The sequence below is a fragment of the Trachemys scripta genome, chromosome 1 (genome assembly GCF_013100865.1).
Source record: "Trachemys scripta elegans isolate TJP31775 chromosome 1, CAS_Tse_1.0, whole genome shotgun sequence".
Classification (NCBI taxonomy): Eukaryota; Metazoa; Chordata; order Testudines; family Emydidae; genus Trachemys; species Trachemys scripta.
In genome coordinates this window covers 48,636,944-48,708,477 of record NC_048298.1, presented here as the reverse complement: position 1 = coordinate 48,708,477, position 71,534 = coordinate 48,636,944, and the positions used below count along the sequence as shown (strand labels likewise).

Below are 71,534 nucleotides of genomic sequence, written 5' to 3'. Positions count from 1 at the left end.
GATTTGTTTGCTATTCTTAGTGGAAGACAGTACTTGCGTAAATTGGATTTGCCCAATGCATACCTACTATTGAAGACTGGTCTGGCATCTCACAAATATCTCACAATCAACATGCAAAAAGGCTTATTTTGCTATTTCTGGTTGCCTTTCGATATCACATCAGCACCAACCCTGGTCCAGAAGGCCATGGATGAGATTCTGAAGGAACTGACTGGAGTTCAATGCTATTTGGATGACATCCTTGTTACAGGAAAGGATCAAAAAGATCAACTTCAAAATTTGGATGCTGTCTTGCAGCGTTGACTGAGAGCACATCATGACAAATGTGGGTTTTTCAAGCCATCATCTGAATACCTTGGACATATAATTGATGCATGGGCTTAAGGAATAAGACAGAGAAGGAAAAGGCAATTCTTCAAATGCTACTGCCAGCAAACATGTCATAGTTACTTTCATTCTTAGAACTACTTAACTGGTACGGTAAATTTCTGGTAACAGTATTGGTGCTTTTACATGAACTGTTACAAGAAAAAAAAGGAAATGGACTAAAGAACGTGAGTGTGCATTTAAGGAAGCAAAGAAAATGTTGACATCAGCTGAAGTTCTTATGCACTTCAGTGCCTTGCTACCATTGCAATTGGCTTATGATGTTTCACCATTTGGAGTGAATGCAGCTCTTTCCCATATTTTTTCCTGATGGCAGGGAGAAACCAATTGCCTCGGGGGTGGTGGGCCCGGGACAATCCCCCCCTCCACTCCACACCCCGCCCCCACTCCACCCCTTCCGCCCAGCTCCCACCCCCAGCCCACCTCTTTCCGCTCCTGCCCCACCTCTTTCCGGCTTCCGGCCCCTCCCCTGAGCGATGCCAGGAGCCGGCAGGATGGACCGGAGCGGACTGGGGTCGCTGCTGCCGCTTCCCGCTGGCGAGTATGGGCCGGATCCCTGCTGCCGGCACCAGGCCCCCCACTAAGCCCTGAGCCAGCCTGGCCCCCTGCACTCTAACCCCACACCCCATGGCCGGCCTAACACACACACAGAGCCGTCCCCAGGGTACAGTGATTCGGGGCGGCTGCTGCAGGGCCCACCAAAGCGCGGGACCTGGGGTGGCTGCCCCGATTCGCCAGACCCTAGAGATGGCTCTGCTGATGGATCGTTGCCCATTAATTTACATTTTTGGACCAAAACATTGAATTCTTTATCTGCTGCTCATATGCAATGATGGCTATTGCTCCTTTCAGCTTTCCTATGCTATTTAATTCCGTAAAGGACTCAGTATGGCAATGTTGATGAGCTGTCACATCTGCCAGGCCCAAGCTCCCATCAACTCAAAGAAGCGATAACGTGTTACCCACCACTAGAACAGACATCAACAAAGAAACTGCTTTATGGATTGGACATGCTACATGCTGATTTTGCCTCATGAGTAGCCAAATCCCAAGCTATGCAAACTGATCTATGATGTAAGACTCATTATCGTTCTCTTCAAGTAGGAGATTTCGTGTGGATTTGCAACTATGGTTATGAAGTGAAATAGGTACCCGGAGAACATGTAAAATGCACAGGACCTGTCATTCTTGGTAAAACTATCCAATGGTACTTTACGGAAACGACTTATGGACGAGTTGTAGCCTCAGCAAGTACCAGCATCTGGGAATGTTCCAGTAGGATTTTCTGTTCCTCCAATGGAATCTCTTCCTGTTACAACTCCTAATTTGAATGACTTGTTGGAATAAATTTTGGTACTAGATCCAGTTAATTCCTTACCACTGACTGTTCCTGGTTCACCTGACAATGCTGTACCACCATCACCACATGATCCCAAGAGGGTATGAAAACAAGTAGTGTGCCCATATTTATACATTATTAGCTAGTGAGTTAGCTAGTGGGACAGAATAATCCCTTGCAACTTGAAAGTCTGCAGTAGTCTACCTACAGTTTTTAGTTAAGTTATGTAGTGTTTTATGTTAGCCATGCAAACAACAACACATACATATGTGGAAAGTATTTTAAAGTAAGGTGGAGGAATGTGATGTCTTGCCCCTCTAAATGGTTGGGAACTCTGTATTCAGTGCAAAGCATTACTTCTGTATGTTGCCAGAACAATAAAGATACCATAGCAGATAGCCATGTTTAAATCAGTTCCTCTTGTGTCTATTTCCTTCACTGCTGGGTCCAAATATTACTACTATGTTTTGCATAGTAACTATTTTTTTCTAAAATGTTAAAGGTGTTGTATATATTGACTATTGGCAGCTAAAAACACCCAGCTGCAATTTATAAATAATATGAAAGGCTAGCCCCTTCCCCCCACCGCCACCCTCTGTTGAATAAAATATTTTCAGCTGGCTTCCAAGAGAAGTTCAAAGCCAGATCTACTGAAAGAACTACTCATATAAATAACAATAGGGCTCTTCAAATGTCACAATTGGTCAAATCATAAAACAAGCACATCATAGCGTGTCAGGAACATGGCTCACATGTTTAGTTTAGGAGCAATTAAACCAGCTGTATTCTTCTCAGAACTCAGAGGTCCTGATTCTGATCTCAGTTACACTGGTGTTATTTAGAAGTAACACCTCTGAAGTCAATGGAGTTACTCCCAATGTAGAATATGATTGTCTTTTGGGGCTTGTATATAATAATTACCTACACTACTTTTTTGGGACCTGGTATTAAAATGTCTAATCTACTTTAACACCACCATTAACAATCTGGTTTAAATCTGCTCCACGTGGTCTGATTTCCTTACAGAGTTTCTATGAATTAGAAATGTTAGTCCCATTGCCATATGCCAACTAAGCATAATTGTCACAACTATGTCATTGTTGTTATTGTGGCTAGTACCAATACAACAGAATACATTGAAAGATTAGATTCTCTGACATCCCTACAGTAGGAATTGGAATATTACACTGAACAAGGCACACTACTTGACATCTTAAATACAAATTTAAAAAAAAAATAAATCATTCATGTGAAGTTTTACCAATTGAGTGATTCTTCCACAGCAAAATTCAGACCTGGCTTAAATGAACAAAAACTCATACCTCTCAACCTGCCAAGGCTCAAAATGAGGTATAATGTCGTGGGGTAAGTATATCCTGTCTCCATTTTGGGGCAGGGTAGGGGCATTGCAACCCTGCGGGTAAGCATGGTGGGCTATCCTCTGCTTCTGTGTAGCAGTGGCCTAGTGGCCAAAGTCTCTATAGAACCGCCCTTGCTTTCAGGGTGGTGTGGCCCAATGGCCAGAGTCAAAATGGCTGTCCTTGCCACTAAGGCTGTGTGGCCTAGCAGCTAGAGTCAATATGGTTGCTCTTGCCTTCAGGGCTATGTGGCCGAATGGCCAGAGTCAATATGGCGACCCTTGCCTGCAGGCCTATGTGGCCTAGTGCAGGGGCGGGCAAACTACGGCCCATGGGCCGCATCCGGCCCGCCAGCTGTTTTAATGTGGCCCTTGAGCTCCTGCGGGGGTCTGGGGCTTGCCCTGCTCCGGCGCTCCAGCCGGGGAGCAGGGTCACGGGCTGCTCCATGCGGCTCCCAGAAGCAGCGGCATGGCCCCCCTCCGGCTCCTACGCCTAGGGGCAGCCAGGGGCTCTGCTCCACACACTGCTCCTCAAGCACTGTCCCCACAGCTCCCATTGGCCGGGAACCGTGGCCAATGGGAGCTGCAGGGGCGGCGCCTGCAGACGGGGCAGTGCGCAGCAGAGCCGCCTGGCCACGCTTCCAGGTAGGAGCCGGAGAGAGGACATGCCGCTGCTTCCGGGAGCCACTTGAGGGAAGCGCAGCCCAGAGCCTGCATCCCTGAGCCAGCCCCCTCCCCAACCTCCTGCTCCAGCCCTGATCCCCCTCCCACCCTCTGAACCCTTCGGTCCCAGCCCAGAGCAACCTTTTGCACTCCAAACCTCTCATCTCCAACCCCATCCCAGAGCACGCATCCCCAGCCAGAGCCCTCACCCGTGCCATGCCCCAACCCTCTGCCCCAGCCCTCATTCCCCTCCCGCCCTCCAAACTCCTCTGTCTCAGCCCAGAGCACCCTCCTACACCCCAAGCCCCTCATCCCCAGCCCCACCCCAGAGCCCGCATCCCCAGCCAGAGCCCTCACGCCCCCTGCATCTCACCCTTCCTACCCCAGCTCGGAGCCCCCCCCCGCACCCTGAACTCCTAATTTCTGGCCCCACCCCAGAGCCTGAACCCACAGCCAGAGCCCTCATCCCCTCCTGCACCCCACCCTCAATTTTGTGAGCATTCATGGCCCACGATACAATTTCCATAACCAGATGTGGCCCTGGGGCCAAAAAGTTTGCCCACCCCTGGCCTAGTGGCTAGAGTCAATATTGTTACCCTTGCCTTCAGGACTGTGTACTCAAGCGGCCAGAGTCAATATGGTTGCCCTTGCCTTTAGGGCAAATATAAAGAACCCAAAATGTATTTTTTTAAAAATCTCATAATTCTAACTCCAATATTATGACCTTTTGGGACCTGATTCATGATTTTTGAATGGTTGGAGTTCACAATACTGACGATGCAAGTCCACAAGACATTTTAGGAACAGTGCAAAGTCTTTTAAATGTACTTCAATCCAACTTTTCTGTGTTTTGACCATATGTGGACTTTTCGCAAAGGGTTCTCTGTTCTTTGCAAACAATTCTCGTCTCAGACCTGACAAACTCGCTGTACCAAACACATATCTTGCAGAGCATTTATTCCTAAGGGGTAACATGTAAGGTATCTAACAGAAATCATTGTGAGAGGTATGTACATGTAATATTTAAGGAATACTGTAGCTATATTGAAAATATGTTTTATGTTCTTGGAGTTAAAGTTAGTCACCAAGGGGGATAATATGTCACGGTGATGGCCCGTTCAAGCCAGAAGGAGTTGTAATCCCGCACTGGCTAACCAGTGAAATAATGCAAGGCTCAACTGTCTAACTTCGCTGCATCTCAAGACTATCCACGGAAAATCATCAGAGACAACTGAAAACTGTCAAAATCAGTTGGAGGTAAAAAAAGGAACATCACGACGCCCTGTCTCTGAAAAGAGACAAAAAATTGTTTCAGTATAATTCAAAGGGAGGACGGGCGTTCTGTATCTTTTTACTGGGGAAACATCTTGTGGAGCGTGGTGTATGTGTGTGTGTTTTCCTTAAAGTTTGGATCCTGGTTCCTGTGAAGCCAGCCAGCTTTGCAACAGACTGAATGTTGGGGGGGAAGCCTACTTTATTAGATAGGCAGTGTAGACCCTAGTTAGCTTTTTGTGATTTTATTTTATATTGTAACCATTTGTTTGCATTTCTCCCTCACCCGTTTCTAGTTTAATCTTTATTCTTTCTTAAATAAACCTACTTTTGTTTTATTATAAGTACTCACAAGTGCTGTGTGTTATATAGGAGCAGTGATTTAAGGTAAAACCTGTAAACTCAGGAACACTGCTCCTTTTGGGGGTGAAAGTTCAGGAATTTCTGTGAGTAGCCAGTGTCAGGGGCTGGATATCACAGGGGAACTCTTCAAAGGGACTTGGGATCTGGGATGTACCTGTTGTTAACCTGCAAGGTGAAGACAGGGCTGGCATAGCACAGAGGAGAGTGTGTGAGTGCTGAGAGACTAATGGTATTAGGGAGCAAACACCCAGTTACCACAAGCAAGACTCCCTCATGCTGGAGGTGGGGTAACAAACTGACTCACAGTCCTGGGTACCCCAAGACCATCACACCATTTCCCTCAATTAACTCCTTCATCAGAAACAAATGAAGATGTCCCTAGAAATGACACATACCTTTTGTTGCATTTGCCTTCCTTGGAAATATATTAGACATGCCTAACTGCCAAGTTCTGTGTAGCTCATCAAGTGATGTTACGTGCGGGGGTGAGTGGGTTTTCTCAGTAAGGGCAATGGGATGAGGAGCAAGCAGCAGCTTTCTGTTGAGCTATACGGACACATTATGGGTAATTGTTTTGTGTGGGTTTGGGTCCTGGCGCTCCCTTCCTATGTTATGTTTTTGGTTCCATCTTTCTATGCCATTCCCCAGTGCGCTCATTTGAATACCTATGTGCACAATGTGATAGGCAAAGCTTCAGTTTGAGGCACCCACTGGCGTGTTTGATACTCTTACTGTGAAATATTTCTGCCCCACTTCCTTAGTCCTAGTTTCCTAACTTTTAAGATTTGCTGGTTATTGGCTTCATTACACTGAGTGGAGGGGAATGAAGGAGAGGACAAAGGGTAGGAAAGGCCTCTGAACCTGTGAAATAGAGCCAACATGTAGTTTTTCTCCATAGCTTCTTTCTACCTCAAAAAAAGTGTGTGATGCACAGCTCTTGGGGAGATGGCAAATGGATCTGGGATGTCAGAGAGGATGGGGAAGCCAGGCAGCAACAGTTAGGAGCAGGCTCTCCTTGTGGATGACCCAGAATACGAAGAATTGGAGCCTAATCTCCCTGGCCACCTCCTTGGACTCCTTTTTGCTGCTACAAATACCTTCAGATGGAAGGAAGGATTATCAAGTTCCCCACAACTGTAAAGACCCTGAAATTTCAACTTACGCTTCCATTGCCAGTGGATTTTACCAAGGGAGAGGAACATGTATTTATTGAACAGAAAAGAGCAAAACTATTAGGAAAAATAATTTTATTTTCAAGTCTCTCAGAATATTTCAGACTTAAAAGATCCCCACAAAACCAAAAACATTTACTACTAAATATGTTTTTGAAAGTTTCTTATTAGTAGAATAATGTAAACCTAACAACCAGGGAGGTCCCTGAAACAGGCTTTGTTGCACTGGGATGATTTGTAATAGCCATTATTATTTTTAAGTAACAGCCATTGTTGTTTTTCTAAAAACATGGAATTACCTAAAATTGACCTTTGTGTTAGTAATTTAAAACAAAGGGTGTATTTCAAATAGTATCAAAACCAGCTTTTAAGCAACAGACTGATGTAGAAATTCTTATACTGCTTAAAGATACAGTCCTGCAATTCTCTTTGACTTCAGTAGTTGTTGCATGTGTCTGGCTCCTGTGACTTCACTGTACATATGAGGAGAGACAGGAAATGTGCTATGCAGGGGTGGCCCAATCCTGGAATTAGTGCCCAATCCCAAGTAAACCATGCTGGTATCTGCAGGGCTGCGGAGGAAGAAACTGTCCCCCTCTAGCCATGGAGTTGCAATTGAGGCTCTCTATGGCTGCTACTGAAGCCTCAGGTCTGTAGTAACCCTCTGCGCCTGGTGTGATCCACAGCCACAGGGGAGGATAGCCACTGGATCTGCAGTCATGGAATTTCCCTCTCTACAAACTCCCTCTGAATGCTGGAGGTGTGACAACACCTCCTGACTTGAAGTGGTTTCCATCATATACAGGGTTTACAGTTTGGTTCAATGGCTTTCAGCACCTCCCCTATAAAGATTGTTCCAGCACCATTGTGGGCAGGGAGATCTCCAAGCTCATCAGCGTTGTATCTACATCAGGACCACAGTGAATCTGCTAGGCAAGGCCCTCCACAGCTCTGGTCAGAGCATGATTTGGCCCATATGCAGTTGTGTATTCAAACTGTAGTAACCTGTCAGGCGGTCTGCCACACTGAATTCTATTTCTCACAGACAGGGCTGGCACACGGGCAGTGAAAAAAGCCAAATTTCTCAATGCAAAAAATATGCAGTGCAAGGCATTCCCACTGCTTCAGCATATGCCAGCTAGACATTTATGGACATGTGTAACCAAGGGAGTTTGGCAGATGAAATCAAGTATAAATTCTAAGAACATTTAGAGGTAATAAGGTGGCTTTGGGAGGAGAAACTACAATAAGTTGCACACAGAGACAAACACAGTTGGCTTGTATTTGCTTGCATCATGAGAAGGAAAATCTAGAATAACACCGCTCTGATTTACAACCATTCAGTACACTATACCAGGCAGGGCCACTAGAATTGTGAAATATAGAGCAGTAGGTTAGATCCGCAGCTGGAGTAAATGGGACAGCTCCATTTACTTCAACAGAGCTGTGCCGGTTAACACCAGCTCAGCATCCTGGCCTGCAGCATACTGAAATGCAAATGACTTCAGCTTTTGTCTGTTCGTTCCAGTCACTGGCATTAGCAGAGGTGGAGAAGATTGAAGTGGCAAGCCATGAGTGAAATTAGAGTAGTGTGTATGCGGAAGAGAGTTCAGGCTGACTGAAAGTTTCTTTCATAAATAAGAGACCTTTCTAACTCCTGCTTAGCAAGTCTATTTCTTTATATGCTATTTATGTTGTACTAGCTATTTATAAGAGATCTCTTTAAATACACTTTGCAGTCAGAACACATATATGTTATTTGAAGACTGATGGCTGTTTGTTAAGGCTCTGAAGCTGCAAGGACACACTGTGAGTAACAGTTGCTGTGAGGGTTTCATTGGAACATGTAAAATGGCTGCCTCTTAAAAAATTTGTTTGAAATGGGATTACATAGTATATTTAATGGATAAAAAATTCTCTGGCTGCCCTGTTTTATTTGTGTTCAATTCAGAGTTGTTTAGCTAAGAAAGCCCATAGATGCCTGAGATATATATGTGGAACTCGTGACAGCGAATTGAATTTCATATTTTTGGAATGGAAAATTACTTTTTGCCCATGGACAGTGTCTGTGTATGTACTGGCCATGTCTGGGAGAAGCAGAGTGCAGTGTGTTACTGCACCCTATTGGTCTGCCTCATTATAGAATCCCAAAGTGCATTACAATACAATTTCGTTTTTATATTGATTCTGTCATTTGAACACACTATCAGAAGATACTGTGCGAAGAAAGGCAGAAAAGAGAGCAGACACTTTGTAGACATTCATGTTCTTACTAAATGAATGTGACAAATACAGATGGATGGATAAAATAGAAAAAGCTGAAGCTTAAAGGCAGAAAAGATGCAAATACCTGTACTTACTAGCTTGTTACAATGTGTGTGGGGGGGAGGTGAGAAGTCAATGGAACAATACAGTAATGAGTAAGGCAAAATGAATGGGAGTTTTGTGCCAGTCACAGACTGATGCAAAAAGAAGAATTTAATTCAAGGGAGAGAAGTTATTCATTAGCTTGGTTGGGGAGCAGTTGAGGATGAGAGACAGGAGAGGGGCTTCCTCCAAATGAACAGGGCAAGCTGAGCAGGCAAGGCGGTATTTGGAGATGGGGTCAGAGAAATGTGATAGGGTAAGTTCAGAAAAATCAAGAGGGCAGTTTTGGAACTCATGTCAGAGATGTCTGGGAAACCAGTGAAGGATGAGGCTGACATGGTCCACTTCCCTCAGATGAGGGTAGCCTGACCACAGCCTTCTGGACTCACTTTAATTCAGAGACTAGGGATTAAGAAGGCCACAAGACAAGACTAAAGTAAGGATAAATTCTGGAAATAGCCTGAGGCTGGTGACATACACATTTACTGAGCAAGCAGATGGGGGAGGAGTCAGAGCATGCAGCAACAGGCAGGGCCGGCTCTGGCTTTTTTGCAGCCCCAGGCAAAAATCTCCCCCCGGCGGCAGGGGGGAGGGCGCCGGGGGGGGAGGGCGGCCGGAGCCCTGGGAGGAGGGCGGTGAGCCCTGGCCGGGGCTCCGCTCTCCCCCCGGCGGCCAGAGCGCAGGGGGCAGGGCGGCGAGAGGGCGGCGAGCCCCAGCCAGGGCTCGCCGCTCTCCCCCCGGCGGCCGGGGGGGAGGTCGCCGGGGGGGAGGGCGGCCAGAGAGCCGGGGTGAGGGCGGTGAGCCCGGCCATGGCCCCACTCTCCCCGGGGGCCAGAGCGCCGCGCCGCCCCCCTCCAGGTGCCGCCCCAAGCACAAGCTTGGTGGGCTGGTGCCTGGAGCCAGCCCTGGCAACAGGGTCACACCAAGATGTTGGTCTTGAGAACAAAGTAAAAATCTGAGCTAAGGAGATGGATAGCAGAGTCAGACATCATGTAATTTTTTTTTTAAAAACCAGGAGGGAGACTTAGGCCAGTTCCTCAGCTAGTGTATTTCAGCATGGCTCTGTTCACTTCAGTGGAGCTCTACCAATTATCCTAGCAGAGGCTATGCCCTTACATCTTAAACCATTAGTAGACATTTATGGTATAGCCAAGCATTGTGTAGAGAATATTTCCTACCTTTGCCAATAAATTCAATAAAGCTATATTATAAGCTGTTGATATTGGAAGAAATGACTCACTAACTGTGAGTTACATTAGGCTTTAACTGTACCTGCATATATCAGGTTATATTTAAGGCTTCTTCCTAAATCTTGTTCTGATTGGTATCTCTGCTCTGCTGCCACCTGCCCTTTAGGGATTCCACCATCATTCCTGAGATTAACAGATGACTGAGGCTTCCCTGTTTTTGGCACTAAGGTGTGGAATTCATTCCCCTGTTCCTCTCACTCAGCTCGCCCCTTCCCATATTTAAAAATCTACTGAAGACACTCTTGTTTTAGGTTAGCCTCTGTTTTAATCAATGTTGGTCTGAGTGTACGACCCTTACCCTCAATAACCACTAGTTTTCGGTTCTGATTCAGCAAAGATCTGGTGCCTTAATGATGATGCTTTGTTATTTGCAATTTAAAAAAATATTTGGTTCCTAGCATGTCTCTTTGACACCATTTTAAAAGGTGCTGATTGTTATATTTTAACTATGCTGTACCTTAACTTTGTCGGCGGGGCGGGGGGAGGATGAGACTTTCACTATAGAAATATGGTTATTTTATTGTACTTTAAACATATGTTTCAGCTGAGTGGCTATCAAACAATCCTGTCTCCACTGAAATCTTGATTGAAATAAAAACTGGTGAACAGTATAAAATAGCTTATATAGGTCTGAACTCACTGAGTTTAACAGTGGGGTGGAGAACACTCTACTGACTGCTGCACATAATTTGGTGTGATATGGCAAAGTTGTTAATCCATGTCGGAGAGCAATGCAGAACTGAATTACTTCTAAGAGAGAGGAGTGGGGTTGGGAAGGAGACTGTCTGACGGTCAGAGTTTCTGTGATTACCCTGGTGATGCAGCGGATGTGTCAGCTGTCCTGGAGCAGCTTTCACACTAGCTAACACATTCTATATTAATGATTATTATTTACAGTTTGGTAAATGCCGGCAGAGGGCTCAGCATTGCACATAAAGGAAGGAGCAATCCCTGCTCCAAGAAATTTACAGTCCAGTGACTATCTTCTGGAGTACAATGGCCTTTCCCACCTCTTATTTTCTCTTGCACATGTATATCCATAGTTCCCCACAGGAGGCTGTCTCATCCCATCAACTGTGTGCCACACAGAGAAGCAGAAGGTTGATGTTGCACCGAATAGAACACAAGCTGCACATGGACCCCCAGCTAGGGTGACTTGCTAGCAAGCGTGAAAAATCAGGACACTTTTTTTGGATGGGCGGTGGTGTGTGTGTGTGTGTGTGTGTGTGTGTGTGTAATAGGTGTCTATATAAGACAAAGCCCCTAATATCAGGACGGTCCTGATAATATTGGGACGTCTGATCACCCTAACCTTAGCACTGGCATGATGCCCCTCCAAGTGTAGGTCCTTTTGTGGCATTGCGCCACCTGTGAGCACGGGGGGCATTAAGAATATAATATGTGAAGAAAATGGTCATGTCAGTATGCAGCCCCTACTGCATGTGCACAGGGAGAGGACAAAATCAGTACAAGTTACAACAGCCTCTGGTAGCTTTAACCTATGCTGCTGGAAAGTGTATGTATCAGAGCACCCAAGGAAAATGCATATACAAAGTTCAGGCTGCAGTGCCAGAAACCAAGAGAACAGCAGCTGCGAAAATGAGCACTAACAGAAAGCACCTAGATACCATGGTGATGGACATTATAGAAACACCCTAGATCAATAGATAGAGACATGGAGGAATGATGGGATAATGCTTGTGAACATTTCAGTGCAATTTTCTGCACATTTCTCTCTGCCTTACACAGTTCTGCACACTCGCAGGGCAGAGAGGGGACAGGCTTCGCACGTGTGCTGTCACAGTTAAGTTTATCTGAGGGGGATTCCTTGACAAATCACTTGTGCTCATGATCAGAACTGACTATGACAGCTCCCTCCACCTTTCATTATTAAGAGCCAAAAACGATTTTACTTATTCAAGCACTACAAGGCAGCTCAAGGCAGTGCATCACTCAGTCCTGCATGGGACTCATAGATAGAAGATGACATGGGACTTTTCCTCTAGGGGCTTAAGGTTGTCACAATGCAGTATTTGAATTCTAAGCCTATACATTTTGAAACCTACAACAAGAAATGCAACAGATGCCAGACAGTTAGATGGCTGGATAGCTAACCCTTAGTTCAACCTTCTTCTGTTATCTCTTTCTGTCACTGCATGTCACTCAACAGTGGCATTTACTGAGTTCAGATGAAATATATTCATAGCACAATGCAAGGTAGATATACAGGGAAGGGGTTTGTTATGCTTATAAGGTGAAAAAATAGAGCTTTCATGAAAATGCATGTGATCCAAACTCCCCAGCTCCAGTGTCCTGTCCTCAGCCATATTCTCCATTGTCTGCAGAATGTATCACGGGGCAGATCTGGACAATGACTGTGCAGACTGAAGGAGACCTTTATGCAAAGGCAGCAGCCATTATACATTAAGTAACATGTTACAACAGCCTTCAGCACAGGAACCTATACCACTGAGGGTGGGAATGTTGGTCCAGGAGCAAGGTTATCTTCTACTCTTTTTGAAAAGGACCACAGGGACTTCCACTTGAACAGCCATCATAGGCAGGTATCTGTTGTCTTTCCTGCAGGATGGTATTCACAATATTAGCTCAACATAGTATATTCTGAGCCTCTGAAAATAGTGTTACTATAGTCTATTTTCAGTGTTTCACATTTACTAGTCCTGCTTAGATATTCAATATTTGTGTTCTGTCCAGTGTGAGCTAACCTAGAGCTTCTTGCCCCTCCTGTGACATATGGGTTGTATCAATCATCTAGCCTGGCATTCAGACTCAGAGGACAGAAATGTAACTACATTAAACTGACACATTATTTTAAAATTTCTCTCTTTTCCCCCAGGCACAGAATAAAAGGCTATATTTCAATCACTCCATCTTGCTCCATTCCACTCTGGAGATGTGATTATCGCCTGATGAACACAACCTATCTTGCTTTATTATTTCATGATTAGTATTAACACCATCTCAGTGCAGTCAAACAGCATGTGACCTTCTGGCATTAGCGTGCATATTTGCAGGGAATTCTGGACAGATCCAAATAGCTTTATGAATTCAGGTTTTGTCTCACTGCATCACATTTATATTTTAAAACTCCAGCAGAGTCATCAGAATGACTAAACATGTCACATGCAGAATCTGTCATTGCTCAGAGACTATACCATTTGCTTGACAGTACAGTTTTGTTTATGTCCTGTCACTTTGATAGCTAGTGAGGGGCATGCTCTTTCTTCAACATAAGCGTCAACCTGTCCAGAGAAAAATTGCAGGACAGCTCTAATTTTGAATGTCAGTCCAGCAATTCTTTATGTCAAAATGCTGCAGCAATAAATGTTTTATTAGGGGAGTAAACACAGCCAGGGAAGTGTTCTGACTGCATCTTCAAGCACCTAAAACCATAAAGGGAGTCTAAATTCATTGGCCCCCATCCCACAACAGCCTCTAAAACTGTAACAGGTATTTATCCTGTAGAATGAATCTAATCAAATCTTTCATATGTCTAATTATTAGTACTATTTATCATCTGTATTTCCATAACACCTAGGAAACAGTCAACAGTTGGTAGCAATTTTCAGTCACTAATAATGCGGGCTGGATTTAAACTAGTGATGTAGAATGGAAGGCTACAGAATCCATGCTCATGCTTCTGGGTCATTTAGGTCCCCATCGTCAAACAAGATTTCAAAAAGATGGCAACTCTTCTTACCCTGCTATATGGATGGATAGGCTTCTTTAAAACATGGACAGCTGAGAGAGGGTAAATCCTCAAAGATTGTGTTATCTTATTAATGATGAACAACACAGTGAGACCTTACTCTGAAACCTGTATAAATCCTAAGGATCTCCAAAGAGAATAACATGAAGGATTAAATGAGAAGAGGAGCATGCAAAACAAATGTTAAAAAGTTAAAAGGACCAAAATGATTGGATATTAGTGTTCTAAGAGCTTTCTTCCATATGTCACATTGTTAAATGCCTAAGATCTCAAATGTCACAATAATCATGGCAGTAAGATTGCAGTCAAATAAATCACTAAACCGTAGAACCCTACCCTTATCTTTCTCTTTAACATGCTTTAAACTGTAGCCTAAATTGCATTGTCCCTTAAAACTTTAAGATGATTATTCTAAATCCAAAATGTGCGAGGTTTTATTTACAAGTCAGCTAAATAACACATAACAGCAGCCACTTGAATCACTGACTTCTGCAACTTTAGCTGTCATGCACCCGGCTCTATGGTACCTGAAAGGCTGCCCTATTACAGCTTCATTAAACGAAACTCTAGTGTGAAGGAAAAATGGGTAGGGCAGATTATGTGTCCTTTCAGGAGACTCATCTTAATGGTACTAGTCAGGGTAAACAAGTTAGATGGAGGGTAGATGAGATTTTATTCCTTGGATAACCCCAGCAAACTGAGATTTAGCTATCTGAACTAGGGGAAATGTTCCTCAGTTCCCTGTTACATCTACAATGACACACACAAAGCAGAGAGATGGCCACACAACTAAATATCACAAATCTTTATGGCCCGAGGAACAGCAGTTTGTGAGTCAATGCAAGATGCCCTTTTTTGCTGCTCTGAAGTTATGTGGAAGTCATATAGTGCTCTGGCTTTTTAGTCATTTAGGAGAGATTCCCTAGAGAAAATCCTTGCTGAGCAACAACACATGTTCTTCATTTTCTCCTCTTTCCCAAGATGTACAAAGGCACATCTAACTGCAGCATTTCACTCTCTCTGTTCACATCTGTAAATATTATCTGGCAAAGAAATAGTTAACCATCCTTTTTGTGTCTGTGCAAGATAAAGTGAGCTTTCTTACCAAGAGGAAATGTCAGCAGCAAAGACTTAGTGACATGAAAAGACATAAAGATTCCATAAATATTTTATATCATCTGTGTACTCTTCATTCTCATCCACTCTAAAAGAAAACTATGATTCCATCACTATGTCTTGCCTTGAACTGCACTAGACAAGCTACCTACCACCATTACCACCAGAGTAGCATCATGCATGTATATTTATTTCCACTCTATTGTTTACAATGTAGTGCTATGTGTACCACTGAGTAGATTTCATTTATCTCTAGATAATATCTGTTTTTTAATTAATTAACATTATTACACATATTTTAAAGCAACTCAATCATGTCCCAGATGAATTAAGAAAGTAATTCATACAATAAAGATGATATAACTTTGCCTAGCATATTCCATACAACTGTAATATTTACCACTTCTAAAAAGAGGTCTAAATTTGGCTCTCAGTTATCCTTATGCAATTCTAATGGAGACAGTTAAGCTCTACCAGAGTAACTGAGAATGTATTTGGCCTGTTGAGCATTTTCCATCTTGAGAAGAGAGCTGGGTGGGAATTGGTTTTCCCATCCCACAAAACTTTTCAAGATTTCAAACATTTTCCCATTCCACATTGGGATAAAACTGAGACTTTAAAAAAAAATTGCAAAAAATCAGAGAGAGAAAGAGAGGGGGGAAAAGAGCTCCTAGAACAATGAATAGCCTGTTGGTGAGGGCATTCACTTAAGATGGGGGATATCCATGTTCTAGCGCTAGGCTATGGGCTATTCCATTTAGACCAGAAATTCCATCCTGGACTTGAGAATTCTTCAAAGTGAAAGTTTTTCCTAATTGGTACATTCCCACAAAAAAATGTGGATTTGACAAATTGACATTTTTGGATGAAAAACCATTTTGTTGAAAAATTCCTGACCAGCTCTACTTGAAAGTGATAGAAATACTTAATCTAATTAATTATGTGTGGTCAGCAAGATGCTTTACCTGACCTGATTATTATACTCTAATAGGAAAAGTAGCTTTTGCTCATACTATACTTTACTTCTCAGGGGCTCTGGTTTATTTTGATTTACCTGTTTGTATAACATACAGAAGTATAGTTCAGAGAGTGCTGTGAACTGCGAAAGCACACTGCCAGGATAACTTCACCTGATCATATGGAAAACACACTGAACTCAAGAAACTGGGATATCAGATTGGTATGCTGGCAAGCAACATGAATCAAAGATATTCTGTCCTTGAGGATGGGGAATGTACATTGCTGGCATAAATTCTAAAAAACCTATCAGAATCATGAAGTGCTGTTTCTTGGCCAAAGGAAACTTGGCACCACATGATTTTTTGTTCTGCTAAGGGATTGTCTAGTATAAGCACTGAAATGGTAACATCTGCAGGGGAACAGTAGAATCCATAGATGAGATGCAGACTTATGGCAGGGCTGCTTAGATAAGAAAAGAGAATTCAGACTGAATAGTTACAGCTACCTAGCACTGTGATGAACACAATAACAGTTGTGGCAGAGATCACAAACCTAAATAGTACTCCATAATCCTGGATAATAATCATGATATGAAATGCTAGGAATTGTTGTGACTTGCAGTTAGAGTTAAGTGTCACTTCAACAAATATCGAGGAGCACCCTTTTGGATTCTCAAAGATTAGTGATTCATCACAGCAAAGAATGACAGAACTGCTTCTCCAAACACTGAACAAAAATGAGCTTGACATATACAAAGCTCTTGTGAACAAATCTATAGTGGGATTTAACTTGAATGTAAGATTCTTAATATTAGTTAATTTAATTCATTAAAGAAAAGAACACTTCTTGAATGGCTTCTTTTAAATACTTTCTTTGGTTCCATAGGACTTAGTTAAAATCACTCACCTTTGCCCATTTTAAAAACTGTTTGTTACCCCTGATAAACCAAGCAGGACTCACCGGCCTTTAGTGAAATTCCTTTGCCAATCTATAAACTGTTCCGTTATCTATTATACTGGTTGGGGGGATAATATAGTTTGGTTTAGTTTTACTTAGAGACGCATGTCCACACCAGCATCTTAAGGTGCAATAGCTGTTGAAAGCTAGTCTGTTAAAAGCAGTGAGGTGGTGCCTCTCCTTCCCACCATGTGGCCTTGGGGGGTCAATGGCAGAGAGCAGCCAGCCAGAGACTCCAGCGAGGAGAAGCAGAAGCAGCCAACGCATGGGCCTCTGAACATTTCAGTCAAAACTGTAGTAAGTTCTCTGATTTTCTCTGCCCTGTGCTGATTGGCTGTTTGCTTCAACCTTTCCCCTCCCTCAGAATCTCTTCACCTCAGATTAACTCCACACCTGCCTCTCCTTCCCTGCCCTGTCATCTTCACATCCTTCCCTTTTCTTTCCATTTAGCTTATCCCTTCCTATCAAAATCCCCCCAAATCATGGAACTAATACGACTTTTGCCATCAATGCATTGTTAACTTTGGTTTGTGTTATACCCCTTCCCTGATGTCTCTGTCTTGTCTATTAGACAATATTGTCTCATTGTTTCTTTGTACTCTCCCATCGGTCTGTATCCATTTACTTCTCTTGTCTTATATGTAGATTGTAAGCTCTCTGGGGAAGGGACTGTCTTTTTGTTCTGTGTTTGAACACTGCCTAGCACAATGGGGTCTTGGTCCATACCTGCGGCTCCTAAGCACCACATTAATACAAATAATAACTAATAATAAGAATAAAATAATAATCCACTGAGAGACAGAGAATAAATTGTAACTGAATTGTTTACTGGTTGTGGTTTGGTTTTGTATTTTTTTCTTTCCTTTCCTTTCTTTAATAATAAAATAGTCCTAGTTAATAATTATGATTATCTTTCTTGTCTTTAATTCTGGTACCCGCTATGGAAGGCAAGAACCCAATGTGTCTAAAACAGTGGGCGTGACATCCCTGAACAGGCATTAAGAGATGTGATTATTAAAGATTTGGCCTATCATTTCTTGTTTCTGTAGACTATAAATTTTGAGTAATTTTGGGGATAAAATTGGTGCTCAACGCCTTAATACACCCTCTCCGAACCCACACCTTACAGTCTAAGTAACATGACTTATGTAAACACAAAAATTGACTGCTTTAACTATATGGAGTTCAAGTGGTACAATCCCCTTTAGTGTGGAGGCAGTTACAGCAATATAAAAGTGCCTTGTACCAGCATAGCTAGGCCTGTCGGAAAGAGGACTAAATGTACAGGTAGGATGGTGTAGTAGTTAAGACACTAGTCTAGGCCTTCAGAGGTTAGTGTTTAATTCCCTCCTCTACCACAAACTTGCCATGGGTAAGTCATTTAACCTCTGTGTGCCTCAATGCTGCATCTGTAAAGTGATTATAATAATAACACGAAACAGGGGTGTTAGAGGTGCATTAAAGGTTGAGATGTGCTTTGAAATCAAATGCTCTCTATAAGGGCTAGGTATTAGTGTGAATAAGCTATGTTAGTATAAGGCACCTTTATACCACTATAGCTGCATTTGCACTAGATGCTATGTCATTTTAACTATTTTGGTAGTAAAATCACAATCCTAATGGAAATAGTTAAACTGGTATAAAAACGATTTGTGGATAAGACCTAAAGAAACAGATGACAGGTAGATGCAACAAGCAGGTGGGGGAGCACAAGGAAACAATGAGACAATAATTGCTAGTGACGCGGCATCCTCACTACAGCTGCAGCTATTTAGTCTGATTCTACACTGCCGTGCACACTATGTAGTCATTTACACCCATAGAAAACGTATGTAAAATGCTAGCAACTCAGACCAGTAATGTTTCACACCCACTCTGCACAGTCATAAATGACTTCACAAAGTGTCAGGCAGTGGAGAAGCAGATTCATTATGGGCCCAATTCTGCCATCATCATGCTAAGTAATACCTTACACAAGAAATAGGCCCAATGTTTTCAGTTGAACTGCTTAGGGATTGAGGCCTGGTCTACATACAGATTTTGTCCTGGTATAACTAATTCGGTAGGGGTGTGATTTTTTTTACTAATATAGTTATACTATTACAGCCTCTAATGTGGAAGTAGCTACATCAGTATAAAGGTGTTTATACCATTATAACTCATTCCCCTTCCCTACAGAAATAGATATCCCAGTATAAGGCATCTTTATACCAATATAATTTCATCCATACAAGAGAGGGTTGTAACATTTTACTACACTAGTACAGTTAAAGTGATAAAATTTGTGTGTGTACACAAGCCTTAAGATACTACCTAGCAGGAGTATGGGTGATAGAATCAGACCCATTGTTTATTTTGTTCTCTGTCCTAATGGTGGCTTTAGTAAAATATGATGCATCAACAGCTGCCAACTCTCAAGTGCTGATTGGGTCGATCAGATATTATCTATCAATAACAAGCAGCCTGTTTTAATGATGCACAGATGCCAGTTGGGGTATTGTTTTTTGTGATGTGAACACCTGAGGCATTGCAACTAAACTGAGATGACCAATTCACCTCACAATAGCAACTTGAAGTAGAAGTTTCATTTACAACCAACCTGCAAGGGACCTGAACCAGAAACTGTGAGGTGAAAGGCTCTGTAAAACATTTAATTCACTGAAGTCACCCAGTCATTATGCATCTGTAAAACCCCAGAGCTGACATTTCTATTGCTGTCACATACGTCATTAAACGTCAATCAGAGCTTAGCATAGGTACTAAAGGACTAGAGCTGGCCCACAATTACTGGAATCACAATGAGCCTTTTTTTGAACAAGCCCATGCTATTTTGATCTTGAAAGGGAACTTCTTGTGTTTTGTGATGGTACCTTCAAACTAGGACGACGCAAGTGAGAAGAATGATGGATGAAATCCTTCTGAACCGTCAACCAAAATAGATGAAACTCAGGAAATCTGAGGGCATTTCATTTTTCTGCTGTTTGATGTACACAGCAATAACATTCTTTAGCAGACAAGGTTCAACGGCTCCTTTAACACAGGAGCATGGGTATTGCCATACTAAACCAGTGGTGTATCTAGAACAATACCAGGCACTGATTCTCCTCTCATTTACACAGGAGTCAGGGAGGAGTAACTCCACAGAAGTCAGTGGACTCACACTGCTGTAGGGAGAGAGGAGATGCAGGTCCTGTGTCTCTGAAAATGGTCAGTACTGGATGCTTTAGAGGAAAGTGGAAACCCCCCTATAATGAACTGTTATTCAAGAAATGCCTATGAAGGAAGTTTCTTCCTAATGCCAGGCAGTCAGTGGTTTTTTGAAGTCTTGATGCATGAAGATTCATATCTCTTATGACTCCATTTTTAATTCAATCCATCTTTTCACATGGGTTGGTTTGAATGTGAGGTACCTTAGTACAATGTGACTGGAATGCAGAACTCTCTGAAAAGTATTACTGATTAGACAGGACCTATGATGTGTTCCACATCAACAATAGTGACCTAGAACATGAATGAAGGCACAAAGCAACACTCGGATCATTGCATTTCTTTGTTGGACAGGTCTTATAAGAACATAAGAATGGCCATACTGGGTCAGACCTATGGTCCATCTAGCCCAGTATCCTGTCTTCCGACAGTGGCCAATGCCAGATGCTTCAGAGGGAATGAACAGAACAGGTAATCATCAAGTGATCCATTCCCTGTTGCCCATTCCCAGCTTCTGGCAAACACAGGCTAGGGGTTAGCCTTGTTTGGGGTTAATTCAATGTCAATACAATAAAATCTCCAATATAGCCCAGTAACTGAGGTTGCTGCAGAGTGCAGTGCAGCTTCAAAACTAAAACTCACTGGGACAGCACCTCTGATTTCCCCGTGTAGAAGAACTCTCACCTAGCAGGATGTGGAAGAGAGGAGATTTGGTGGCGTGAAGCTCTCCTGTGTCTGAGGTTACAAGTTTAAAAAAAGGATCATTAGAGATGGCTATTTGAAGGATGGTAAGGAAGTTCGAGGATACAGATCCAGGGCAAGGCAGCAGGAACAGGGAGCAGGGTGTGGTAACAGGAACAGGGATGAGGCATGGCAGCAAGAACAAGGTGGTGTAGCAAGAACAAGGAGCAGCAGCCAGGCAAGGAAGCAGGGACTTGATCTCAAAGGTCTAGGCAGCAGCAAACCTAATAACTAGTTGCTCAGACAAGCGATGGGATAGGAACAGGAAGCTTTATACCCAGTGGTGTCCAATCAGCAGTCTGTGTTAGTCATTTTACCCTGCTGAGTTAGCGAGTGTAGCTTCCAGTGTGAGGTATTAGCAGCAGAAACTTCCCAGCTATTGTATCTTGGTGGTGCAGAGGCTAAGGTCCTGCTTAGCAGGTGTGGGTTTGAGATCTGGGGACGTCTGACATCTGCACTAGTACCAGCCAGCTTTGAAACAGGGAGCAGCAACCAGTTCCTCCACACATTCCACTGCATCCGAGCACCGCTGAGAATGGGGAATCAAATCCATTGTGTCATATAAGATTTTATCAAATATGCATTTGAAGGCACCTGCCAAAGAACCCATGCAAGTAGGTAGCCAGAGAGATCAGATAAGGGACCTAAGCACGTAGCAGACAGTTAGAAAAACCTCTTTTTCAATGCAAATGTTTCTTTAGTTCCAGTAAGCATTAGGCCAGAATGATGACATTATACAGGATGTCTATGAGGCAGGATGTAGTTGGGCAAGGGGGCGTATACAGCTATGGCGTAAACAGCTGCTCCTCCAACTGAAATGAATTAGTAGGTCACATATAATACAGTTTATTGAGGTCTCACTAATATAATACATGTATTGTATTGAAGCCTAATCTAGGTCTATTTATGGCATCTCAGATTACCAGAAGAGCTAGGCTGTCAGGAAGAGCTGTAGGAGGCCCTGCATTAGAGGGTTCTGGTCTTTTTTGGAGCCCAGGAAGATCCTGGGGAATCCAGGGGTAAAATCTGATTAAATAATTGAGGGAAAACTCAGTGAGGGTTTCCATGTGGGGTTTTCCATCCCCCACCAATAGCTATTTCCACAGAAGGAGTAATCCAGGCTTTGACAGTCCTTACTAATAGGTCTTTTCCCTAACTACTAGACAACATTCTCTCTCATTACCAAAATTACTGGGACAAAGTTACCCTTGTACAAAGTTAAGCATGCATGTAAGAGTTTGCAGGACTGGGGCTCCAGCCGGAATCCAACCAATATCCTCTCAATTGACACTAACCCAAAGGATGACGCAGATTCCTTTCCCCCACCCTTCCTACTTCATACAGAAATATGAAACAAAGAGAAATAACTACAATTAAAAGAAATTAACAAGCTATAAATGAGAAAATAAATCTTCCTGAAAGCAGCAGTTAGATGCCAAAGAAAAGCGTTGCAGGGGACATATACTAAAGACATTGAAGAGACACGGTCAGTGAAAAATCACATTTGTCCGTGGAAGTGTTTTTGCCTACTATTGTAATAAGTAATACATAAGAAGCCTATAATTGAAAGAGATTAGAAAAAAATGTACCTGTATTTTTGGAGAACATTTGACAGCACTGCTTGTCTAGTCAGTTTTACTATTTCACTATAGTCACTGTCCCTCTTTCATTTGTATGGACCTTCCAAAAGGCAAAAGAAAGAGAAAAACAATTTTTTAAACTAGGTAAATATAAAACCACAAACATTGGCTGAGGGCTACAGAGTCAGGTATAATGTCTGAAATTATTTTTAACTCACTTTTGAAACTCACTGTCTTTTTAAAGATTAGAGACTAACAAATTTATTTGAGCATAAGCTTTCGTGGGCTACATCCCACTTCTTCGGATGCATAGAATGGAACATATATTGAGGATATGTGTTCCATTCTTTGCATCCGAAGAAGTGGGATGTAGCCCACGAAAGCTTATGCTCAAATAAATTTGTTAGTCTCTAACGTGCCACACGCCTGTTCTTTTTGTGGATACAGACTAACACAGCTGTTACTCTGAAACCTTTTTAAAGATTGTAATTGTACATGAAGTTCACCATTTACAACAGTAGATGGCAGCAATGCAAACTACTATGTATCCACCATTCCTATGATTCATTTAGCACCGAGCAAGTCAATCACTGAAATGATGGCGGGGTGACGGTGGTGCAAAAGGAATTATTTTAATAACTTTGTAAAAATAGCAGCCCAACTAATACCACATTTACAGTGACATGGGAAGAAAAAATTTAAAATGTTGCTGAAATTATTTGTTTGATTTTTAGAACTGGAGGCTCAGGATTTTTTTTACATGTTTATATTCCAATGGTCAGGAACACTGGGGCCAATAACTACTGGTTTTGGATGTCATGAGCTTCCCAAGCCATCTTGGTTGGAAAAGTCCAAAACTCCTACTTTAGCAATCGTCAGGGCATGCAGCAAGGGACATTTGATTTCCTGAGTTGATCAAGACTGGGAGGACTCTGATGGGAGGTCATAAAGATCAGAACTATGCTTCTAGCTGCAGGATGATTGTGATGGGTGCCCACCCCACACAGGACTAGAAAGGGCTAAGGTGACCAGGTAAGCCTATTAACTCCACAGGCTGCATCTGGAGGAGAAGCCAGGGAGCAGGGAGTTGTTTGTAAGCAAATTCAGCTGTGTGGGAACAGGCGGTATCTATAAAGCCAGGAAGCTGACAACAGACAGGTGCAGCTTCTGGGAAAGAGCATTAACTCCCTGGGAAGATGGAGGCAGGTTTGGAGTTGGTACACCAAGAGAAAGGAGGGGAACCAGGAGTTGTAGGAAGCAGTCCAAGGAAGGAGCAGTGAGGGCTGGGAGAGGAAAGCCCAGAACTGCTGGATTGAGGGTCCCTGGACTGGAACTCGGAGTAGAGGGCAGGACAGGGTTCCCCTACCTGCCACTGGGAAAGTGGCACCAGCAGGGCAGTGACTGGAAGACTGCCTAGGTCACTGTGGGAGCCACAGAGAATTTGGAGGACTGTATCACGGAAGGGGGGGAAACGCTGAATGACCTAGCCAGAAGGCAGTCTCAGAGAGGATGCTGCAGTCCTTGGGATGAGAGAGGAGCGGCAGACCTATGAGGGAGACAGTGTGACAGTGTGTGAAGGGGCGTCAGCATCGGCCTAGAGATAATCCTCAGAGTGACCAGGAGGAGGCACCAGACAAGCGGTGAGTGGTGTGTCCTGTCACGGTGATTTGATTTAAGTTAGTGATCAGGTAAGAGGTGGATCCTAGAGTAAACTATTTATATAACTCTATTTTAAGTGTGTCTGTGAGCATCTAGAGCAGTAGCTAGTGTTCTTTTACATGGAAGGGCCGTTTACATTGAAAAATATTGAATACATATTTCCCACAGGACAAACAGTCATTAGATCTATATTATCTGCATTATTTAGCAGCCACTGATGAAGAAGGATTCTCATTGCTCTACAAAATATGTATCAACCTTTGGAGCTACAGTTAATCAGGTCAATGGAAGTAAATCTGAGTTGGACAGCTTTGTGAGAAATGGTTAATAATGTCTGAAAACAACTTCTGCTGTTAATAATTCACCTTGATTTATAAATGTCAATATTTTCAGAATGGCATCAAAGTCAATAGGACCTACCAAACCCTCATTATGAGCACCATAGATGTCTTTAAGCAATTTTATCTTCTAAAAGTGAAAGAAATACAACCCAGCATCTAGATGTAATGGGCTCCTCCGCTTGAAAAACTCACTACTACTGCCTGGAGATGTTCCCCCCATGTAAATTGGATTGCTGATTATCTTGATGTAAAGTAATTTGATCTAAAAGAATAACAATTCAGAAAAAGTCTAAATGAGGCACATAAAAAATTGTATCCATGAGGCTGGCTATCTAGTAAAACAAAGACCACTATCTCTGGGACTGTACAGAAACTTAATACTGTACAGTATATTCTGCTTCTGAGGGCACATACTGCCACCAGGGAAATGGAGTTTTGGATCTCTAATTGGTCTGGATCAGAAGGCCCTCTCTCAGAGGACCAGAGTATTATTACCTGTATCAAATCTTTCTTATGATAAACTACAATGAAGATCCTATCTGGGTCTGTGGTAGTTTGAAATGTAAATCTGGCTCCCCACCACTGCTTATTTTCAGCTGCTAAACTGCATTAAAAAGCAGCATTCAATATGTTCCTGGAACTGTCTGAGGAATGTTGTGTAATCAGAAATCGAAAGGGAGGTAGTCCAGGAGACAATCTTTCTGTTCAGATGAAAATCTAAAATGAAGTTAATCTACTGGAGAGATTCTTACTCCAGCTCTGGCCCCTTTATACCAGATAAATGGTCTGAAGAGGATTAAAGGAGCTCTAATAGCATTGGATCCAGAGGGGGGAGAATTCCCCATATGCAGAAATTGAGGAAGACACCACCTCACAAGCCCTAATGTAGGGGGCATGCCAGAGGTGTGGTTAGGGGCGGGAGGGGGTATGACAGGGGCAGGGCTACATCATGCAGTGCTATGTGGATAGCATGACCATATTTCTCTATGCTGAATATGGGACACCTGGTAAAATTACTTGTATTAATGTGAATTCAATGGCAATCAATCAGAACTATGCAGTACAAATGTTCAAATTAACATTGAATTGCCTGAGCCCCTGTTAAAAAGAAATACTGAGTAGTTGTGTTCTTTTTATTTACCTTCTTATCCTTAAGGCTTTAGGGTTCACACAGGGAAGAGTGACACACACACACACTCCCATACACCTCTCTCACACAGGGAGGGGTGACTGACCTGGCCGGCTAAGTTCCCTGTAAGCTCTGCAGCCGCACGGCCGTGCAGCAGGCTATCAAGGGTTGTGCAGGTAGGGAGAAGAGCCCTTCCTCTGGCCCAGCCAGGGCCGGCGCTTCCACTAGGCAACCCTAGGCGGTCGCCTAGGGTGCCAGGATTTGGAGGGCAGCATTTTGCCGCCCTCAGCGGAAATTTGGCAGCGGGGGGGTGGGGTGTCCTTCCGCTCCAGGTCTTCGGCGGAAATTTGGTGGCGGGTCCTTCGCTCACTCTGGGACCCACTGCTGAAGTGCCCCGAAGACGTGGAGCAGAAGGACCCCCGCCGCCGAATGCTCAGAGGAGGAGCGCTGCCACCTATGGCGGCAAAAACCCTGGCGCCGCTCCTAGGCCCAGCCCAGGCCTGCCAGAGCTACCAGGGAGAGCAACCCCTCTGCTCGCCCAGCCCAGTCCTGTCAGAGCTGCTGGGGAGAGTAGCCCCTCTCCCGGCATGGCCCAGCCCCACCAGAACTGCTGTGGCCTGGGAAAGGTGCCTCTCACCTGGCCCTGAGCTGTTGCGGCGAAAGAGGGCTGGGGGGAGTCCTCTCTCCCCGGGGCAGCCTGCACCCCAAATCCTTCACCCCTGGCCCCACCCCAAAGCCTTCACCCCTAGCCAGAGCCCTCACCCTCTGCACTGAACCCCCTGTCCCAGCCCTGAGCCCCTTCCCATACCCCAAATCCTTCATCCCCAGCCCCACCTCAGAGCCCACACCCCCAGCCAGAGTCTTCCCTCCTCCCCCGCTCCCCAACCCTCTGCCCCAGCTCTGAGCCGCCTCCCACACTCCGAACCCCTCGGCCCCATCCCCACCACACATCACCTGCATATTGGTGCACATAACAAAATTCATTCCACACATGAATGTAAAAAATTAGAGGGAACACTGCTGGCCGGTGTCTTTGCAGAGCTCATCTCTTCTCCCCGACCCTGCAGCTGGAAGCAGCTTGTCCCTTCCTGCCTGCACACTGTCGAAAGGCAGCTAACACCTCATGGGTGCTGCTGGCCACAGACATAACCCAGCTGCCTCGTGTGTCCCCCCCCCCCAGCCCCCTGGCTACAGTCTGGGCAGGAAGAGGTTAAGCCCTAAGGATGCGTTATGCACCAGGACCCAGGAAACCTGACTCCAGGGGCTTCAGCAAACCCGGCTCAGCATGGAAGGGTACCTAGGGGACAGAGCAGCCCCAGGACCCAGGGTCGGGGGCTGGATAAAGAGGGTGCTAAAACCCTGCCCGGGTGGCTGCTGTGGAGCCTGCAGGTTCGGGGTGCAGACAGGCTGCAAGTCGCTTCCCCCTGCCCCCCGCCACCACTCCAGAGCTTAGCTGAGGGGTGGAGAGGCTTCCCTGTGCCAGTACTGCATGGGGCTTTAGCACATGCAGGGCTCAGCTCCTCCTGGGCAACACCCTGGGCTGGAGGGTCTTGGGCTTTCCCGGGGTGCCTGCCCAGCCAAAGGCAGTGGGAGAAGGAAGGAACCTGCTGGCCAGGCTGTTGGTAACCTGAGCACTCCAACCAGGGGCTGGTTCTCTGCACAGCGTTGGGAGTGCGACGCACCCCGACTGGGGGGATATGGAGGAGCAGCGGGCTGGAGGGGGGCAAAGGGACCAAACAGGGAGAAGACAGTGAGAGGGGGAGCACATAATGGGCTGATGGGTGAGTAACAGAGGCGACACATAACCGGCCTCTCCTGGCGCCTGCCAGTATTCACCAGCTACTGCAGCTCACAGTGCACAGCCAGTGCTGGGCAGAAATGGGACGGGGGGCAGGGACCAGCTGGCCAAGAGCCAGCACGCAGCAGGAGCTGCGCTGACAGACCAGCAGGTGGAGCAGCTGGCCCTATTCACTGCAGCTTTGCCCCACCATCAATCTTGCACACCCATTCCCATGGTTGGACACTGGACCCCCTCACCACTTACAGCTGGTGGGAGGGCGGCTTGCAAGCAGGAATCCGACCAGCAGCAGGACCTGCCAGTACTGTTGTGTGGGAGACAGAAAATATGGGACAACTTGCCCATTTTTAAGACAAAGTTGGGACACTGCAAGAGGACTTAAATATGGGACTGTTCCTTCAAAAATGAGACGTCTGATCACCCTAGTAGATTCTGGGCATCTGAAGATGCTGCTATAATTTAAATAGCTCTTCAGACATCTCCAGACCCTAGAGCAGCCCAGAATCAGGAAGGTGAATGGGTTGCTTAAAGCATTTTAGTTCCCCCTCTCTCTGAGCTGCAAGTTCTGTGCTGTGTCTTTTAGAGGTGGAGCACAGAAGATCTATTAAGATGAAACACACTATGAAAAGGACTGAGAACACTTGGTCTAAATATAATTGTATTGCCCAGGCTGGGAGATTGGTTAGTTCTCCTGAGCACTAGCAGATAAAGGGGGTCTGCCTTTACAGTATATGTAATAGTGAAATCTCCAGAAATCACTTCAAAATTAAAATAAAATCAAACAAAAAGAAAGACTCTCTCCTTCCTCTTCATTGGACAAATCCAATAATCTTACATTAATAGCAGGTATGTTTTACAGCATCTCTATTTTTTTCATAATCATTTTATTCTCTTTGTTCCTAATACTGATTTCAATGAGGTTAGTAGGGTTTTGCCATTGACTTCTAAGGCATCAGGATATGACCGTTTAACAACATGGTCAGTAGGTATGGTTAGATGCCAATATCAGTCTGACTGGTTTGATATGTTGATCTCAGAGGTGAAAGAATTTTGGCTGAATTACACGTTGCTATTATTGTGTTTAGTGACTCAGTTCATATGACACCAAATTTGTTGCTATTTCCGTTTGTGTTTTCTGCTACCATACATATGATTATATCCATTAGAAGTGCATTTGCATGGGATTTCAATTCCCCTCAGGAATTTGTAGGTGATTCATCCTTCCCATGTTCAAGAATCTTTCTTCTGACTGTAGTTAAAAACTATACAAAAATAATTATGTGTAGATTACAAAGGAGTTTTCTGGATCTGACGACACACATTCTGTTTGAAGGAAGCAGGTATGATTTCATTTAGAAGCTGTTCCACATATTGAGTCTTGTGGCTTATGCAGGAAAGTGAGCCTATGTCCAATACTGAGACTAACATACCTGACCAGTCAGACTGATATTGACATATGGCAGCTCTGTTCTCTCCCTGTTTCTCTTCCTTCCTTTTCTACAGCCTGCTCTTCCTTTTTATCCCTTAGGATTCCCTTGTTAGACATACTCAAATATCAATAGGGAATTGTATATTTGTTACCTAGACAATTTTTCCAAATTGTAATGATTTACTTTCAATATTATACATACAATATGCAATGCAATATACTTTGCAACAACTTATTTTGAGGCAGGGAAGTTAAAAGCTTTCAAGTTTAAACTTTAACTTGGATGATCTACAAAAAACAAGTTTCTTAAGTACTACAATAGAAGAGTAGCACAGTATGAGGAGTCCAGTTGCCAGCCAAGACTGGGAAATCTGTACTTCAGTGTCTGTAGTCTAGCTTCATCCTGTAGGGGTGCAGATAGGTACATGTCTCCACAGTATGCAGAAGTCTCTCTGCACAGTTACTGGGGAAAGCTGAGAACTGAGCATGAGCCATTGGTAAATGCCATTAAATAGCTGCAAGGGTCTAATAAATTTACAAAACAAAAACATTCTGAGCTGTCCCTTGTTCGACTCAGAGAATCTTTAAGCATCCGGAGGAACAAATAACAACATCACAGCGGTTTACATTAGGAAACCAACAGTTGCAAAACAGGCTTAAAAGCAAAGTGAAGACACACAGTGACAACATATCTACAAACTTTGCAACAGCAGCAGAGTTCTTTGTCCACTAAGAAGACACCATAAGTAATATCAAATCAGAGCCAAGTCCTGAGGTCCTTACTTAGATTTCATACAAATTTATTCAGCCCTTACACAGGCAAAATCCTATTAACTGCTATGAGATTTTGTTTAGTACTGAGTAAAAACTGAGTAAGGACCTCCGGATTCAGTGCAGTCTTTTTGATATGAGGGATATTTGCACGGTAAATCTGTAACTGTTAGGTGGAAAGTTTGGGGTTGATCGGTATTGACTGTGCCAATTTAATTCTTAAAGCTAAATTCTGACATGAAATTTACAACGGCATATACACAAAGAGCTAAATCCTGCAGTGGTTACTCATCACTTACCCAGGAAATATTTCCACTGAAGTCTAAGTAAGTTTTGCCTGTATAAGTTGTGAATAAGGACTGAAAGATTGGGGAAAATAAGTGTGCCAGGGTAAAATCCTCTACACATATAAAATGATTGTGCCATGATCCTAGCTGAACCTTCCTACTTTGGAAAGTAGGTCTGCAGGTGTTGAGCAAGTGCAAATGTGGAGCAGGGGAAAACTGTGTATCTTATATATAAAATGCAGAAAAAAACACATGGGCAGCGCATCTGAGTAAAATATTCAACCTTTGATAAAGCACATGCATAAAGTACTGCGGAAATATTTGTAAACTAAGGTTGTAAATTCAGCAGGGCAGAAACCATGTATTTCTCTGGTGCTGTATATATAGTAAACAGCAATAAGCCTTTTTCCTAAAATACTTAATTAACTTTAGAAAAGGCAAATAAATACACATATATACATTTCCAAATCATTATAATTGATTTATGTATGGTTTTGCAGGCTCAGTAATAAAAATAATATACAGTTGTCTCTATTCTTTACCAGACCTAAACAGAATAGAAACATAAATAAGGTGCTTTGCATGTTCTTGTCTTTTTTGTTATTTCATTGGCTTTTGTGGCTCCTTTTTTTTTTTTAGACTAGCTAGCTAGTAAGTCTGCTGCTGTGAAAAGTGATACTTGTATGTTAATATCACTTTTCACAGCCTCCCAGATAGCTACTAAGTCTGCTGTGAAAAGTGATATTAACAGACATACGAATATCACTTTTCACAGCAGACTTACTCAGCCCCAGCAAGCCCAGGGACAAATTAAGCCCTGAATGGAGAGGTGGATAGGGAGGCAGTGAGGGCCAGGGCAATGGGGGGGAGTGTGAGAAGCCAGGAGCGGCAAGGATACGTCCAGGGGCCAGAGCCCGAGAGCCCAAAGTACCGTAGCCAGATCCTGGGCCCGAGCCAAAAGCCCTGCAGCCAGGGGATGGAGCATGCAGCTGGGGGCTGAGATGGCAGCAGGGGCCACAGGCAATGGGGAAGGGGTGATGAGCCCGGGGCCTGCGGCTGTGGGACAGAACCTGCCACCATGAGGCCAAAGCCTGGGGCTGGAGGAGACAACATGGGCTATGGCAACGGCAGAGGGGTGAACCTGGGGCCAGAGCCCACCCGCCGTGGCTGGATTCCGGGGCCCACGGCCAGATTGGGGGCTCCCAAATTGGCTGGGGCCCCTGGGCACAGGCCCTGTGGGCCCGTGCGTTAATCTGCCACTGATCTAAAGTTATTTTAACTAGAATATTAATTTAAATTGTTAAATTCTACACAACCAACTACAGCCCAAAACGGCAGAGAAATGATAGGTACTACAGTGATGTGTGGTATAAGACCCTATGTAGAATAGAATAGAATAGAATAGAATAGAATAGAATAGCCTGTAGATACCTTAATGGCAGAATAAACACAATAATGATGTTTTCCTTGTCTGGACTAGCAGATCTGTGCCTTTTGATTCTTTCTATGAACATTTTTGCCTTTTGTCATCTTTATCCATAATTAACATTCTATTTACATTTCACTTCCATTGAATAACTATTGTACATTGTATTAAGAACATCAATATTGTACATGTATTAAGAACATTTATAATTGCTCTATTCGATTCTTGTACGTGTGCAGTGCTGGTCGCAGGATATGAGACAAGATGATATAATGTGAGGTAAAATCTTTTATTGGACTAACTTCTGTTGGTGACAGAGACAAGCTTTTGAGTCACACACAGAGCTCTTCTTCAGATCTGGGAAAGGTACTCCCAGCATCACGGCAAAATGCAAGGTGGAATGGTTCTATGGCATATGCGTACATCTTTTCAGATGCCTCCACCCTCTCTCATTCACAATTGCGTGGATTGCCTTTCCTTCCATTCATGATCACATAATATCTCTGTGGCAATCCCATAGCAGATTAGTAGTTAAATATTCAATGTATTTTTAGCTGTCTTTAATGCGACATCGCAGCTGGATATGAGGAGAGCCAGACTAGCATCGTGTGACCAGCCGATTCGTCTCCACCAGCCTCCGGTACATGTACTATAGTTGGGAACTGCTGCGTTATGGGGCTAAATTAAGACACATATAACACCATGCTACAAGCCATGGAAAGGGGGGAAAGGAAGAGCGCTCTGTTCACCTCATTCTCAGTGCTATTCTCCTCCCCTTGATGGGGAGGGGACTGTACTGTGTGTGTTTCAGGAAGAGCCATTTTTACCATCTCTCCCCAGATCCATGAGCCCTAGCAGCACCAGAAGGCTCTGATCTGACTCAAGCGCCTGTGTGAGTCTCAGCTGTTTTACTCCAACCGCTCCACCCGGACCTGTGTGCGCTCCGCTCAGCAACATCCACTCAGCAGGTCAGACAGGGACACGCCTGTAGAGGGAAAGCCGACGTGCGCTCCACGGCGTCCTACCATAGCCCAGAGAGGCTGAGCCTACATTTCCCAGCGTGCAATGATGTCCTGGGATGTTCTTATACACTACCAGCGCTGCCGCGGGAGGCTGTCCTTGTGAGCCTGAGGGGACTACACATCCCAACATGCAACGCGCCACCATGATCGGCACCAGGTGCGTATGAGTCACGAGTCCTGTAAACCAGAGCTGATCATTGGTTATATCCGATTGACGTCACCAATGAGTCACTCTGCCCGCCCCCTTAGCCCGTTTGGGTATAAAAGCGGCGTCGGCGCCGTCTCTTCGCCTTTAGCTCCTGGTGTCTGAGAGGAGAAAGATGCATCGATTCTGCTCACGGGCCTTCACGGGGATTTCTACCGCCACCACCGACTCGTCCTTCGCCTGCCTCCGCCAATCCCCTCCACTGCCTCGGTCCGGGAAGTCAGCCCCGCAGAGACGCTGTAGTAAAAAGCGCTCCTGCTCCTCCATCGGCTGATTGTCGCTGAGACCCGGGCGGGGGGGAACCGAGAGACCGAGACCCACAGAGGGGAGCTGCGCACCGCCGGTAGCCATGCCCAAGTCAAAGAAGCGAGGGAGCAACCACCAGCGCGGAGCAGGTAGGAGCCGCGAGGCATCCTGGGAGCGGTAGTTTTCTCCTGCGGCCTGTCCCAGGCTCTTCTGTTGGGCGCCGAGAACGAGAAACTACATTTCCCATGATGCGCTGGTGCTCGAGGGACGAGGGGTCTCGGCGGATGGGGGGCAGCCGGGCCTCGGCCAGCGGAGCCGCCCTGTCTGGCGGGCTTTGGGCGCGCTCCTCCTCGCAGGGTTCTCCGGGCAGGCGGCACCTGCTCGCCCCCCTTCCTGGGGCCGCCTGAGCGAGCCGCCCTATCTCCGCGGGGCTGACAGGCGCCTGGATTGGAAACCGCCACCTCACACTCCCGCCGGCGCATGCGCTGAACTCGCGCGTCACCTCTTCTGCCGCGGGCGACGAGCTGCGTGTCCAGCGCGGCGCCGGAGGCAGGGCCCGTGGCAGCTGGGCCGCTCCCTGGCAGTGCGCTGGTGGCCCCTGAGCCGAGCTTGCCGTGCCCGGGGTCACCTCTGCGGATCCAGCGAGCAGCTCCAGGGCTGGCGTCACCGCTAATGGCCTGGCCCAGCCACGGGACTGGCCAGCCGCCTCCGCCTGCAACCTCGGGCCCGCCGCCCTGTGGTTGGAGTGTAGCACGTGCCCTATCGTCCGGGCTGGGGACGCTCGAGAAAATGCTCAGTGGGTTCCCCGGGCCCTTTATGTGCAGATCTGTCACCCTGGATGAAGTGAGGGCGCCTGAGAGTTCTTGTTGCTAGGCTTCAGTTTCACTCTGGGAATGAAAGCTCGGTGTTCTGCCCCTCAGAAGTCCTAGGAGACTGATAAGGGACTTGTTATGCCCGCTAGGAAATGAGAGCTCCAAAATTGTCTATTCGCTTGTGGCGAGGGACTTGATCATTGGGGATTGTGAACTCACCGCGATTGTGGAGCTGTGAATTATTTAAAAACTTCCAGAAGGTGGACAGTGCACTTTATTTTTCTGAAGTTGGCTTCTCATCTTAATTTTCACTAAATTAATGGTTTTCAGTCTTTTCCATGCTGAGACTCTGTAGGGATATGGGAGTGACAAGATGGTCATGCTCCCAATACTTGTTTGGGATTCATGATCTTCTGTGTTGAAAAACCATGCACTAGATCAGGGGTAGGCATGTGAATTGATTTTTAGTGGCACTCACATTGCCTGAGTCCTGACCACTAGTCTGGGGGGCTCTGCATTTTAATTTAATTTTAAATGAAGCTTCTTAAACATTTTAAAAACATTTACTTTACATACAATAATAGTTTAGTTTTCTATTCTAGACTTATAGAAAGAGACATTTTAAAATGTTAAAGAATTACTGCACGCGAAACCTTAAATTAGAGTGAATAAATGAAGACTCAGCACACCACTTCTGAAAGATTGCCGACCCCTGCACTAGATGGTAGTTTCTCACTCTGAGAGCACTTAACTGCTATAGTAGCACAGCTGCAGTTATGCCATTCTAGTGCTTCAGTTTAGACACCTATGCGAAGGGAAGGGGTTCTCCTGTTGGTGTAGGTAATTCACCTTTCCAAGAAGTGTTACCTGGGTCAACAGAAGAAGTCTTCTGTTAACCTAACAGTGTCTACATTGGGGATTAGGCCAGCATCACTAAGTGTCTATGGGGCATGACATAACTATGGCAATATAAATTCCCAATGTAGATCACTGGGACAACTTGGAAGCAGCTGATTTATGTGTCATGACTACCCAAGTGTTAGTATGTGAATTTCATTCAATGTGCCTAATGTTCAAGGATATGGTAAGAACAGTGGAAATGAAGTGCTGCCTAAAGTAAATTGTAAATATTGTCTCAGGCTTTGGTAGTCAGATTAAAAAAAGGTTGATCTCAAATTGCAGTCAAAATCAACTGTATCACTAAGGTAAACTTTCTCTGTGAAATTGAAAGCACAAACATTGAGTTTAGAGCATTCTGCAAATGAAACACTTAAGCTGTCAGTAATTTAAGTATGTATCTGTTCCACTGCTTCCAGCAGCACTTCAGCATGAGATTAATTAAGGAATAATTGCTGTTACCTTTTGCACCTAAAAATGGCAGATCATCAGTTTGATGATACCATAAAAAGGGACCGGGTAAAGATGGACATTTGAGGAAAGTTGTAATTCGTATGCTAACATGGACTTCACTATATCCATTTCCTCAAATTACTCAGTGTGTGCTAATCATTATTTAATAACTGCTTAATGTCTGTAGGAAAGAAGCAAGTTCAAAACCCATTGGCAATTCAAAAATTCTGCAGCCATCTCCAGTGTCTTTGTTGCTTAAAGGACTTTTTCAGGCATCTTCCTAGTTATGACAGATTCATGGAACTCAGTGAAAGATTGTCTGCATTTTCAACATTTAGGTGACTTGGAAACAATGTGTTGTATAAGCAAGGACTTTGATCAAACATCATTTATATTATACAGGCACTAAACTTCCAAAAACAATTGAAGGAGGTTTTGGAGGGACTTGACAGGTTACAGGCTTTCATTGCTATGTTGGAGGAAATCTGGCTTGAGCTGCTAATAAAGCTAGAATTGAACAAGAACAAAATTGGGGGGGAGGGAGGTGCTATAGAAATTTTGTTCTTGACATCAAATATGAAGGTCTGGGTTGAACCAAGACTAAAGGAGGCTTAAATGGGGCTGGAACATAATCCTGAATTCTGTCGTCCTCCTTGTAACATTAAGAGAATCATGTAAGGAAAGTCATGGATTGTACAGCCTGCTCAGGATCAGTCAGATTTGTATTTAGTGCACTTAGCTGGGTTTGGCTGAAATCTTGTATTATGCTGGGTGCTGAAGAAACAAGCTGCAATGAACTAAATAACGAGTTGCATTTTGTGTCATAAGATCGCTTGGATATTTTCACTGCCTTTTTTCAAGGAAAAAGTAGGGGGTTGATTTTGGGAAAATCACAACAGCAACCTCCCTTTGTTTGCATTGGCATGGACAGCCCTCTGTGCCTGTACCAAAAGCATATTTCTAGTAGGCTCATGGCTCAGTGTTGCCATTTACATGTTCCATGAGCAGCAGATATTGGGTTCTTAGTGTATTGTATTTCCAGAGGTATCTAGGCCACTCAGTGGCAAACTCATCTCCAACCTTTTCACAATTCTTTCTGTTGGATGAGTAAATTTTGCTATCGCATTAGTGTATTTGGTGGTGCTCTGCCTTGATATGTAAAGGACTATTGTGTATGTTTTAACATGTATAAAATATTCCCAGGGAAAACTTTAAAAGGCTGTAAGGTTGCATCAGGGCTTCACCCATCCAAAATGTTCATAATTTCATAGCGTAAGGGCAGAAGGGACCCTTAGATCATCTAGTTTGGCATCCTGTATATCATAGGCCACTAAATTTCATCGAGTTACCCATGTATTGAGCCCAATAACTTCTTTAGTTAAGGTATATTTTCCAAAATGGCATTCTTTATTGATGTGAAGATATCCAGAGATGCAGAATCCACCAGTTTCCTTAGTTTGTTCAGTGGTTAATCCACTCTTTAAAAAAAAAACTAATTGTACCTTATTTAATTTTTATTAAAATAGAATTAAAAAAACAAGGAAATTCCACTATCTTTGACTGTGGACGTTGTATGTGTGAGCAGACTACATTTGCTAATTGTAGACATGTGCTGTTTGAAAGCCCAATCAACTACAATAGCTAGACACAGCCTTGAATGAAGGTGTAGCTCTTCCATAATTCTAAATTCCACCAGTACACTGAATACTCTGTATCATACCCTTTCATTATTCCTGCTACAAATCTGTGTATAAGTAGTTTTTAAGCCTAGGAAAGTATTCCCTGAACACCCTTTTATACCCTGGACCCCTAAGTAGGCCCAGGAAGAGATGGAAGACGGGGTCTGTAGGGAGGAAAAACAAACTTTGACATGGTAGTCCCTTATTTCTCCCTACTTTTTGCATGGGGTCAGGGAGAACAGGGGGCAGGGCAGCAATCTATGGAGTGGCAGTGTTTTCCAAATATGGAAGTAGTCACTAAAGTGTTTTTTTTTAAGGTGGTCAGCACAGAAATGTGCAGCCTTTCAGTGATGAGGATGCATCAATTGAGACTATGAGCCACTGCAGTGGCTTCAGTGACCCTGCTAGCTTCACTGAAGAAGGTATGTTTTTGATTTTGATCTATGCATCTTGTGAAAGAATTTCTTTAGAAACAAAATTGATGTTTCTGACATATGCCTCTTATCTAATCTTCAGTCACAAACAGTGCAGTAATCTTTCAAATAACCAAAAAATTGGGGTTCTCAAGGCATTGCTGACCCCCATTTTATAGCTATTTTAAGAGGTACCATTAAAGTATTTACAGATAAATGTACAACATGTTCCATAAGACTTTTAAACCTCCTGTGGTTTCTTTATTCTGTGAGTATACTATGCTAATTTCTAAAGCAAAGTTTAGATTTAATCAGAAATTTATAATGCCTTTATTCAGATATAACTTTACCACCTGTCTCAGGAACAATAAGAGGACCTAAGACATCAGCCCTCATTCATTCATGACAGCTGCTTCATGCTGAAATCTATATGTACAAACAACTCAGTCAGAATTGACTGGCTACTAAAACCAAATACCTTTCCATAGTGTCAATTGGCTATAACCAGGTCCCTCTCCTGGGTGTCATTCTACTCCTGTAATATCCCACACTTGTTGCTAAGGTCCCTGTTACCTGAAAAAAGGTGGATGTTGTTGTGATATTTAAATACAGTAATCCGCTTCTCATACTATACATTTCTAATTATCTAAACATGAACGTTGTAATGTGCATTAGGATTAAATTATCTTGTATACATTAGGACCTGAAGTTGATGAAGAAGCAACTCAAGAAGACTTCGAGTACAAGTTAAAGGGATTCATTGACCTTACCTTGGACAAGAGGTATAGGGTGTTTGGAAACAATGCACTTAAGCATCACCAATCTTCGCTTGACTTCTCAAATACAAATTAGTGATGTGTTGGTGCCCCATAGAAACTTAACCTATCTTTCTGTTGCATAGTTGCTAAAATCACAGTTTAGCAATCCATACTGGGGGCTTGATTCTCCTCTCCTATGAATCTGGAATAGTTTCCCTGGAGTCAGTGGTGTTTGATGTAAATTAGAGAAGTAGGCCTGGCTTTCTTTTTTACGAATACAAATTTAAAATGCTTGTGTACTGTCAGATCAGGTGCGCTGTTCAAGTAAATTGGTCTTGCAAAATTGCTTGCCTCAGAAAAGCAACTTAATTGCACACAATGTTAACATGATAAAGGATGGGTGAGTTTTTCTGGGCGGGTAAGCTACCATTAGTTTTGCAGTGCTGCATTAAGCATATGCCACAGCCTTCAACCAAAGTTTTTACCCCTGTGCATTCTAGCTGAGGAAAGAGGTGAAGGAAAATAAACCAAGCTGTAAATGAGGAGTTGGTCTGCCAGAAGATTTGTTCAACAACTGTGCTAAATATTTCTACTTAATTCATAGGACTTCTGTAGATTTTGACAGCACCAGGTAGATGTAATGTACACTGCTTTAAAAGTGTACTAAAGCAAAGCCTTCAGCTTTAGCTTACGTGAAGAGGTATTTGTATCAATCTATATTATTCCTCCCAACAGTGCGAAGACAAGACAAGCAGCTCTTGAAGGTCTTAAAAATGCTCTGACTTCTAAAATACTATATGAATTTATCCTGGAAAGGAGAATGACTTTAACTGATAGCATTGAACGCTGCATAAAGAAAGGTAATAAATGCTTGTACGCTACTGGAAGGTAATGGAACTATAGGATAGGGACTGATTTGTCATACCACTATAGTGTTAACTGATGAGATGAGACTTCTTAGTATTTTACAGAAAATTTTAGTTGATCACATACATTTGTTAGCTAAGCTTTTCTTGTCCTAAGTTAGATGTTAGTGAGCATTTATTGCTCTTTGATCATTGAGCTACAAAATTATGTTGGCTTTTGCTTCCTTCCTGTTGGCTGGAATTAGTAACAACCTAGTACCAGTTCCAGTGCTGTTTTCTTCATTTGGGTTTTGTTTAAGATACAGCATGCTTCATTGCTGGATCTCCCTTTACGAACCTCTAAACAAATGTGTGATTCAGTGCAGGATAAAATCCGCAGGTGATCACTCAATGTATTTCCTTATTCTGTAGGTAAGAGTGATGAACAGTCCGCAGCAGCAAGGCTGGCATGTCTTCTCTGTGTGCAGTTGGGGTCGGGAATTGAAAGTGAAGAGATCCTTAAGACCCTTGGACCAGTTCTCAAGAAGATAATCTGTGATGGAACAGCTAGTATCCAGGCTAGACAGGCTGTAAGTATAAAACGTACTGGGCTATAGAAGAGAGGTAGTACAACAGTTTAAAGCTTTGGTACTTTGCTCTTTCCTTTGCTGCCAAAATACAGACTACTTCACTGATATGTTAATGCAAACCTATAATTTAATTCTTGCACTAATGTACACAGGTGTTGGGCTGCCAGAAGCCTTCAGTGATGGCATGAGATTTGAGAATTGGTGTTTGTTTCACTCATTGGCTTGAAAGAGCTGCATGTTGATTTTCACTTCAATTTCTGCACCTATCATTCTTTTCAGTACCAAAGCATTTTTTGTCAGTCATGGAGAGCCATGTTCTGTGGAAATTGGGACATCATGTAAAGTATCTTGGTTCCTTTGTGCTTTTTCTATCACGGAACTCTGGTTACATTTTATGTGACTAGGCATTGGTCAGTCAGTTCTTCCTTCAGTTTGGACTGTTAATAGGTCTGTTCTGGACTACATTATCAATGAGACTCCTACCATGAATTAGGTGTGAGACAGTGCATGGTCCTTTCACTTCTAGAATTCCTATTGTATTGCCTGTCTACTAGGATTATTTTAAATGTTTCCTGAAACAGTATACAGAGTCCACAAATATTTATGCAAGTTGTAAAACTTGTGGGATATAAGTATAATTATACCTAGCAGAAAAGGGTGTAAAATTGCATGCCCTCCTCAAGTCAAGGATCCCTTTTTGGTAAGGATGGTAGCCTCAAACCCAAGTACAGAGAATCCACCTGTGCCTCCGTTCCTGCACCTACCAAACTATTAACTAAAAGCCCCTTCAAAGCAGTAGCCATGGCTGCTAATGATACTGGATATTTCTGTAACTTTAATGTCTTGAGTTTGTTGAGCTAGTCCCATCTAACTCTTGCATCCACTTTTGTACAACTGGTTTGCCTGTTTTGTTGTTGTCGTCAAGTAGTGTCAAAACAAAAGTTTCTAGCTTGACTATGGTTGCAACAAAGCACAACTGAAACACTGCTTTAAAAGTAAAGCAGCCCTAGTATTTAATACAGATGTTTAGGAAGAGCTTGAATTGCCTTTGGGTGTTAAAAAATGATACCCACAAGAAACTGGAAAAATGTACCACATTGAGCTGGTGAGACCACACATAGAGTAGACCCTTAAAATGCCGTTTATCAGAATTCTGGAAAATCCTTCCCCCAGCAGTGAGTAGACACCAGCCATCCCTTTTATTTCATTGTGAAACTTGTAGTTCATAGTAGTGAGCTTTTACTTGCTCTTCTAATTTAGCTAATCAAGTGAAAGGCAGGCTATATATAGCTCTTGTAATTGGCGATGTATCTCTTTGTTTAGAGGTACATACATCCTCAGAAGTGCAAATACTTATGCAGAGCAGCATATGTTGTAAAGCGGGCCAGATATAGCTATGAAGCGAAAAATATGCGGGAAGAGTTCATTGTGAGTTCATTCTGTTTAAGGAATGGTTCCATGGGCACTCCACATAGAACTTATTTATACTAGCAGTTGGAGTAACAAAGACCAGAGTTTAAAATTTTGGAATCTTGTCAGGTCTGGTAGAATCAACATTAAACTAGGAAATACTGACTTGTTTTACTTCTCTTCCATGTCTAGAGTGCAACCTGCTTGGGAGTTTGCTGTTTCATAGTCACTGATGATATTACTGTAAGGATAAACGCTTAACCCTTTATATCAAGTTTTACACAAATTTTAATAATTGAATGTAGCCATTTACACTGCTTTTTTTTAAACCAGGAACTGTATTCAACTATGGAGTGTCTGGAAAACATATTCACAAAATGGTATCAGAGAGAGAGCAACACTAATGGCATTTCTAGCACCCACAACACAGTGCTTCACATCAGTGCACTTTTAGCATGGACTCTGTTGCTGACCATCTGCCCAGTGAGCGAAGTGAAGAAAAAACTTGAAATGTATGTTCCTTTCCTGGAAGGCAACTTCTACAATGAACTGTTATTTTGCTTAATGTTGCTTTATTGTAAAAATCGCTCTTTACAGATTAATAAAATGTAGCTCATTTTTTCTAGGCACTTACACAAACTTCCAAACCTCTTATCTTGTGATGATGTCAACATGAGAATTGCTGCTGGAGAAACACTAGCTCTTCTGTTTGAACTGGCACGAGAAACTGAAGCTGTAAGTATAATGGATTTAGCTGTAACAGGTTTCTTGCATTGAGATTGTTGCGAACTAGCATAGCATCTTTCACATAGCATCCCTAATTCCAGAGGACCACCTCTTACAATCTAGTTGTATCTGTCTGCGCATTCTGGGTGGGAAAGTTGCATATAAACACTCCACAACTTAAAATAATGAAGAAAAATGTATCTAAGCTTAGAAGACACACTAGAGCAGGGATCAGCAACCTTTGGCACGCAGGAAGCAGCCTGGGCCGAACCACCTCTTCCTGCAGCCCCCATTGGCCTGGGATGGTGAACCACGGCCAGTGGGAGCCGCGATTGGCTGAACCCGTGGATGCTGCAGGTAAACAAACCGTCCTGGCCTGCTAGGGGCTTAACCTGATGGGCTGCATGCCAAAGGTTGCTGATCCCTGCACTAAAACTACTCCAATTAAAACAAGCCTCCTTGTGCTAGCCCTCCTATTATCTCCCTGTGATAACTCCAGGGCTGCTGGAATGCTAGTCAATAAAATCTGATACTGACATCTAAATAACACTTTTTAAAAAAAACTGCAAAGAAAAGAAATGTAGATTAGCATCTTGTACCCCAACAAACCATGGTAAAGGGGGCATTTAGTACAGACCCTTACCCTTTTCAGCTTCCCCAAATCTGGCAGTTCCAGGGACTCCCAGAAAGCATTGCTGTGTGCTGTCACAGTTGCAATGAACTCTTGAGTTTAGATAGTATCTTGAGTAGGGGGTTTTCCATTTCCTTATGTTGCCTCAAAGGGGGGTACCCAAGGATGAAGAGATTAGTAAAACATCATTATGGGACTTGCCTGATGCTTTTGAAAAATTTCTTGGCATCTGAAAGTAGATTGATGCATTTTGCCAGTTGCAACTTTGGAGGAAGACTTTTAAGGTGTTAATTACATATTTATGTTGTGCTACTGAGGTTGTGATTGGTATATTTTCCTTGTGGTTTACCTTTGCACTGGATGGTTAGATATTTTAAGTAACTTGTAATTTGTCTTTTAATGTTGCCTTATAACAGACTTAATCTGTTTCGTTGCCCTTCGGTGTAATGTGCCTTAACTTCTTAACTGTTTTTTGACAGCAATGAAGAAAATAGTCTCCAGTTATCCATGGGCACAGCTTGGGAGGGCTGCCAGAAGGGCGCCTGGCAAAGCACATCAGCCTTGACCAAGCTAGAACATGGTCTGAGAGGGAAGGGTAACTGTAAATGAGTCAGGATACCAAGCACAGTAACTTCACATGTACCTAAATTGTGCTGCTTTTTGTAGTGCTTCTAAATACAGGAGGTAGATGGTTGCAAGATCCTAGCTATGGAAGGCTACTTTGAAAGGGCTTGACAGTGAAAGTGAAGTTATTAGGCCTGGCAAGATGAGTCTAGAGCTTGCAGACACATTGCAAATGAAGAAAATTGTTCAAGTGACTGAAATTTTGGTTTGAATGTAGTTGGCTTTGATAAAATAATATAAATATGCATTCTTTAAGATCTTAAAACACTTCCTTTAAGAAAAGCACTTCAGTTCATATGCAAGTTATCCAGTTCAGTAGCTTATAAGCAGAATTTATGACAAAAGGGTTCTCGTAGCCCATCTGATGCTAATCTTATCTACACTACTCCCATTCATGCAAGATTTTTACTACATTCCTTGCTCTTATTTAGCATTCATTCTTTCAAACTACATGCAGTATTCACTCTTAAATTTACCAACTTAATCACAGGATCAGATGACACTAAGTATATTTGTGTGGTGTGGTATATGGAGCAGACTGGGAGGACACTGAAGTAAAATGAGATTAAAAAATTACAACGACAAAGAAGGAAATAGAAACACACAGAAGACAGCTATTAAAAATAGAGTAGTGCCTAGGAGCCGCAGTTAAGGTGCAGGGTTCTGTTTTAGGCATAGTTAAAAAATGAACAGCTGGTCCATGCCACAAATAGCATGCTATCAAAGTAAAACTATCATTTGAAAGAGTAATGTAAATAATGTGGATTCGGTAAAAAGACAAAACGATGCACTTGTAGTTGGTTAGGAATTAATCTGGCCTCCATAAACTGTTCAGTTTTAGTCTTAAAAAATTAGAAGTCCCCTTTGTAAGCTCTGGGCTCCCTTTCCAAACTTAATTTAACAGTAATAAATGGCATTAAACATCTTAAGTCAACTGTCAGTATCTCCGCAATCACCCCAAAACTTAATTATCCCATGCCAGTAAGCATCTCCTCGACTCCAAGTGCCAGAGAACATAACACTACAGCATGTCCAGAGGGTTAACAAATCTAGGCACTAGCAGGCCAAGTGGGGCGTTTGTTCCATAATCCAAGGGCCTCACAAGAGACCTTGTTGGCAGCTGCTGTCATATTGAGGGAGCTCCACATTGAATGCTTCAGCTGACAACTGTACCAGCAGGTGCAAACAGGTCACACTTGGGTAACTGGACCCTGATCACTTAACTTTTTAAGTACAGTTAATATATTTATTTTACCTTATAAATGCCTTGTGATCCCAAATGACAATACTGTGGGAAAAGTTGATGTATTACCACTTAGAGAAAAATTGTGTGAAGACCAGAAACTGGAACATCTCCTTTCGTCTGGCTAGGATTTCTTTTATGAAGACATGGAACTTTTAACACAGAAACTGAGGGCCCTGGCTACAGATGGAAACAAGCACCGTGCCAAAGTAGACAAAAGAAAGCAGCGATCTGTTTTCAGAGATGTCTTGCGAGCAGTAGAGGTACTCTTGATTACTTTGAAAATACTCCTCTGTAAAGTAAAAAGTGGCAAACAATTTATAAAACAGTTGTATGAACACTAGACCATTGAAAAACTTGCTTACAATTTTAGATGAATTTTGAACATAAGCTCCAATTAACTTCCATTTTCAGGTTCTTAACTCTTTAAGAATTAAAGCAGGATTAGTGTTAACTACAGCTTTCAAAGGTTCATGGTTAGTAATCTAAAAAGGATCCAAAGGTTAACTAAAAAAACCTCATTTTTAGATTGGAAATACAAACCTGACTTCCATATTGGATATATGATTTTCTATAAAATGGATAAAACATTGCAATATGAATGTTAAGTGCCCCTTTATTCAATATACTGAGTTTTTGCTGTGAGACTTGTCCTTTACTGTCAAACTCTGATTTTTCTGAATCGTTCTAAAATCTATCCGTTCATTAGCAGGATTACTGGCTTGCAGTATAAGCAAGAACCAGCTTGCATTATTCAGCTGTTGTGTAGATTCAGTTTATAATTGCTCCACTCCAAGAGCTTAAAGAATTGTCCTTTACAGCACATCTCCATGCTTAGATTAACATTGCTGTAGGGAACACTATGGAATATCATTGCTAAAAGCTCTGGACAGTAACTTTCAGCTCTTCACCAACAAAATGTTCACAAGTCATTAAGCCGCATAAGTTTGACTTTATGTAACAAATCATGAGCTTGCATTTCATTGGTAAGTTAGATGACCCTCGAATCTTTAACTGGGCAAAATCAGGTCAATACCAGCTAAATGGAATATTGTACTTTCAAACAGTCAAAAGTTCTCAGCAGTGAATGTAGCTCTGAGAAAGAAATTAACTCCTAATAGGATGGGATGCTTACACTGTCAGGAGTAATTGCCAGTTACATAAATACAGAAGGTGACTTGGTCAATAACAGTCCCAAGAATGAATTAGAGAGCGTTCTTTACTTAAGGTCTTAGATTGGCACCCATACCTGCATTATCTGAAATTCATACCCATAAGTATTAAAATACAGCATTTTAAAGGGGGTTATAAAATTTCCTTTTCAACAGTGTTAAGACCTTGCCTGGATCTTTAAAGATTCACTGAGACCTGACTAATTTACAGATGCAAACCAAGTGAACCAAATCCCATGGACAAAGCTCATATCAAGTGAACATTTTTTTTGATCGTCTACTTACGTATTCATACTTACATCATTGTCCCTTCTAATGTTACCTGTAGCAGCATAAATGGTCTTAAGATTCAGTCCTGCATCAACCTGTCAAGTAAAATCAGCAATTGTACTATACATGCATAGCAGGTTACTTTACAGAATAAATGATTCTTGTCCTTATTTTGTGTAGGATCACTCACTGAAAGGAAAAGTACACTAGTTCTTAACATGCATAAGCTTTCTATATTACTTCTATCTGCATAGGACTTTTTCTAAATCAGGGGTTTTGGTAATGTAGTCTTCATGTTTTGTCTTTGATTTTTGGACAGGAGCGTGACTTCCCTACAGAGACTGTCAAATTTGGACCTGAGCGTATGTATATTGACTGCTGGGTTAAGAAACACACATATAATACCTTCAAGGAGATTCTGGGATCAGGGATGCAATATCATTTGCAGGTGAGCTGTTATTTTCACACAATTTCCTGTCTGGCCACTTGAGTAATTGTTTTCTATAGGAATTTAGCCAGTGATTTGTTAAAGATGTTTACCAATTTAAGAATAAAGCAACATGTCTTGAATTATAGCGAATGGTAAGCTGGTTCTAAAGTAAATTTCTATTTTCATTCAAATTTTGTAAAGAGAAGACTAAGGGTTTTTTACACTGGACCAGATTATCTGGTGTGATCAATCAGAAATGGCCAGCTGAAAATGCCCCTTGCAGAAGGGAAATCACTTCTGGTGTGGCTTACACCAGCCCACGCCAGTGTGGGTAATATGGCATCGAGGTCAGGGCGTTGCAGAATCAGTAAGCTGTAGCTGGCTCTCTGACAACTCCTGTGCTGAGCACTGATTGTCTGATGCAAGCAAGAATTGAGCTCTGATTACGTATAATAAAACGATGGGGGGGACAGTATTCAACAAGTGTAAATTACCTGTATGGACTCAGTGTTATGTAATTTAAATCTCAAGATTAAAGCTGTGTTACAGTATTCAATATAGAACCTTGTTATTGATGTGTTAATTTTTTTTACTCAGTCCAATGAGTTTCTTCGGAATGTGTTTGAACTTGGACCACCAGTAATGCTTGATGCTGCAACTCTTAAAACAATGAAGATACCCCGTTTTGAAAGGGTATGTTATCACACCTTAACTGTATCACTTGCACTTACCCTGCTATCGTATTCCTTTTGGGAATTAAATAACATTCAAAATCTGAACAGTTGAACTGCTGCCATTTTATAATCAACCTGCTACAAATGTTTAGTTAAATGAAAAATGGTTGTTTTGGGGTGCTTCACAAACACATTCTGTCCTGGCCTGAGTTTTAGGTTCACTCTTGTGACTGAAGAGCTACTAATGAGAGCTGCATACACCTGGACACCTTTCACATGGGGGTACAGCACTTTCTTCTGTCCCTGGATGGTCCTGATATGTTACACTGGAGTGTGACAGCTGAAGCCTATGGAAAAGCTTCTGACCTCAGACATGAAAGTTGTGTAACTCTCTCCCAGTAAAGCTTGTATAATGGAACTCATGGCAACTAGGAGACCTAGCTGTTCATGAGAAATGGTCCTGACAGAATCTTCAAAACTTCTGTAAAATGACATTGAGAATGCATGTTGTGGTGTGGAGTATAGGATTCGTGCTGGTATGGCTTTAGGGTGATTGGGTAATCCTTGTTTTGGCACTCTCCAACAGTGTGGCCATTCTATATTTATACCTATAAAACTTATTGTACCATTTTATGTATCCAAAACTCACCTACAACAGATTAGGATCCACACCAATTGGATGTGTAGTATAACCTTTCAGAGAGGCAGGAGGAGGGTTTTCTTGACCGTTAATACTAGAATATTAAGAATAGATGTTTTCTAGCCATAGTCAGATTACTCAAATTTATTTAAACACAGTGTTATGGAGCAGTGTTGTCAAACACCCAGCCTGTGGGTCAGATCAATCAAACTTCATGTATTTGTGGTATGCATGATATTCAGAAGTCATGTAAAATACTTCCTAGCTTTGTGGGTTGTGAAGATCACTTTCCCAATATCTACAGTGGAAAACTGATGCAGAGTTTTCCTGAATCTGAAACTAACTTGGTAGGGGAATTAACTCTAACTTTAAAGCTTAAATGACTGATACTGTGAGAATTTGCTGTGCATTGAGGACAGTATGTAGTCCTAAATCATTCCTTGGCCTATGGACCATAGTTAAACATTGAATTTTGTCCTTTTCACAGAATGAGTAACACTTGTTTGGGAGCCCTGTAGAATTAGTCAGATCTGTTAAATGTTAGAAGCCAGACAAGGAGTAAGACTTTCAAAAGCATCAAGTTGCTTCGAGTGAAATTTAGGAACTTAAGGTCCTTTCATTGAGACTTAGACTCCTGAATGCCTGTCATCTTTTCTATTTTGAAAAATTTTAGATCTTATTTCCATATGGTGACACTCAGGCTTATCTAGTGGCAGTTCTCCTTTAATCTGTTAGATCAGTATGTGCTAAAATCTTGAAACCTATGACCTTCCTTTAACATAAATTTTGTATTCGTTTTGTACCACAATTTTGACACAATCTAATGACATTTAAATCATTTAAAATCCTTTACATCCCAATTATGTAAAGAACCTAAACTAGTTTAGGCATAGATATTTCAAACATCTGACTAAATCTTATCTTTCACTTTGTAGCACTTGTACAACTCTGCAGCATTCAAGGCTCGAACAAAGGCTAGAAGCAAATGTCGTGACAAAAGAACAGATGTGGGTGAATTTTTCTAGATCTTCCATGTGGGATCCAAGGTTGAAGACTTTGATAATTTCATAATTTTCTATAAATGTAACTGTTGTAATCTTGAAATTTGAGATTTAATTTATATATCCACATAGCTTAGACTTTGCACAGGGATAATATCTAATGTATAGTATCTGTAAATGTTATGCATGTTGCTTTAGTTGTGTGTACTGTGTGTGTATACATATAGAATTGGTTGATCTAAAATTGGATGGAAATGTAACTTGTAACACTTATGCAGGATCAAAATCACTCATGAATTTGGTAAACATACCAACAATTCAGTTGTTAGATGGTGCTGAAAGCTATATGTATTAAACTGCCAAAATTGTCTGACCCAGCTCATCTTGGATTGGTGTTAATACAGCGATGAAATTACATAGAAGAGCAAGTTGTCTTGATAAGAAGAGTAGAGTACCAGGACAAACATGCCTCTGGAACAGCTGCTATTTCTTTGTGTTCAATTATACCCTGTAATTTTAATACTTTTTTAAACTGGCTGATGGACTGACAAATGGCACAAGATATGACCTTACTATACTATACCAGTGCCATGAAGTCCTGCTGTTGGCACTTAAAATGAAGTAGTAAATAACACAAACATACTTGACTATATTTAACTTTAAAAGTGGTGACACATTTTACATATGCTTGTATAAGACTGTTCCATCTTTGGAATAAAAATCTTTCTCACTGAAGTCTTTTCAGATGTGGTTGTTATACACCTTGTCTAAAAGTAAATGAGATCAGATAACTACACACTTAGTTTTTTCATTTTATCCCTAGAAATGATATAGTAGCTATAAAATATATTATAAAAGTATGCGTCACACAAAACTAGCATTGGCATGACCCAACTTCAGGATTGAGTACTCAAACTTAGTCTGAAAGCTCAATCATAACTCTGTCCACTCAATCTATGCCTTAAATTTGTTTAACTTATTCCCCTGGATCCTCCAAGTTGATATCAGTAAGGTCAGCTGCATGATTATATACCTTTTTTCTGTAAAATATGGTGCTGACAGTAGCAGGCCAGATGCTTTACAGAATCCTAGTCGTGCCAATACTGTGGAAACATTCATACGGTTATCAAGTGAAGTTCACCTTACCTAAAGAAATAATTAAAGGAAAATGAGGAACAGCAAAGAGAACTCCCATCAACTGCCTTCATTTCATTCACCTGCTATAGAGTAACATGACTGGTGTTCAAACCATCATTCAATTAGATAAAAGAAAATTTAACTCTAAAGAGTACAGAGGGTAAACTCAAATTGGCTGGTGATGGGTTGTACCTGGCAAACAGAGCCATAAGTGTAGCAGAAGGAAAAACTTGGATTTAGCAGGTTCTCTAAGTATAACTGAAGATATGAGCCCACCTGTGGGGAAAGTTAGGGTGAAACATAAGAATGAGGATTTTATCTGCATTCTTCACAAGATTAGCATAGGTTTGCATCACATTTCTAATTGAGTGGTCATGATAGCCTTTTTAGAGAATAAATCTCTTTAGTGTGTAGACTTAACTGGTTGTTGACTGCTTCATGCTTTATCTTCACAGTCCGTGACTGATGGATTCAGTGATGGGTCCTCAATCACTTTTTAAGGACTCTAAGTCCTTGTCCCTAACCACAGTAAATAGTGTATTAGAAAAATGTCTGCCTAGTGTTGTCCTGTCTGAGAGCACCAGACTAGATTCATCTCATTTCACAAATCTTTGTGATAAATTTGATACCAGCTGCTGATCTATCTGTGCCCCAAAGTAGGCACATTGGTGGTCTGACTTTTATCCTATTTCCTGCCAAGTTGTAGATACTGTTCTTAGGCTCTTCAGTCTTACTGAGCAATTTGTTTTAATATTTAACAGTGCATTCTACAGTGTAGTTATTCATTATAAGTAACAGCATGGGTTTGTCAAGAACAAATTGTCAAACGAACCTAGTAGCTTTCTTTTGACAGGGTAACAAGCCTTGTGGGGGTGTGTGTGTGTGTGTGTGGGGGGGGGGGGAGACGGCAGTAGATGTGTATCTTGACTTTAGAAAGGCTATTAATACTGGTCTTGCATCATGTCACAAACTAGGGAAATACAACTAGATGGATCTACTATAAGGTGGGTGCATAACTGATTGGAAAATTTCCCAGAGAGTAGTTATCAGTGGTTCACAACCATGATGGAAGAGCATATTGAATGGGGTTTCTCAGGGGGTCAGTTCTGGGTCTGGTACTGTTCAATATCTTCATCAATTATTTAGATACGGGCATTGAGAGAGCACTTGTTGACAATACCAAGCTGGGAGGGATTGCAAGCGCTTTGGAGGGCAGGATTAAAATTCAAAATGGTCTCAAAGTGGTGGTCAACCTGTGGCCCACAGGCTACATACAGCCCAATTTACATTCAGCTGTGTATGGAAAATAAATAAATAAAATGTACTGCTCTGGTCTGGCAGTGGGCGGGGCTGGCTGAGGGGGGAGACAGTGTCTTGTAGCCTGCACTGGTATTCTTGCCAACACGGTGCTGGTGAGTGCCGCAGGGGGTGGGAGAGTGGATCTGGGGGTAGGTTTGGGGGGAGGAGGGTGCTGCAGCACCCACAGGTCTTAGGTGAGGCTCTGCTCCTGGCCCCACTTGGGTCCTGTCTGCTGGCCTGCACTGGGCGCTCCACTCCTGGCCCTGCTGTGGGCAAGGACACTGGGCATAGGGGACTGTGCATGGTTTTGAGGGAGGGATGCTGTGGTTCTCAACCTGCGCTGTATATGCGGCCCACGATACAGAGGTTGAGAACCACTGATTTTAGACCAGTGGTTCTCAAACTTTTTTTTCCATGGACCACTTGAAAATTGCTGAGCATCTCAGCGGACCACTTAATGAGCTTTCCAAATATTGTTTGTACCATTAACTAGCTATTGTAAAGCGCTTTGTATAAAAAGCGCTAAATATTAAAAAAACCTTAACATTTTTTGTTCTACAAATGAAAGCACACAACTTGTATTTAAATACATCAGTAGTTTATCTTTCAAAGGCAATGGATGTGTCCTCTTTCCCCCACCACAACAGCCCCAGCCCTGGAGCTGGGGAAAGTCGCCTCTTTCTCTGGCCGCTGCAGCCCTGCACATTTCAAATTCCCCTCCACCACCTCTTCTCCCCTCACTGCCCTTTCCCACTTACCCTCTAGTCCCTCCAAGGCCACCACCTCACCTTACATATGTGTGTTCTCCAGGGTTCAGGCACCTAATTAGTGGAGCCACACCTGCATGGCCCTTCATTCTCTTGTGTGTGGCTGTCCAAGCGCGCACCTTAGAGGGAACTATCCATGGACCACCTGAATGGAGCTCGGTTCGTGGACCACAGTTTGAGAACCTCTGGTCTAGAGAATACTTATTCCTGCCTTGAGTGCAGGGAACTGGAATAGATGACCTCTCGGTCCCTTCCAGTCATACAATTCTTGTTTATTGCCTTTAGTTCTGACTGCCTTGTTTGTTAGAGAATAGTGTAACTGTGTCTTCTGACTTTTAGTATCAGAGGGGTAGCCGTGTTAGTCTGAATCTGTAAAAAGCAACAGAGGGTCCTGTGGCACCTTTGAGACTAACAGAAGTATTGGGAGCATAAGCTTTCGTGGGTAAGAACCTCACTTCTTGCATCTCAAAGGTGCGACAGGACTGACTTTTAGTATTTGTCATGCCTCATTTACAGAAATGATTACATGGTTTAGGCACTTGACATGACCTAAATTTCACACTGTTAGAACGCAGACTAACATATAATGGTATTAGAAATATGGGACTGCTCCATAGATCAACTATCTGAGCCTATTTGGTTTTGTATTGGCATCAACCAACTTGTGTGGCAATTCTTAAATACATACAGCCTTCTGTAATGTTAACTGGAAAAATGGAAATTTGCATTGCAAGTATTTGTGCATATTCTTAACCAATACATCAGAAAAATCTGTTAGTCCTTTGTATGGAGTACTTTAAAAATCACACTTTATTATGAAGATAAATTAAAGGGATGTAGTTTGTGCATCTTAAGATGTGTCTAAATATTTCATTAACTAGAATATTGGTTTGATTAGTTTATCAAGCCTGTTTAAAGAAGTCACTCAATGTAAAATATTAGTAAAATGATACATGTCAAAAGCATATGTTAAAAACTCACCATAATAGCAGTAAATATTAAAATTTCATAGTGACTCTTGTCTAAAAAGTGAGTGTTTGTGCGTGTGTGTGTGTGTGTGTGTGTTTGTTTTAAATAGGTCAATATTTGGAAACTAGACTTCTTGGCCAAAGTGAACGCTAAATATAGATTGAAAGGGATAGTCGGTTTCATAGCTATGTTTATGGGTCCTGTGGGAGTTTACAGGGTCTAAAAGTGAGGGGGGAAACTACAAAGCAAGTTTTCTTCTCATACTTGGTACTGGATGACTTCTTCCATCCTGAATTTTTAGCTGAATATTGTTAAATTGTAAGTAATTTACAGTTCATTCTCTTCTTTTGCTAATCCATTTAGTCTTGATTTTATTCTTTAAGAATTTTTAGGTACTTAGTTTACAAAGTGGTAACATTACCCAAAATAACTTGCATTTAAAAGTATTAAGTTATGATATTTTAACGCTTATGAGGGGTGGCCTCTAAGCAATATTAAAATACAAATTACAATGACTAATTTAAAAGCTATGAGGGTTAGTTTAGCCTTGTGAAACTAATAGTTAGGAGGCCAGTGACACGGATATCTTGTTTCTTTCAAGGTGCTGATGTAGAAATAAATCATAAAACAGCATTCATAGCATGCTGTTTTTATGTACAGAAAGTGAGTGTACAGTGGGGAAATTGCTTCTAAATACTTAATTACAAAAATCTACAACTTGTGAATTTAACATGTATCTAAAACTATCAAATCAGTTACTTACATTTATTAGAGCTCAAGTCTTTAGGAGAGTCTTCCTTAAAGTTGTTGCAAGGAAGTCTAAACAAAATGGAAAATGTTCAGGGAAAACAACTGCCCTTCTGAAGCTAAAAATAGCAAGAGGCCCTTGTTTGTGAGAGGTGGTGAATCTGTAGAACACTGCATAACTGTGTCTGTAAGAAATACAGCTGGGCATGGATGTGGTCATATGGAGATATCAAAGACTATAAATATATAGCTACTAGAAGTTGTTACCTTATACATTCTAGTGCATAGAAGCCATCTGTCCTGAAATTACTGTTGCATATATAAAAGCTACTGGATTGAGTTGATTGGTTGCAATTCTAGCTTTTTCACCTTATTTTTGTATTTTTTCAGTAACTGCTCAGAATGAAAAAAGAAAAAGGAGCTGTACTCATTTTCATGTCATTTCCCCTCATTTGAATAAAGACTTTACTCTTTCTGTCCAGGTATTTACAGAGCCATCAGTCATCTTTTCCCTTAAGAATGCTAGTCCCCTTTTCAAAAGCACCTGAACTAGTTAGGAGCCTAAGTTTCACTGAAAATCAATGAGTAGTTATTTGGCTGTGTCCCCAACTTTGGGAGCGACGTAGAGCAGCGTGGGTTGGCATGATGCTCTGAGTATCTGCTCCTGTGCGTGCCTGACAGGAAACAGCCCCAGTTTTCCCCATGGCACTTATTAAAATGTTGGTACAGAGGGAACCTGCTCTTCATGATGTCATACTATGGAAAGGGTGAGTCAGGAAACTTGCCAGTTGGGTTTGGTAACTGAGTCAAGAAGGAGGGAGCTAGAAAAGGTCCCATGTGCCTAGAGAAAATGTACTTTTGAACTTTACCCAGAGAAGCGTGGCTGCCAGTGCTGAAAGATTACCAGCATAAATGGTAATGTTGAGTAGACTTTTATGGGCTTCGGTATGGTAATGGCCTGATAAAAGCTTGTATGCCTGGGTGACTCTGGCCAGCTCTATTCCCTCTACAAATATCTTTCTCCATAACTCTGTGTATTTGTTAAAACACATGTGATTCACATTTTCCAAGCAATGGGGCTTTCTTTCCCAGATGCAGAGAAACCATCGGGACAGCCCACAATTAGTCTAGCAGTCTCTTTTGGGCCTGGTAGCTGCAGTTTCAAATTCCTTATTAGCAGAGATAGAGCTGGAGCCTCACACCTCTGGGTGTTTGAAAATTGATAAGAAGTAATCCAATCTATATACATAGGATGTGATTTCTAAATGTCATTTTGTTAATTTGTGAATGTAAATTTCTAACACTTCCAAGGGACTTGTACTCATTGAGAGCCAAGCCCATGGCAAAGATGAGGTGTTAGGGTATGTCTACACTGCCATTAGAAACCCATGGCTGGCCCATGCCAGCTGACTCAGGCACATAGTGTTCAGATAAATACATAGTGTTTGCAGCACAAGCTCTGGGACCCTCCCCCCACACTGGGCCCTAGAGCCCAGGCTCCAGCCTGAGCCAAAATGGCCACATAGCAATTAAAGAGCCCCTTAACCTGAGTCAACTGGCACAGGCCAGCCGTGGGTTTTTAAATGCAGTGTAGATCTATCCAAAGTTAAGCCGAATATCAGAGAATACCAGAACAATTACCTTAAGGCATGGAAATAGTCTGTGTTTTCTTCAAGAATTGTCTCACCTTCTTTGGAAGGGCACAGGCCTATGCTACCAGCCCAGACCCTTTTCAAAGTAGGTCCTGTGTGTCAACCAAATCTAAAGTAAAGAAAGAAGAGCAATTATGGCAAGCTATAACTTTTTGCTGACCACCCCGACCCCAATCATTTGTTTAACCAAGAAAAAACAAGCCACAGTGATGTATCAGTATTTATAAGCAAATTAATAAGCTTGTCATTGTAACCCTTCTCCTTCACTCCCCTACCTGCTCCCTTCGTTTTTACTTATCTCATATCCCTAATACTTAGATTGTGAGATGATCAGGGGAGAGACTAGGGACTTTTGCCATTGACTTCAATGGGTCCACGATTTTACCCTGTGTTATTGGTCTGTAAAGTACCTTCCAGGCTTTGGATGTTATACAAATAAGTAATAATTTACACCTGAATCAATGCAGGAGCTAGAAGGGTGGAACAGTGTACTACAATATTCTGATGTGGCGATGAACTTTCACACTTGGGGATCTCAAACAATAAACTAGAAATGTTAACTAGTGAGTTGCTCACAACTCATATTGGTCCTATCCTGAAAGGTTCTGAATATCTCCTACAAAGACCTAATCATCCTCAACTCCCACTGATTTTAGTGAGAGTTAAGGGAGCTCAGCATCTCACAGGATCAGGCCCCTTAACAGTAGTTGTTATTTCCAATATCCATGTTTTCTTTTAGGTACAATGGAGAGTTCTTCTCTGGAAATTGACTTACTTGATACCAATGAAGAAGGAAAACTTTATGTGGTTGATTCCTTAAACAACCTAAACAAACTGCATCTATGTTCCGATGGATCTCAACACCTGTTAAGTATGTATGCCAGATAATGCTTGGCAACTATTCTCAATATACACTGGGTCAAAAAAAAAAAAAAAGAAGAAACTAATGTACAGATGTATTTGATAATTTAAACTAATGCTTATCCTGGGATTTATTTATCATATAAATACATGCACTACATGTTTTAACAAAATGGGCCAGATTCCCAGATGGTGTAAATCCAAATGATGTATTTCCACTGATGTCAACAGCACTATGTCAATTTACAACAGCTAAGGATCTGGCTTAATAAGTGCACTTCAACTCAGGCATTTAAAGGAAATTGAATTCTGATAAGAGATAGCTATGACAAAAATGACCGGCACAACTGGAATCATGTGCACAGAACACATAGGACCAGTGGTATAACTACTCCAGTAACCTGTCTGTGACAGTTGCCAGTACCAAATTCTTGTTGGCAGCGTCCACAACTAAATATTTTCTGTGGAAACTGAGCTACCCTTCCACTACTAGCTGGGCCCTTCACGTCATGTCTGAGGCACACGGGTGGGACATTGTAGTAAGCCTGTACCATCATTCCCAATATGTATCCATTCTGGGAATAAAAATGATGACCTCTCTCTTCTGTCTGGCAATTTTCACAATTACTAAAATACACATAAAAGCTTAAAAGGAAAAAAAAAAAAAAAAAAAAACGGCAACTAAAATTGTGATCCTGTTTTTGGTTTTAAGGAATGACTATCATCTGATGATCCCAGCCAGTTTCCTGAGGTATTCGATGAACCTTCTTTAGATCTTAATTCAGGGAACTTATTTCAAACAGATTCAGAATTGTACTATCCTCCTGATTTTATTGCTTTTATGCACTTTTTCTTTGACTTACACATGGCAACAAGACTATTTTTAGCCAACAATATTCGAGATGTGTTTGACTCTTTTGTGATCTGAAAGCACTTTATAAGTGGCAGTTTCTTGGCAGCGTTCCACATTGTTATTTAAGGAGGTACAGTATTCTGTAGTTTTCTCCTTAGTTTAGCAGCACAATTTGTACTTTTGAAATTTGGCTGAAGAGTAGCTGTACAGGAAGAATCATAATCAACTAGGCTTCAGATAGGACAAAAATGCAGATAGCCACTCAACCACCACCTTGCTTGATTTTATACATGTATGAATAATACTGGGAGAAATGGTATAGGTGACACTTGAACTTTGATGCAAGAGGAGTTAGAAAGACATCAACATCTTAGCCCAGGGGTTGAATATTTTTCTGATGTTAATTACTATAGTGGTGCAGCTGCCAGACACAAAGATCCCATATTGAAAATTATAGAAATCTGCCATAGTATTGTCTTATGTAGGCGATTCTCATTTTAACAAGAACAAGAAATGGCACAGAATGAATCCGTTCTAGCATCAGATCATTTCTCTTTTGCCTACCTAGAGTCTCCCTCTAATTGTTATTCTTCACTTCTGGACTAAATTGTTATACAGTACTCTTGGTGCTGTTAAACAGTTACCTACAGGTGGCTGCATTTCAGCTGAAAATGAAAGCAGTGCTATGTCTAGTTTGTACACCAATTTGGCTCTTTCTCTGACATATTTTAGATGTTTCTTTAATGCTTGGAGTTTTATATAAGTATCTGATTGCTCTCACACCAGTAGAATATATTCCAAGAGACTGCACTATTTACAATCCTCAGCTGATGTACCAAGAAATGTGTTATATTCTGGATCTCTTTGTTACAGAACTATTAAGATCACAGAATCATAGGACTGGAAGGAACCTCAATAGGTCATCTAGTCCAGTCCCCTGTGCTGAGGCAGAATTCAGTATTATCTAGACCTCCCTGACAGGTGTTTGTCTAACCTGTTTGTAAAAACCTCCAATGATGAAGATTCCACAATCTCCTTAGGTAATTTGTTCTACTACCCTTACAATCAGGATTTTTTTTCGTAATGTCAACCTAAATTTCCCTTGCTGCAGTTTAAGCTCTGTCCTCAGTGGTTAAGGAGAACAATTTATCACCCTCCCTTTTATAACCACTTTTTACATACTTGATGAGTGTTGTCATGCTCCCCTTCAGTCTTCTCTTCTCCAGTTTTTTCAATCTTTCCTCAAAGGTCATGTTTTCTAGACCTTTAATCCTTTTTATTGCTCTCCTCTGGACTTTCTCCAATTTGTCCACATCTTGTGCACCCACCTTATAGTAGCTTCGTCTGGGCTATATTTCTCTAGTTTGTCTATGAAAAAGTCCTGTGAGATGGCATCAAAAGCCATACTCAAGTCAAGCTATACCACATCTACTGCTTTCACCCCTATCTTGAATTGTGTGAGCATTTTTCACCCTCTGGTAATCATTAAAAATACATGGGACAGTGCTACCATTTTCTACAGAAAATGCCAGATCTGGGTTTTAAAAAAAAAAAGACGTTTCAACAGTGCTTGTGATGCAGTACCCATGGCATTCCTTTAGCTCAGTAGCTTAATATGATCTGACATAACCAAACCTAAGGCAACACATTAGCCATAATTTTAAAGTAGTTTTAAAAAGAAAGGGCTTCTAATTTTGGTAGGCGCTCCACACCAATTACTTTTTGCTTCACAACATAAAATGTTCTCATTGTTTGCAGCTTGGCAGGAATCCTTGTTCACTGGTTACTTACAATAGCGTAAGCTGGCACATTTGGTCAGTTGGCTAGTAAGAAGCGTTCATTAGGCAGAGCAGACAAGTGGCATTTATGAGAATTCTATTCATAGCTTGCAATGCTTGAGAGACTGTGAAAGCAGCTCCTCCATCATTATTATTCTGGCTATGAAGCAATATCTGTGGTGGTGGCATTTAGTACAAATTGTATTTGTTATGAAGGCTGAGGGCATGATAAAAAAAAATATTAAAAGGCTGCAGGCTTTACTTTATCTCCAGGCAGGAACACATTAAATGCAATAAAGGATAGCAAAAATACTCCCAGGGATCTCTGACTAGTTCAGTGAACTCCCAAACCATGGGTTTACTCATCATCAAAGTTCTGTTATGGCATATACAATCCTTTTTCTTCTTTATCGCCATCAGCTTAATTGCAATGCCCTTCAAGAGTCTTACCAGATTCAACAAAACATCAATGGAAACTTGGAAATACATTTTTCATAGTTGATAATTATATGAAACTGTGATTTCTGTGTCAGCTTCAGTGTAACCCCATCTTTAACCTCCCCAATGTGGTCTGCTCAAGGACTGCCTGCTCCAGTCTCAAGCCTCTAGCCTTCAGCTCTCTATGAGCAGAGATGCACATCCATTCTCTTTCCAGACTGGGATTTTAGACTGAGAGTCATAGATTCCAAGGCCAGAAGGAACCATTGTGATCATCTAGTCCAGTGGTGGGTAACCTGCAACCCATGGGCCACATGCAGCCCATCAAGGTAATCTGCTGGCAGGCCACGAGACAGTTTTACATTGACCGTCTGCAGGCAAGCTGCCCGCAGCTCCCAGTGGCTGTGGTTCGCTGTTCCCGGCCAATGGGAGCTGTGGGAAGTGGCGTGGGCCACAGGGACATGCTGGCCGCCGCTTCCCACAGCTCCCGTTGGCCGGGAATGGTGAACCATGGCCACTGGGAGCTGCGGGCAGCTGTGTCTGCAGATGGTAAATGGAAACAAACTATCTTGTGGCCCGCCAACAGATTACCCTGATGGGCTGCGGGCTGCAGGTTGCCCACCACTGATCTAGTCTGACCTCGTGTATAACACAGGCCACAGAACTTCCCCAAAAGGTTTCCTAGGGCAAATGCTGCCCAAATGGAAAACTAAGGTTCACACAAAACTCTCTGTTGTGTTCAGGAATTCTGAAGAGGATTCAAACCCTGGTTCCCACTATCTTCCCTACCTCTAGGCCCATATCCACCCCACACTTAGCTGTTATATTTTTATGAGGGACCTGTCCTTTCACCGACCAAAGTTTCTAAAGAGCAGCAAGCTGGTTTGCCCCACAAATTTCAGGGAAGGAGTGGCTAACTGGTTGTCCTTTAGTCCCCCTTCTTGCATCTGCAGGAGGAGTGGCAAGTGGGCATACCTTTCACTGCCATGCCAAATGTGCTCAGTTTATATATACTAGATTTGGCTGGACAAGACAATTCCATTTCATGACAACTTTTGAGGTCTCAAAAATTGTTTTAATTCTGCATAGGAACAAACCAAAACATTCCAAATGTTTTCACAAAATGGAATTGTGTTGGAACAAAAGGCCATTTGCAGATCCCCAAAATGTCAGTTTTCTATTTGCATGTCCCGTTCTCTCTGTTTTCCTGGAAGTGCCAGGAGAGTCCAACCTGGACCTTGTAAACCTGGCAAGCAAAAACTTCACCAAACTCCATACGTCTCTACAAAATGTTTCCATTTCAGTGAAACAATATATTTAAAGAAAATGTCCCAACAAGCTCTAATATAGTCTAACTTCCAGCCCTGCCCATTCAGCCTAAACCTGGGAAAGTAAAACTGGATTCTTCCTTTCTCATGTTACACTGCAAGACATAAGGGTTCTGCAGGCTAAATTAGACTCTCAGCCTATGCCGGCCCATTGGTATCAGCAGAGTTGCACAGGTGTAACTGACGGGAAGTTAGCTAGCCAGACAATTGATGATTCACAATTTGGAAAGGAATGTTGCTCACACTTTCTTAGCTGTATGGTTCCTGTGGTTATCAGGAGTGAAAAGCAGCAAAATATTTGTTGTCACTAAGGTGAGCCACTATAACTTTGAATACATAAAGAAAGTGGATCTTTTAAGTAAAGCACTGCCATTTTTACATATCTCCTTTCTGGAATAGGATTGCAATTTAACAGGAGACAGCTAAAGTTATTAATAACATGGTGCCTGTATCCTGCTTAGAAACAGAGATGGATCCAAGTCAGAAAGGTTGGACTTGGCTCTGAACATTCTCAAAGTTTGGGTTTATTCTGGCTTGTCTCTGCTTAGAACCAGAGGCATTTTGTTATTTGTTTTCTTAATAACCTCCCATCGATTTCATATCTGAATATTATTTTCATTCCATAGCAGCCCAGGAAGAAGAGAACACTGGCGGTTTGATGACATGGAGCAGCATAAGTTGCCAACATTTATTCTTCGTCACACTGATCATTATTTTGATTGTCAGTTTGGCGCTTGTTTCATTTGTAATATTCTTAACAAGTAAGTAAAACATTTACGATTCTTGTAAATAACATGGCCTGTCAAGGGAAGAAAGTGTTGGAATGTATTGGGCTACATTGTAACAAGCTATTGTAACACTTGGATTAGTAATTGGCATTAGGCATTGAATCTGTGGAACCTCTGGATCTAAAAGCATGAGCTTCTAGTCCAGTAGTTCTCAACCTATTTACAATTGTGGGCCATATATGCAACCCATAATGTTGTGTGCCGCATCCAATACTACCTGTATGGCCCTGAGGATGTCACGTGGGCCACAGCTCCATGCTGATTGGGCTGCAAGTGGCCTGTGGGCCTCAGGTTGAGAATCACTGTTTTAGTTCCTGAGCTAAGGGGACTAGAAGCCACTTCTGAGGTTCCAGACTTACAAACCTCTCAGATCCAACTACTAGAGCGGGCTAGAAAGCCACACTGTGTAAGCAGGAGCTACACTATTGTATTGGATCATTTAAATATTTTGCATTTTTGAATGGCTGTGCAATGCAGCCCTGCACTGGGAAGGCTAGTGATGTTTCTTAAGGTATGTCTACACTACCCGCCGGATTGGCGGGCAGCAATCGATCCAGTGGGGATCGATTTATAGCATCTAGTCTAGATGCAATAAATCGACCCCCAAGTGCTCTCCCGTCAATTCCTGTACTCCACCGCCACAAGAAGCGCAGGCAGAGTCGACAGGAGCGGCAGCAGTCGACTCACCACAGTGAAGACATCCCAGTGAGTAGGTCTAAATACGTCGACTTAAGCTACGTTATTCATATAGCTGAAGTTGCGTAACTCAGATCGATCACCCCCAGTGTAGACCAAGCCTTACAAACTAAAACCTCAATAAGTGATGTCCCAAGATGGGAGAGTTAGATACCTCCTGAGATGGGAAGTGACAGATGTTTACTGAAATGTGTCTTGACAGGGAGTCCAGAGAATTATTCAGACTTGCTTACTTAGCCCCAGAACAAGGATGTGGGTGGCTCTCTCCCTAGCACTGCAACAGTGTCAAACGCGAATCCATTCCCTCAGGACAAGGGATAGAAATTAATTAAGCTAAAAATGTCTTGTAGAGGGGCTGCTGCTGTGTGCTAACTTATCTAAATTAAACAAGGCTGGCAGGGCAACCTTTAAAAAGCTAGCAGATGTATCGGAGCATAAGCTTTCGTGGGTGAATACCTACTTCGTCAGACGTATTCATCCACGAAAGCTTATGCTCCAATACATCTGTTAGTCTTAAAGGTGCCACAGGACTCTCTGCTGCTTTTTACAGATCCAGACTAACACGGCTACCCCTCTGATATTTAAAAAGCTAGTTTCTTTCCATGCTACTTCATCAGCCAAGCCCAACAACAGGTTATCAGCGTGACCCACACCTTAAAGGAGGATTTTAAACAACCTGCATTTAATCTTGACATGATAAGAACAGTAGTTGAAATATAGCTCAGCAGTGCTAGGCTGCGGTTCCTGGAAATGTTGACTGTAAAGCAGAGTGTTTCCTTTTCAAGTAGATTTTATTGTTGGGGCATGTTTTGAAAACATCTTTTTCTTCTCCAGAAGAATTTTGTTCCTGGTGTAATTCCATTAAGGCTGATAGAATAACATGGGTGTGTGTGTGAATTTAGGTTAGTTCAGTGTGTGTTATTCAGAGAGGGCTTCAGATTCCAGGGCTAAGAGCTGAGTGGAAATAATCTGGAACAAAATTCCCCAAACAAAAGGAGCCTGAATAATCAGATGCAATCTCAGAATTGGCTAAAAGCATCACCTCTGTGGGGATAATTATCCATTTATTGCAGGGGTGGCCAACCCTGAGCCTGAGAAGGAGCCAGAATTTACCAATGTACATTGCCAAAGAGCCACAGTAATATGTCAGCAGCCTCCCGCCCCTATCAGCTCCTCACCCCCCCGCTCCCAGCGCCTCCTGCCCACCGGCAGTCCTGCCTATCAGCACCTCCCCCTCCCTCCCCGTACCTTCTGATCAACTGTTTCGTGGCATACAGGAGGCTCTGGGAGGGAGGGGGAGGAGGAGGAGTGAGAGCATGTGGCAGAGCCAGGGGTTGAGCAGTGAGCACCCTCTGGCACATTGGAAAGTTGGTACCTGTAGCTCCAGGCCCAGAGTCGGTGCCTATATAAGGAGCCGCATGTTAACCTCTGAAGAGCCACATGTGGCTCTGGAGCCACAGGTTGGCCACCCCTGATTTATAGGGGCTGGTAATGCTGCCAAGCAAACAGCCACAGGCTACCTCTGAATCACAGGGATCCACCAGTTTGGTTTTCACTGCTCATGATGTGGTGTTAGATAGGATGAGGTGCATTCTGCTAACTGAGGATGCTGTGGCGAGACGAACTTGAGGCCCTTTGGCAGCAGGATGTTTCCCCCTATGTCGTGGCTCTAGCTGGGGCACATCACAGGTTCCTCACTCTCTCTTTTTAACAGGAAACTTTAATCCACTGGTCCCTGAACTGCTTCCACTAAGTGGAATCCATAATCTGGATTCGTAACAGAGCCTGCTGGCAAAGCAGAGAACTGTCGGGGACATAAAGGCTGCACAGGGAAGCTTGTATGTTGTACATGGGAAGCCCAATTAAATTGCTTTACGATGACCCCAAATGTGCTTAAACAGGATGTGTCCCTGTTGCAAATATTGGCTTTATATTATGTATAACTGAGTGAGTAATGTTGCTGTGTAATGACTAGGTAGCAGAGAGGGTAAGGGACCCACTACTACAGTTAATTACAGGAGTTCTTCTTGGACCCAAAGGGGTAGAGGCCTGTTTTTTGGGAGCTGAAGTTCCAAGGTTTTTCTCCCAGCCATGAGGTTTATCTAGCGTTATGTCTGTAATCCGCAGACAGAGTCATCAAGGATTGGCACCCTGCTGTTGGATTTAAGCTCCTATCAAACTCAGAACCTTGGGGAAAGTTTTGTCTAATTAGATAAGGCCCAAGTACATAATGTACTGGGCTTGATAGATATAGAAAAATAAACAAGTGATATCATTCTTTTGTGTTCCACAGAGAGGCTATTAATAGTAGGAGTTCTCTTTTAACTCAGATGGTAGAGGCCTATGTTTTGGGAAATGAAAGGTTCTGGTTCTAATCCTAAGTCTCTGTGATTTATTTAGGAATTGTGCCCAAAGGGACGTATGAATGTGTTGTGTCCAGACATAGGGATAAATCTTACAACCCTTAAATAAGCAAATCTATGGATGGTAATGAGAGGGTTGCCCACCTGAAGACTGTATATGCTGACTCTTAAGCAGTATGTTTTATTGCATTATACTACACCAGAATGAAAAACAAAATTGATTGTAAAAGAATTCAGCCAGACCATAACTTCTTCACACACAACCTTTTCCAACTAAGCTTCTGAACTTGCTATCATGTTGTTATGTCTCTGAGCAGAATAATTTCCCATTCAGTTTCCCACAGGGATGCACCAAGTGACAATGATCCACTTGGTTTAAATGTTACCAGTTTAACATAATGTCCTTTCCTTTTAAAGTTCACACTGGCAACAAGATGGATGAAGTGACAAGCAGACTAGCATTTGAAAGGAAGAACACAGAAGATCTTAAGAATATAAACAATATGATATTAAAGCATCTAAACCAATCAGGAATTATGGAGAAGGAAGAAAATCTCTTCACAGGTCAAACACCATCCACTCCTTATCTTCGTAACTATTTATTTCCCCGTTCAAAGCTGGAAGCAACCATGCAGTAGATCCCCTGTGCAATGAAAACTATTCTCTCAGTCTATTCATTTGCTTTCAACTGTACTCCCATGTAACCAGGTAGGTTATTTAATTATTCAGATTTAGCAGGTGCCATAACACTTGAAAAGCAACCTGAAGAGAACGGAGCTATAACACTGCACAGATTTACATCCACCTAGCTTGAATATATGGATGATACACCATGTTTAGCTCTGGCATTTGACTCTGAAATGCTTCACTGTGTCTCCATTCCTGCAAATAGCTCAATGTGAGCAAAGCATCTTGCAGGATCTGGGCCCAAATTTCTAATAGCTTCTAAATTTAAAACAGAAAACAGTATCTGATCCTGGTTTATATGTGTAAAGTTCTGCAGGATTGGGCAATTAGGCTTGGCTCCTGGAATTTACAATGAATGGGGTGGACTGTCAATGGGTCTCCATGCATAGGCGCCAACTCCGTGGGTGCTCCAGGGCTGGAGCACCCACGGAAAAAAATTGGTGGGTGCTCAGCACCCACCGTTAGCTCTGCCCCACAGCCCCAGCTCACCTCCGCTTCCACCTCCTCCGCGAGCACACTGCCGCGTCCTGCTTCTCCCCCCTCCTCCCAGTGCTTGCGCTGTGAAAAAGCTGATTTGCTGGTCAGGGAGTGAGGGAGGAGAGGGAATGCAGCGCGCTGAGGGGAAGAGGCAGGGCCAGGGCAGGGATTTGGGGAAGGGATCCAATAGGGGCAGGGACGGGGTGGAGTTAGGGCAGGGGCTTTGGGGATGGAATGGGGGGTGGGCCAGGGGCAGAGAAAGGGTGGAGTTGGGGCAGGGCCAGGGGCACCCACTGGCCCCTGAGAAAGTTGGTGCCTATGTCTCCATGTGGTTGTAGGGTCAGGGCCTCTAGGTTTTACTGCCCACAAAAGCAAATGGCTGTTTTTCTATTAGAGAACAATTCAGTTTTCAGTGAGAAGTGGTTGAACTCAGATCCTGTTCAGTGTGTCTTTTTATCCAGAGTAAGTTCTACATTACTTGTTTATTGTTTGTATTAAGAGGATTACACAACTTCTAAAATATTCCTGATTCTGCCACATGGCCTGATGTTTTACTACTGCTTCACTAAAAATATCAACATGCAGCTTAGTTTAAAATATCAAAACCTAAAAAAAAAAAAAATAATAATAATTCTGTAACATGACAAGTCCAGGCCAGGCTGGTAATGACTAAAGGTGATTGTCAATTGTTTGTGGCTTCATGTGTGAAATGTTACCCCAAAATTTGGACCCAAGGCACCCTAATAATTGCCTGCCTATAATTGTAAACCAATTGTTAATTTGGCCCACTGAAGTGGGTAACAGGAGGTGGCCCGCCCTAGAGGAATTGCTAGGGTTTTACCAGGGAGTTTGTCTCTGATCCTCAAAGGGCTCCCCAGAACAGACTGTGAGAGGATACGGATACAGCCTTCTGCTCAAAGGATTGGCACTCAAGCAGTAATTCTTCAAAAACAAAATATTTATTTTAAAGGAAATAATCAGTTACAATACACTTAATCAAGAAAGAATACACTGCAATACATGACACATTTCTAAATGTAATGCAATTGTGTTATGCAATCATATACTAAGCCGACGCAATAGACTACACAAACCATATAGCACATACAATGTTGCATGATACAGTACACATTGACCCCTTATACATATGTATCAAGCCTTAATACAATGCTGCAATATAATATTAAACCTATTACAATGTAACACACAGATCCCATATACATAGTGTGGCAGAGCTCTGACCTTGTCCCTGTGGGTCCTGCACTTCTAGGCGGTATATGCTAGCCTCAGTGGCTCTCTGTGACCCTCCACGTAGCCCTTCGCTCTCTAGGGCCAGGGTTACAGTCTACTGAGCCCTTTTCATCATCAGCCAGCAAGGAGGTTGGAGAGAGAATTCCCACAGTCTCTGTTGTCCCTACGGCTTGTTTTAGAACAGTTTAGCCTCCTGTCCTGACAGGGACCTGACTTCCCCTCCCAGGAGGTGTTCCTGTAGTGGTGGGTTGGGGGGAACCCGGGCCCACCCTCTACTTTGGGTTCCGGCCCAGGGACCCTAATGGTAGCAGCTGTTGGCAGCCAACCTTTCACTGCCAGAGTTGCTACATTTCCCTGGGCCGCTTCCCCACAGCTCTCCTTTATCTTAGGGCTCCCTTATCAATAACTTGATGGTGTCTTCATTAACCAGCCCTTCAGCCACACTTCCTCTCCTCTGCCTGACTGGAGTGAGCCCTTTTTATAGTATCAGCAGGGCCTTAATTAGAGTCAGGTGGTCACATTAGCTTAATGGCCTCACCTGACTCTTTGCAGGTTAATTGGAGTCAGGTGTTCTCATTAGCCTAGAGCAGTCCCTGTTCTGGTCAGTCAGGGAACAGAAAACCGTTAATCCAGTGGCCAGTATATCTGCCTTCTGCTATTCTGCTGTACCCAACTGGCCTGGGTCTATCACAATAGGTATAAAGCAACATTACACCTTAAAGAACATTACTAAATAATAACATTCTATGTGTGGTGATCAGGCAATCATAGAATGGGTGGGGTAAAATTCATTCAGATGCAGGCATCCAGCTTTATTTACAATCATACCCATGCATTCCTTATAATTAAGAAGGAATTATACTTACTCTCCTTCTAGAATCCCTCTGTATCATCTATGTTCCTTCTGCTCTGTCTCTGGGGGTGGCCCGCTCTCTGCTGTGCTTCTTCTGCTTCACTCACACACCCACACAAAAGCCAGCCAACTCTCTGCCTTATATACAATTTTTGGCCTTCTCTGATTGGCTGCTTTCTCAATTCCAGCTATTAGCATAGATCCTCCCAGTGGGGCAATACCTGCTTAGCCAATCAGCTCTACCTGTCATGAACTAGCTGAACCTAGTTGAGATCCTGCTCCTGACCCCTCCCTTCAAGTATTCTGGAGTGAACTCAGCCTTACCCTATTTAACTTTATTTCACCCTAGTCGCCTGTCTGCTATTGGTCAATTTGATCTGAGTCTTCCATTTTGATTTTTCTAATGTAAAAACATTGCTGTCGCCATTTTAGATTTCTGGTGATACCTACTCATTTATTACTTAGGGTTACCATATTGCAGTCCTGGAAAAAGAGGACACTCCAAGGGGCCCCAGCCCCACCCCAACTCCGCCCATTCCCTGCCCCGGCCCCAGCCCCGGCCCAACTCCGCCCCTTCCCCAAAGTCCCCACCCCAACTCCGCCCCCTCCTCTGAACGCTTCGCCCCCTGTTCCTCCCCCTCCCCAGCTTCCCGCGAATCAAATGTTCGTGGGAAGCCTGAAACAGGCAGGCAGGCAGCAGGTAAGTTGGGACTGCGGTGGCGGGGGGCGCGTGGAGGCGCAGCCCAGCCCAGTCCAGCCCCGCCCCGCCCCCCCCGGCTGAGCGGCTCCCTCCGGTGGCTGGCCAAGAAGCTCTGGCCCCGGCGGCTCCGGGCTGTTCCTCACTGCCTCAGTTGCAGCTCCTGAAGCCCTGGATCGCAGGCTCTCCTCCCATATGCTTTCTATAGTCCAAGCTTTGCCTGCAGAGAAGCTGACTATGGGAGTTGCGGGGGGAGCTATGGTGCTGAGCACCCCTCTCGCCGGGCCCCCCAGGCGGGAGGGTGAGGTGACACCCCCACGTGCCCCGGGCCGGGCCCGGGTTGATGTCCCTTTAACAGCGGGGCTGGGCTGAGCCGAGCCAGCAGGGGGTGGCTCCGCTCCCTGCTGCAGGCTGATGCTGGAGCCTGGGCTGAGAGCCCCGCTTTGCTGCGGCTTCTCCAGTCCCCCAGGGCTGGGCTGCCCCACGGTAGGGGTGGGTTGCTTGAGGCAGGGCAGGACCCGGTGGTGCCGAGGGCTGAACAGGCCCGGCAGGGCGGTGCAGGGGCTGGTGGAAGGGGAAGCTGGGGAAGGAGTGGCATGGCTTCAACCCCCTGGGGCTGCCTGCCCCACGGAGGAGGCAGAGGGGCACAAGCCGCAGCAGGACCCCAAACCCCCGGGGGAGGGGATCTGGGGCCAGCCCGGGGAGGCAGGAGCAGCCCCGAGGGTGCTGGGCGCATGCAGGGCAGAGCCCCGGGAGAGCCCCAGCCCCGCGGCGGGCAGTGCTGCAGAGGGAAGCCCCAGGCAGAGGGAGCCGGGCCACCCGCACCCACCTCTCGTGGCCGCTCCATGCTGCTCCTGGTACCGCTTTCCGCCAGCGCAGCTGCCCTGTCAGCCACTTTTGGGTCTTTAAATAGCTGTCCAGGGGGATATCCCGGACATTTTTAGTTTTTTACAAATTCCCCCCGGACGGCTATTTAAAGACCCAAAAGCCGGACATGTCCAGGGAAATCCGGACATATGGTAACCCTATATTACTTAGTGAAAGATTTAAGGCTTTTGATAACTACATTTTTATGCATGTTTAAGTATTATGATCCTGTCACCACTTTTGTTATGATAATTGGGAGAGGTGAATTTTATGATGTTTTCTGCCCCTTTTTGCATGCTTTCAGCTACATGGTTGGGTGCCATTCTTGGTGCTGCTGATTTTCTTACACAGTATAGAGCAGTTAAAAGCCTCTTGTATCAATGAGCTGGTGGGTCTCAGTCTGGTTCCTAGCAGACTAATGTTTACCGCACAAAGGGCATTAATTGGCCATTCTTAGTGGTATTTATTACCAATTTCAGCAGAAAGATCAAGTACTAATGACTGATTTTATGAGGCGATCCCAGGAAGTGTGCAGAACTTCACAGGATTAACCTGGAGCCTGAAGTGCCTTCTTATCCCAAATGTGGTCTCGCCAGGTTAGGGCTGATGCCCGTTGAAATGATAATGGCTAGAAGGAGAGAACTTGCACTGTTGCTACCTTTGTCATACCTGCTCTGTGGATAAATAATAGATTTCAGCCCTCAGGGTTTTCAATATGGCACCTTTCACATACACTAAACAGACTTTAACTTCTTTAAAAAGATGCATAATATAGTTGAAGTGCAAAATAAAAAGGCAAGAAAGTATGCTGGTTACAAAGACCTGCTATTGCATCATGGAAAACTAAAATATCTTGGACACAGTTCTACTTCTATATAATCAGTGTGTGTTTACATAATAACCTTCACCTGGAGTCACCAGAAGGGACTGAAGCCCATACTTTTAACACTAGAAACACAGACCTATACTTCTTGAGCTACAGGAAAAAAGCTGGTCCCTATCTGCTATGTGGTCCACCCCCTAGGAAGGGGACAGAGACTATGCCTATGTATGCCATACACTTTTTTTTATCTCCTATTCCAGTTTTTTCTTTTCTTTAGTTACTTAGTTTAACACATTCACATGAAAACAAGATTTTTTTAAAAGAGTTCATCAGCTTCTGCTGCTAATTCCCCAGCTGGAGTCATAATTGTCTCTTTTGGACACCACAGTTAGCTGCTGTGAAGATTTATAATGTCACCAACAGACGATAATAACAGCAAGTGAGAAATAAACTGTGACACAAGATGAACCTTAGAAACAAAAATCTTATGTTTCTGTAAATGTCTTTAGTGATAAAGGATTTAGGAGAAACTTTCCCAACAGTCTGAAAATATGACATTCACAAAGAGTTGTTTCAAATCCTCCCTGCAGCTGTCAGTTGCTTTTTAATGGAACATGAAGTTCTCATGCAATCTCTCCCACTCATCTTCTAGTTACCATAACTGATTTCTGGTTCTTTCTTTTGCTGACACACATCCATTCTTGCAAACCAGTGGGGGAAAAATGCTAGTTTACATGTGGATTTGTCAAACTCCTAGTCACAAGCACTGCAGTCATTAGGACAGCTTGTGGTTTCACGTGAAACTGACACGTCCAACCTATAGATTTTTCTGGCAGGAGAGAACATAAATTACATCTGTTTTACCAACACCTGTCCCCAGGAAAATAAACACTTCATCTTCTCTGTGATATAGGTCTCAGTTACTCATATCTGGTAACTAAATGGCAGTCCAAAATATAACTACTACAGCCTTTCTAAGACTACATCTACACTACAGGGGGGAGTCGATTTAAGATACGCAAATCAGCTACGTGAATAGCGTAGCTGAATTCGACATATCACAGCCGACTTACCCTGCTGTGAGGACGGTGGCAAAATCGACCTCTGAGGCTTCCCGTCGACGGCGCTTACTCCCACCTCCGCTGGTGGAGTAAGAGCGTCGATTCTGGATTTGAAAGGTCATCTAGTCCAGCCCCCTGAGCTGAGACAGGACCAAGTATACCTAGACCATCCCTGACAGGTGTTTGTCTAACTTGTTCTTAAAAACCTCCCAGATTCTACAACCTACCTTGGAAGCCTATTTCAGTTCTTAACTACCCTTATAATTAGAAAGTTTTTCCTAATATCTAATCTGAATCTCCTCTTCTGCATACTGAGACAATTACTTCTTGTCCTACCTACACTGGACATGGAGAACAATTTTGTGTTTTGCCTAGAGCTGTCAAGCGATTAAAAAAATTAATTGCTATTAATCAAGCTGTTAAACAATAATAGAATACCATTTATATAAATATTTGTTGATGTTTTCCACATTTTCAAATATATTGATTTCAATTACAACACAGAATACAAAGTACACAGTGCTCACTTTATATTTATTTTTATTATAAATATTTGTACTGTAAAAATAAAAGAAATAGTATTTTTCAATTCACTTAATACAAATGTAGAGTTATGTACAAAAAATAACTGCATTAAAAAATAAAACAATGTAAAACTTTAGAGCCTACGAGTCCACTTCTTGTTCAGCCAATCGCTCAGACAAACAAGCTTGTTTACATTTGCAGGACATAATTCTGCATGCTTCTTGTTTACAACTTGTGAGAACAGAAGTTTGCATGGCACTGTTGTAGCTGGCATTGCAAGATATTTACGTGCCAGATGTGCTAAAGATTCATATGTCCCTTCATGCTTCAACCATCACTCCACAGGACATGGTGATGATGGGTTCCGCTCGATCATGATCCAAAGCAGTGCAGACCAATGCATGTTAAATTTTCATCATCTAAGTCAGATGTCACTAGCAGAAGGTTAGTTTTCTTTTTTGGTGGTTCGGGTTCTATAGTTTCCGCATCGGAGTGTTGCTCTTTTAAGACTTCTGAAAGCATGCTCCACACCTCGTCCCTCTCAGATTTTGGAAGGCACTTCAGATGCTTAAACC

General features: G+C 42.8%; 2 protein-coding genes and 1 long non-coding RNA gene across 8 annotated transcripts; 2 read left to right on the top strand and 1 right to left on the bottom strand.

The window, feature by feature from the left end:
- Nucleotides 1-32,605: 32,605 nt before the first annotated feature.
- IFRD1 (interferon related developmental regulator 1) lies at nucleotides 32,606-48,777 on the top strand. Of its 2 annotated transcripts, none has more exons than XM_034769197.1 (12): nucleotides 32,606-32,923; nucleotides 36,933-37,037; nucleotides 37,729-37,810; nucleotides 38,522-38,646; nucleotides 39,064-39,221; nucleotides 40,824-40,874; nucleotides 40,965-41,143; nucleotides 41,258-41,366; nucleotides 43,984-44,118; nucleotides 45,617-45,745; nucleotides 46,325-46,420; nucleotides 47,977-48,777. In XM_034769197.1, exons 1-12 carry the CDS (start codon nucleotides 32,878-32,880, stop codon nucleotides 48,064-48,066), a joined length of 1,305 nt encoding a protein of 434 aa, XP_034625088.1. In that variant the 5' UTR covers nucleotides 32,606-32,877; the 3' UTR covers nucleotides 48,067-48,777. The 2 variants fall into 2 exon arrangements, with proteins under 2 accessions (XP_034625088.1, XP_034625078.1); XM_034769187.1 differs by lacking the exon at nucleotides 32,606-32,923 and adding an exon at nucleotides 34,248-35,274.
- Nucleotides 42,863-53,188, bottom strand: LOC117876809. Of its 4 annotated transcripts, none has more exons than XR_004645554.1 (5): nucleotides 52,978-53,188; nucleotides 49,076-49,188; nucleotides 47,051-47,135; nucleotides 45,327-45,392; nucleotides 42,863-44,147 (listed from the first exon to the last, which is right to left on the bottom strand). It is a non-coding gene; the product is annotated as an uncharacterized LOC117876809 (long non-coding RNA). The 4 variants fall into 4 exon arrangements; XR_004645551.1 differs by lacking the exon at nucleotides 49,076-49,188 and adding an exon at nucleotides 49,189-49,262 and having other exon boundaries at nucleotides 52,978-53,186; XR_004645552.1 differs by lacking the exon at nucleotides 49,076-49,188 and having other exon boundaries at nucleotides 52,978-53,183.
- Nucleotides 52,391-65,011, top strand: LSMEM1 (leucine rich single-pass membrane protein 1). Of its 2 annotated transcripts, none has more exons than XM_034769220.1 (5): nucleotides 52,391-52,532; nucleotides 53,352-53,443; nucleotides 55,353-55,484; nucleotides 60,501-60,632; nucleotides 64,136-65,011. In XM_034769220.1, the coding sequence occupies exons 3-5, from the start codon at nucleotides 55,358-55,360 to the stop codon at nucleotides 64,354-64,356; spliced, it is 480 nt and encodes a 159-aa protein (XP_034625111.1). In that variant the 5' UTR covers nucleotides 52,391-52,532; nucleotides 53,352-53,443; nucleotides 55,353-55,357; the 3' UTR covers nucleotides 64,357-65,011. The 2 variants fall into 2 exon arrangements, with proteins under 2 accessions (XP_034625111.1, XP_034625100.1); XM_034769209.1 differs by having other exon boundaries at nucleotides 52,393-52,532; nucleotides 60,498-60,632; nucleotides 64,136-65,009.
- Nucleotides 65,012-71,534: the final 6,523 nt, after the last annotated feature.

Excerpts from the sequence above, each read along its gene's own strand:
- IFRD1 (XM_034769187.1), top strand. The coding sequence starts at position 35,223 with ATGACAGATTCATGGAACTCAGTGAAAGATTGTCTGCATTTTCAACAT. Across the intron at positions 35,275-36,932 it reads TCTGCATTTTCAACATTTAG|GTGGTCAGCACAGAAATGTG; the intron begins GTGACTTGGAAA and ends TTTTTTTTTAAG. Across the intron at positions 41,144-41,257 it reads GTGAAGAAAAAACTTGAAAT|GCACTTACACAAACTTCCAA; the intron begins GTATGTTCCTTT and ends CATTTTTTCTAG.
- LSMEM1 (XM_034769209.1), top strand. The coding sequence starts at position 55,358 with ATGGAGAGTTCTTCTCTGGAAATTGACTTACTTGATACCAATGAAGAA. Across the intron at positions 55,485-60,497 it reads TGGATCTCAACACCTGTTAA|CAGCCCAGGAAGAAGAGAAC; the intron begins GTATGTATGCCA and ends TTCATTCCATAG. Across the intron at positions 60,633-64,135 it reads ATTTGTAATATTCTTAACAA|TTCACACTGGCAACAAGATG; the intron begins GTAAGTAAAACA and ends TTCCTTTTAAAG.